Source organism: Archocentrus centrarchus, unplaced genomic scaffold (genome assembly GCF_007364275.1).
Source record: "Archocentrus centrarchus isolate MPI-CPG fArcCen1 unplaced genomic scaffold, fArcCen1 scaffold_24_ctg1_1, whole genome shotgun sequence".
Taxonomy (NCBI): Eukaryota; Metazoa; Chordata; class Actinopteri; order Cichliformes; family Cichlidae; genus Archocentrus; species Archocentrus centrarchus.
Window position 1 is genome coordinate 1382492 of NW_022060255.1, and position 72089 is coordinate 1454580.

The following is a 72089-nucleotide window of genomic DNA, read 5'->3' on the forward strand; positions in this document are numbered from 1 at the left end:
AAATCAGCTTCAATGGAGCACCAAACTCCTTCACAGTTAATGTCCACTACATGTTAGTTATATTAGAGCTCTGCTGAGCTTCATCAATAATTAAACATCATTACAGTGTTTGTCCAGTTAGATCAATGACAAACTGGTCACTGATACAGGTCTCCTTTGGTCTCCATTTACACCTCCAGATGCAGGAAAAGGGCCACCTGCATCCTGAAGGACCCCACACACCCAGCACACACTTTTTGTTCCCCTCCCCTCAGGCAGGAGACTGAGGAGCATCAAGAGCAGGACCCCCAGACTGAGGAACTCTGCTGGGGCTGTGTAGCTGGACTGCTGTTGCACAATTCTTGCACACACTCATGCTGCTGTTTCACACACTCATTCTGCTGTTTCACACACTTATGCTGCTGTTTCACACACTTATGCTGCTGTTTCACACACTCATGCTGCTGTTTCACACACTCATGCTGCTGTTTCACACACTCATTCTGCTGTTTCACACACTTATGCTGCTGTTTCACACACTTATGCTGCTGTTTCACACACTCATGCTGCTGTCATAAGTCACTGCTGTGGCACCACAGGTCTCTACCATCACTCCACATCCTGAACTGTCATGTTCACACTTATGTGTAATGTAAATGAGGTCATCATAAGGGTAGGGTATTGAGGGTGACACATTAGAGTTCTCCTTGATTCCTGTGTATTCAAACCCCCAAATCTGAAGCGCTAACATTTGATTTTTTCTATTCTAACACAATTGATATCTTTGTGAATCTGTTCATTCTGGAACTGAAATAGAAAAATAGAAAAAATACAAATATTTGACACAACAGTGAGCCTCTCAGAGATTCTGTATCACTTTCAGTTATTATCAGTTTTCCTGATTCAACACACACACACATCTGCTCTGTCCCTTGTTGTGTTAGTCAGCGGTTCATAGTAAAAATGTTTGGGTGAGTTTTGTCTGATATCTGGCTGATTTTATAAATACAAAAAATATGGGGATTCATTCTCCAATCAAAGGAAAAGTATCATTCAAATATTTGTAAGCAGGTGGTTTTCAGTAGGGTCCAATTCTGTCAAACATGAAATATACTCTTGTTCATCAAATGGGCAGAAAGAAGAGGAAAACGCCCACTTAAATCAAACAGGCTCACTGCTCACATGTTCATAACTATAAGCAGACCCTTTATGCTTTAGCTCACATGTCAAACTCAAGGCCTGTGACATCATTTCATATGGATATTATTAATGGCCGTGGGTAAACAGGCCTCTCACCACTTGTACTACAAATCCCACAATGCACTGCAACAGCTACTGAACAGGCCAAGACCTGTGCACTAACCCGTTTTTCCATGTTGCCAAAGACACATATTGATCAGTGATCAGTGGATTAAAAACTTGGGTCAGCACTTTTTACAGTTACAAATGCACAAGTGGAAAGTGGAGAGCAGGGATTTTCCAAACAGGTGAGGCAGAGGACCTGATCGCTGACATCGGAGGGAAAACTTGTGCCTCTTCTCCTCGATGTGCGGGGAAGAGAGCGGATTGGTGGGACGGATACGGGAGAAGATGCAGAGGGAGACCTGCACAGGTGAACTGACAGCGCATCACTGCGTCACACAGCAGGAAACGCTGCAGCAAAGTCCTGAAGACACAACGCGCCGCAACACACAGTGAAGTTTATAAGGGTCAAAGGTTTAAGTCGCTGCAGTTTCAGTCTTTTATGGTGACGTGCATCATCACACAGGTGCTTAGACCTACCTGTGGAAACCTGTCAGAAAGTAAAGGAAAAGTCTCAGCTGGGCGCCGGGATGAAAGGTGGCTGTGCGAGTCGGCTTTTCTCTGCGACATAATGAAGCATCTTATTGCGTCTCTGTGCGGACCCTGTGATTACACCTGGGATTGTCCAAAAACAAATCAGCTCAGGTCTCCACCACTGTGTTTGCAGCTGCACTTTCTGCTAATAAACTGCACACACGGCACAGTTTACGCAGCGTTTTTCTGACTGTGAAGTGCAGAAGTTCACAAGACAGTTTTTACCTGAAAAACTTTGAATCAGCTTGAAATATATTCATTTTCCCTGATGTTATTTTAAAGAAAAATATAATTTTATATATTATTTAATGTGTTGAGGAAAAGGTTGCTGTATTCTGGCCATTCAAGTTCATATTGCTGATGAAATGATTATTTTGAATCCTATTTGGTGGCTTTTTGGCCCGTCCTGTGACTGAGTTTGACAGTTTTAGCTCCTAAAGGCTCCTAAATTTAAGCAGGAAAACCCTGAATGTTGTTGAGGATGATTTCAAACAAGGATGAGAGACAGCAGCACTCTGGGTCACGTCTTAGCTAATATGATCATGTAATACCTCGTCCTCTTTTTCCTTCTGGCTCCTCCGTGATCATCCACCCTCCTCCATGTGGACACCAGAGGAGAGGCTGTGCAGCTGCTGCCTGGAGCTGCACTGCAGTGTTAACACAGCTCAGTGTGGCAGCTTCTTATTCAGAGTCTGTGTGTGGAAAAAAGAACCCACTGTTTGAAGCATCAATAGAACCTTTATTCCAGATGTTCTACAGACGTTCATGCAGCAGTTACATAAATAAACAGATAAACTGAGGGAGTGAAAAACAAATGAGAAAAACACATTTATTGTTATATTGATTATTATCAGCAGAAAGGAAGAATGAATCAATCCTCAGATTAATGTTTATCATCATTAAAGGCAAGAATGATAAAAACATCAGTATTCTGTACATTTCTTATATATTTTTATACATCAACTTTGAATTTGATCTCTTAAATAAAAAGGTTTTTAGAGTATCCCCAGTTTAAGCCTTGATGAATGAAAGGACTTTAATGAACTAAACGAGCTGTTTTCTGCTTCCTTCTCTTAGTTGTTGTGTTAAAGGCGGCAGCTTCATCTCTCTGATGGACGCCTCGGTTTCTGTGGAGAACAACACGTCACAGCTTCCTCACAGCTAAACGGGAACCTCGGCCTTCCTCAGTATAACTTCACTGCTGTCAGACAGCAAACCTGAGGCTGCTGACGTCTCACAGCAGCACGACTTCTGTTCAGGGGCTCGTTTCCAGTCTGCTCCTCGAGCTTCTGTTTAAATGGAAACACATCATCATAGAAAATCATCCTCTCATGTTTGTACATGAAAACTGTTCTCCAACATTTTACCTGTAAATAAAGGTTCAACAGAAACTAAAGAAACAGAGCTGACACATCATGGCTGTGACAGCAGCAGCATCAATAAATACAAACTAAAAAACAAGAGTTCGCTGCATTTAAAGATGTGGGAGGTGGGAAGGGGTCCTCAGGAAAATAGCTGACCTCGTCTCTGCCTGTTTGCACATTATCTGCTGCTCTCAGTGATTCCTGTACAGGTGAAGGACGAACGTCTCTGAGAGCTGCTGCTGAGGTCACGTGAGTCCTTCTGGATCATCGGAGCAGCTGCTGCTCTGACTGGATCCAGTCCAGTGTGAACAGAGACACAGGCTGCTGAACATTTGACGCTCTGCAGCAGAAATGTTCATGTAACAGTGTGACTGTGTCAGAGCTGAGGAGCTTTATTTGTTCTCAGGTGTGTTCAGGGTGTCAGAGTCAGAGCAGGAAGCTGCTGCAGGTTAATGATTGATCAGATTCAAGTCATGTCAGGGTGCAGCAGCTGACCTTTGACCTGTGAGCTGCAGCTTAAGAGTCTTTATGGTCTGAAGTGCTTGTGTGTCAGAGACGAGCTGTGAAGCAGCTCACCTGTGTGTCCGTGTTTAGTGTCCAGGTGTGGAGTGGAGCTTCTTCTTCTTCTGTTTGCAGAAACTGTAAGTTTGCTTTGTTTCCTCCTTTAACAGTTTGTCTTTAGGAACTTTCCTCCTTGTTTCTGGAATGGTTTCATTTCCTGGAGGAAAACCGTCGTCTCTCCATTAAAGTCAGTCTGGAGTGTTTTCCTGGCTAACATCAGCTGTGTGCAGCTTAGTTCCAGCACAAATCTGCCTCCATAGTTCACGATAACGGACTCACAGCTGGAGCACCGAGGCCGTGAGCCTGAGGTCGGTGTACCGGATTATCTGGTGACGGTGAAAGAGTGTGTGTGCCGACAAATCCAGCCGCTGAATATTTGCTCTTTAAAGGACATTTCTGTGGCTTTGTTTGGAGAGAAAAACAGCTTCCGGTGCAGCTGCTGAGAGCCTGAAGGACAGTATAGGTGACCGCGCTGATGCCTGTTCATAATTTCACCAGCATCAATAAAGAGTTGCTGAATGTTGTTGCTGTCAGAGGGAAACAGTGCTGAGTGGAGCAGATAATAAGGATTCAATCTGGAGCTAAATCACTAAATGCTGCTAGTCTGTACCAGAACTCCCAGCAGCATCACAGGATTCCTTTAGTTTCCTGTGACCTTTGACCTTAGTCAGCGTAGCTCTGAGGCTGAAAGCAGGTATCTGCTAGCAGTCAGAGTGTGAAGCCTCTGTCAGCAGCAGCTTGGTCCTGGGCATTGTTCCTGAAATAAAGCTGCTCTCTGCCATTTCTACAGTCATGTTGGACCTGTTGGTCTGTAGGACTCCAGGAATGGAGGCATTTGGAGGCTGAAATCGGCTCTCTGGGACACTTTTTGTAGTGAACTGATGAAAGCTGTGTCTCACATGGAGTGGATGTTAGTCCAACACATCAGACATGAGCTCTGCAGCTGTCAGTTGATGTGAGCATCAATGATTTGTGTTTCCTCTGCAGGTGAAGGTAGAAAGTGTGTGTGAGCTGATGTGAATTCAGCAGCATGGATCAGTGTGAGGACAGAGAGGAGGGAGTCCCTCCCTCTAAAACTACTCTGTGTGGGGAACATGAGAGCCAGACCAAAGCTCAGAGGTGAGATGACCATCTCTAACTGTCCATGACTCTTCTCCATGTCACAGCTCAGCACTCACATCACTGCTGCATCATTATTCACAGGAACCCACCTGGACCTGGACCTGGACCTGGACCTGGACCCAGCTGTGTGTCCTTAAAGAGTGACTGGTCTGCAGATCGACCCATTAATTTTAAAGGTCAGCGTGCGTCTGCTGCAGAGAGGTGAGCTGTCAGTAACATGAACTCTTTGATTTAACTGCTTGATGTTGTTGGATAGAAACTGCAGTGCAAACACGTCGTTCCCTCAATCCCATTGAAACTGTCTCTGAAAAACAAGCCTTTGGTTTCTAAAGAGCTGAAAATCCACTTCAGCAAACAGGAAGTGAAACCTGTTCCAGGTGGGCGGTCCCACCACCTGTCAGTCTCAGCAGACATCAGTCAGTTTAAGGCTCAGAGTCCAAACACTCTGTGCAGGAAGTGTTGGACTCTAACAGGAAGTGTGTGAGACACCTCTGAGGGGCTTTGCTTGGTAAGGAAACACTTCACATCACAAATATTAATGGTGCAGAAAATCCACAGATATGAGAACAGAAACGTGAGATTCAGCCGTTCATTAAATGGAGACATTAAACTTTACTTCATATCAGAACATTACAACAGTAGAAACAGATGTGAATCTGGTTTAAATGTGTGTAAACAGCAGCGTGAGTGAACATGAATGAATGAATGTGATTGAGAGTTCAGCTTCGTACCTGCCTGTTCATTTATGAAGCTACGAGGAGTTTTTGGTGCCAGTTTTCCTCCAATAAACTGTGATGATGATTTCAAAGGATTCATATGAAATCAGGGACGGCTGTGCTGGACTTCAGGAGGCATTCCCAACAAACAGGAAGTAAAGACTGAGCTGAATATTTGCTCTGTAAAATCATTTCTTTGTTGTTATTCTCTAACAGCACACAGCAGTCTGCTGTTGTGTTATTGTTGGCACACAAAGCACCTGTGAGTTTACCTGCTGAGGCTCCAACACCAAAGAAGGATGCAGGTGGCCGCACTGATGCCTGTTCATCATTTCACCAACATGAATCTGTGCAGGAAATGTTCTTGTTGCTCTTCTTCTTCTTCTTCCACACACTCTGATGTAATTGGAGGACGGTCAGCCAATCACAGCTGCAGCAGGTCACATGTTCCACGCAGACACAGATCATGTGGGAGCATCATGTGATCCTAAAGTGTGTGAGTGTCCATCAAAGAGCTTGAGGATAGTTTGACAGTGAGGTTGGAGTTTGCACTGAGCTGACTGCATCACACTCAGAGGGTTTCTAATATCCTGAGAAGATTTCCTGCTCTTTGTCTTTGTTATTGTGAGCTCTGAAATGTCAGAGTCAGCAGGTGGAATCAGGTTTCTCTGATCCCTGATGTGGATCATGGTGACCTGGTTTCTAGATTCCAGCTCAGAGATCAGCTCAGTGGACAAAGAGACTGTAACTCAGTTCCTGCTGTTAATGTGAACTCACTGAGTGTTTGTGGTTTCCCTCTCAGACTGACTCAGGAGGAAGAGGAGGACAGAGCAGAGCCTGCAGGATCCAGCTGTCCGTCCATGAGGAGTGACCGGTCCAAAGGTCAACCTCCAGCCTTCAGTGATGGACCAACAGAGTAAGAGAACTGTGATGAGCTCCTTCACATGTTTCTCTGTTCCTGATAAATATGAGCTGAAACATCCTCAGATTGTTCCACAAGTCCTGAAGTTTGATTGAAAGAAACCAAAGAAGGAAACAATCTTAGACTCAGTCATTAGTGTTTGAGCAGAGCGATGCTCATATCTGTGGGAGCCTGTTTTTATTGAAAGATCAGAGCTGCTCTGTCTCTCATTCTCATGTCTTTGTGTGCCATCTTTGAGAGTGAGCTGTAAAAGAGTCTGGGGGGGGTCACACAGGGACCCAGGGTAACGTCTCAGCAGCTAAAGGCCTGGATCATATTGGGGAGTGTTACTGAGACACACTGCATTGCCTTGTCATGGACCAGGCGAGGATCCCCCAGGGTCCTATCATGGACCAGCTGCTGTAATTAATGACTGTATCTATAAAAGTGAAAGCAGCGCCCTGTGGGATCAATTGTGTGTTAGGTTTTGGTCCGATCACGTATATTATAGCAAATAATCCTGATCTCAGTACTGAACAAAATAATGGTGGTTATCATTTTGGCCATAATGGTGCAGCTGTAGTTCCCAGAAAGTGTAGACTAAAGAGCAGCTCCAGGAGCTGATCCTTCTGGAAGAGCTGGAAAACCAAATGAATTGTTTTTATTGGAAGAAGCCACGTTGTAACTGACTGACCCAGTTTAGGTAAAAAGCAGGAAGCCTGACCTGTGGACCTGATTGTGTACAGTACCAACTCCTACTGCTGATGAAGAGGAGATTAAGATTAAGATTAAGATTAAGATTAAGATTAAGATTAAGATAGTGTTTTATTTGTCACATGCACAGTTATACACAGTACAATGCACAGTGAAATGTATTTTGTACCTGCAACCATATATACACACACATATAAATAAGAAGAATAAAAATAAAAAAAAGTAATTCACACTATACACTATATACTATACACTATACACACTTTTATAAATTATAATATTTACATTGTGCAATAATGGTCCAGTTAGGGCTCAGAGTTGAGCAGACGGATGGCTTGTGGGTAAAAACTCTTCTTCAACCTTTCAGTCTTAGCCCTCAGGCAGCGGTAACGCCGGCCTGATGGGAGCAGGGAGAAGAGAGAGTGTCCGGGGTGGCTGGGCTGTTTTAGGATCTTCATGGCCCTCAGCCTGCACTGCTTGGTGTAAATGTCCTGCAGGTTGGGGAGGGTGGTTCTGATGGTCCGTTCAGCTGAACGAACCACCCTTTTTAGGGCCATGAAGTCCTGCTTGGTGCAGTTTCCCATCCAGGTGGTGATGCTCCCACGCATGATGCTCTCGATGGTGCAGGTGTAAAAGTTCCTGAGCACCTTGAGTGGGAGCTTGAAGTCTCTCAGCCGCCTGAGGAGGTAGAGACGCTGTCTGGCCTTCTTCACAGTGATGTTTATGTGATGAGTCCAGGACAGGTCCTGTGAGATGGTCACTCCCAGATATTTGAAAGTGTCCACTCTTTCCACCTCAGCACCACTGATGACAAGTGGATGGTAGTCCCTCTGCTGCTTCCTGCTGAAGTCCACGATCAGTTCCTTTGTTTTGCTGACGTTGAGCAGGAGGTGGTTCTCCTGGCACCAGTTCTCCAGGCGGGAGACCTCTCTCCTGTAGGCTGTCTCCTCATTGTGAGAGATTAGTCCCACAACAGCAGTGTCGTCAGCAAACTTGATGATGACGCTGGACTCTGACGTGGCCTCGCAGTCATGGGTGTACAGTGAGTACAGCAGAGGGCTGAGCACACAGCCTTGGGGGGATCCAGTGTTGAGGGTGAGGGAGGATGAGGTGAGGTGACCCACTCGTACCACCTGTGGTCTGCTGGTCAGGAAGCTGTGAACCCACCTGCACAGGGATGGGCCCAGGCCCAGGTCCAGCAGCTTAGAGACCAGCCTGGAGGGAACTATGGTGTTGAATGCTGAGCTGTAATCTACAAACAGCACTCTCACATAGTTCCCCTTACCAGTGTCTATGTGTGAAAGGGTCTTGTGGAGGAGGAAGGATATGGCGTCATCTGTGGATCTGTCTGGCCGGTATGAAAACTGTAGTGGGTCGAGGGTGGTGGGCAGTGAGGAGGTGATGAATGTCTTGATGAGTCTTTCAAAACACTTCATCACCACTGAGGTGAGCGCTATGGGCCTGAAGTCATTGGGGCTGCTGGGGTGTGGTTTCTTTGGGACAGGGACTATGATGGACTTTTTAAAGCAGGTGGGAATCACACACAGTTTCAGTGAGAGGTTGAATATCAGTGTAAACACAGGTGCCAGCTGGTCAGCGCAGGTCTTAAGGACACGTCCACTAATACCGTCTGGTCCAGCCGCTTTCCTGGTGTTTACACGTCTAAACGCCCTCCTCACGTCGCGCTCCGTCACAGTGAGTGTCTCCGCCCCTCCGGCCGGGAGCGCAGCGGGCTGTCGGCTTCCCGACTCAAAGCGCGCAAAGAAGTTGTTGAGTTCATCAGCCAGAGAAGCGTCGGCACTCACCGGGTGTGTGTGTGGTGCTTTGTAGTCCGTGATGGTGCGTAGTCCCTGCCACAGTCCCCTGGAGTCAGACTGTTGTAGTTGCTGTTCCAGTCTGCGGCCGTAGCGATGTTTAGCCTCTTTCACCGCTCTGCGGACGTTGTATGATGCAACCTTGTAGTCCTCCATGTTCCCAGAGGCGAGGCCGGAGTTGTAGGCAACGGTGCGGGACCTCAGGGCGTCGCGGACAGATTTATCCACCCACGGCTTCTGGTTGGGAAAAGTCCTGATGGTCCTCCTAAGTGAAGTGTAATCAACAACTTTCCCAATAAATCCCACGACAGTTTCCGTAAACTCCTCGATGTCTCCGCCCGCGCTGCTGCGAAACATGTCCCAGTCGGTTGAATCCAACGCACCCTGCAGAGCGGCCTCTGTTTGATCAGACCACCGTGTCACTTCTCTCACAGCAGGGGGTTCCTGCCTGAGCCGTTGTTTGTATTTCGGCATGAGAAGGACAGCGGTGTGGTCAGACTTCCCAACAGGCGGAAGAGGCTTTGCTTTGTAGCCATCTTTGAATGGAGAATAGCAGTGGTCTAGGGTCCTCTCTCCTCTGGTGGGGCAGTCGATGTGTTGAATCAATTCCGGTATCACCTTTTTCAAGTTTGCACTGTTAAAGTCCCCGGCTACGATGAGAGCCGCATCACGCTGGTTAGCCTGATAGGTGGAAATCGCCTCATGTAGCTCGGATAGTGCAGTGTTTGTGGCCGCCTGAGGTGGAATATAGACGGCGCTGAAGATGACCGCAGTGAACTCGCGGGGCAGGTAGGGGGGGCGGCATTTCAGGGTTAGGAGCTCCAGGTTAGGTGAACATGATTGTTTCAGGGGGACAACATTCCTACTGTCACACCAGTTGTTATTAATCATTAGGCACACACCTCCTCCTCTTGATTTTCCAGACTCACTCTTTCTGTCCGTGCGATGAACACTGAAGAACTCCGACGGCTGTACGGCGTGGTCCGGTATGAGGGGGGTCAGCCATGTCTCCGTGAGACAGATGATGTTGCAGTCCCTTATGTCCCTCTGAAACTGTATCCTGGCCCTGAGTTCGTCCAGCTTGTTATCCAGTGACTGGACATTAGCCAACAGGATGCTCGGCAGTGGCGTTTGGTGCGCTCTGCGCCTCAGCCTCTCTCTTACGCCGGCTCTTTTCCCTTGGGGCCTTGTCCGTGACCTGGGGGCTCCGCGCCGTCCTTTGTTTGTGCTGGCCCACTGGAAACGCAGTATCTCCTGGGGCCAAGTTGGTTTGGGAGAAAAAGGTGTCAGAATACAGCCAGAGTGCTGTATTCTGATATTAAAAAGAGTCTGTCTGTCATACGTGATATGACACAGAGCAGGCGGAATTATAAAGTCCAGAATTAGAGCTAAACCTAATATATACAAACAAAGCGTAGGAGCAGGTACGACGGCTGCTGACCTCACCGGCGCCATCTTGAATTGCCACGCTCTCAGAGGACTCTCAGAGGATGCCACGCTCCTCTGAGAGGCCTGACTCACAGTTTAAACTATTGACCCTCAGTGGCTTTGTAGCAGCTCACAGTCTGATCCAGGTCACATTTTGTGTTGCTCTTATCCAATGAAACCTTTGTGAGTGGTAATGCTTTAATACAGGGATGTGAAACCTCCTGATTGGTTGGTTTGGTCACAGGAGGGGAGAAGTCTGATCCTGGCAGTGACCTTGATGGTAAAAAGGTGTTCCTACACCCAGAGCATCAGACAGCTCTGTGGGGTCTGAACCAGGTAATCATATGGATTCAGCCTCTGTAGTGTAGCTGCCTCTGTCATGACAAACAGCTGAGACTTGAAGCTCTCACATACATGCATGGTTTACTATCAGGAAACAGCTGAATCAGAGCTAGTTAGCAGCTCTGTAGTCGAGTCCTGAAGGGCAGATGATGAAGTTTGGGAGCTAAAATCATCTCATTGATCTGAGGATGTTGAGCTGAGGGAGGAACTAATCACATCTCAGAGGGCTGAGTCTTCCTGAGCTAAATGATTTCCAGCTGTTGATCCTAAAGAGGACCTGTTAGCACTTCATTTGGGCTTTTCCTCATTCATAACTGGGCTTTTGCTCCCAATGATCCTGATTGGAATTCAGCTTTATGTCAAAGGTATTCCATCAAGTGCTCGAGGTTCTGTCTGTAAAACATCAGGTTTCCAACATGAGATTTTGAAGCTTTTGGCTCAGAAGTTGTTGATGCTCAGCAGAGCTCTGAGACTCAAAGCAGCACACTAAGCTGAGCTGTTGGTTCTCAGTGGGATCAGCTGGATGAAGAACATTTACAGCTACAGGGAGTCACTGAGTCACTGTTTCTGTCCAAATATCACTGACTCCATCTTTACCCTGTGCTTGAACACATTCTTGATGGTTCCTCCACAGAGTGGACCAGCAGAGCTCAGAGGGTCCCAGTGGTCAGTCTGCCCAGCAGCATCAAACACAGCTGGACTCCATATTTATGGTCTGTACATGTACAACAACTACTGTTACATCTATTCTGCTCACAGTCATCTCCATGCTGCTCTTTGGAGACCAGTGGATTGTCAGTGTGTCCAACATGGATCTGATGTTTGGCTCCATGATTTCAGTCTGATTGGCTCATTCATAAAGTATTGTGTTCCAGCTGCTGGAGGACAACATCATCACTTTTGTGAAGGATGAGCTGAAGAAGATCCAGAAGATCCTGAGTCCACATTACCCAGAATGCTTAGAGAGGGAGGATGAAGAGCAGAGGAGGAGCAGCAGAGAGGCATTAGTGAAGATCACAGTGGACTTCCTGAGGAGAATGAAGCAGGAGGAGCTGGCTGAGCGTCTGCAGAGCAGTAAGAGGATTTCTCTAAAGATTGAAGCTGCTGGATGAATGAGACATTTACTGAAGTTTAAAGAGATTAAACAGCATGGATTCAAACAGGCATTCTTCATGGAGATGAAATAGTCACATCTATTTGGTAAAACATTAACCGATGTTCTTTATTCATTCAGAACGTCATGCTGCAGTTTGTGGACGTAAACTTAAATCTGCTCTGAAGAAGAAGTTCCAGTGTGTGTTTGAGGGCATCGCTAAAGCAGGAAACCCAACCCTCCTGAATCAGATCTACACAGAGCTCTACATCACAGAGGGAGGGGCTGCAGAGGTCAATGAGGAACATGAGGTCAGACAGATTGAAGCAGCATCCAGGAAACCAGACAGAGCAGAAACAACAATCAGACAAGAAGACATCTTTAAAGGCTCACCTGGAAGAGATGAACCAATCAGAACAGTGCTGACAAAGGGAGTGGCTGGCATTGGGAAAACAGTCCTAACACAGAAATACACCCTCAACTGGGCTGAAGACAAAGCCAACCAGGTCATCCAGTTCATGTTTCCATTGACTTTCAGAGAGCTGAATGTGCTGAAAGAGGAAAAGTTCAGCTTGGTGGAACTTGTTCATCACTTCTTCACTGAAACCGAAGAAGCAGGAATCTGCAGCTTTGAACACTTCCAGGTTGTGTTCATCTTTGATGGTCTGGATGAGTGTCGACTTCCTCTGGACTTCCACAAAACTACAATCCTGACTGACCCTAGAAAGTCCACCTCAGTGGATGTGCTGCTGACAAACCTCATCAGGGGGAACCTGCTTCCCTCTGCTCACCTCTGGATAACCACACGACCTGCAGCAGCCAATCAGATCCCTCCTCAGTGTGTTAGCAGGGTGACAGAGGTCAGAGGGTTCACTGACCCTCAGAAGGAGGAGTACTTCAGGAAGAGATTCAGAGATGAGAAGCAGGCCAGCAGGATCATCTCCCACATCAAGACCTCACGAAGCCTCCACATCATGTGCCACATCCCAGTCTTCTGCTGGATCACTGCTACAGTTCTGGAGGATGTGCTGAAGACCAGAGAGGGAGGAGAGCTGCCCAAGACCCTGACTGAGATGTACATCCACTTCCTGGTGGTTCAGGCCAAAGTGAAGAAGGTCAAGTATGATGGAGGAGCTGAGACAGATCCACACTGGAGTCCAGAGAGCAGGAAGATGATTGAGTCTCTGGGAAAACTGGCTTTTGATCAGCTGCAGAAAGGAAACCTGATCTTCTATGAATCAGACCTGACAGAGTGTGGCATCGATATCAGAGCAGCCTCAGTGTACTCAGGAGTGTTCACACAGATCTTTAAAGAGGAGAGAGGGCTGTACCAGGACAAGGTGTTCTGCTTCATCCATCTGAGTGTTCAGGAGTTTCTGGCTGCTCTTCGTGTCCATCTGACCTTCATCAAGTCTGGACTCAATCTGCTGGAAGAACAACAAACAACCTCCAAGAGGTCTAAATTATTTAATAAACCAAAGCTACAAGCTCTCCATCAGAGTGCTGTGAACAAGGCCCTACAGAGTCCAAATGGACACCTGGACTTGTTCCTCCGCTTCCTCCTGGGTCTTTCACTGCAGACCAATCAGAGTCTCCTACGAGGCCTGCTGACACAGACAGGAAGTAGCTCAAAGTCCAATCAGAAAACAGTCCAGTACATCAAGAAGAAGCTCAGTGAGAATCTGTCTGCAGAGAAAAGCATCAATCTGTTCCACTGTCTGAATGAACTGAATGATGGTTCTCTAGTGGAGGAGATCCAACAGTCCCTGAGATCAAGAAGTCTCTCCACAGATAAACTGTCTCCTGCTCAGTGGTCAGCTCTGGTCTTCATCTTACTGTCATCAGAAGAAGATCTGGATGTGTTTGACCTGCAGAAATACTCTGCTTCAGAGGAGGCTCTGCTGAGGCTGCTGCCAGTGGTCAAAGCCTCCAACAAAGCTCTGTGAGTAAATATGTCATCATCCCTTTATTTCTATCATAAACAGTGTGATGGGTGCTGTTCTTTAAAAAACTTAAGAATATGAATTCAATGATCATCAGCTATAATCAAGCTTATGATACTTTTAATGTCTCAAAGCAGCAGAAAGTGTTTCTGAGACATTTGTGTGTCTGACTCTTATCAAAGTACCATCCAGACCCATAGGTCATTAACTCCCATCATTAATCTCTCAAAAACCCATAATAAGAGAAATCTGTGGCATGTTCTGTTCATCCCAAAGGATCCAATCAATGTTCTTTCTGTACTGTTCTCTCTGCAGTTCTCAGTAACTCTGTATCATATACCCAGGCTCTGCAGCTGCTGCTGAGCTCAATCTTATTCCTTATTTTGCTTGTAGCTTCATGTTATCAAATCTCAGTCACTGGTTCATAAAAATGTCCTTGTCCACCCACTCAGTACAGATGACCTTCAGTTTGTCCCTGTGGAGGAGAAATTTCATAACCAGAGTTCTTGGTGGAGCATTATTGTCTCTCTGCACCTGACCTGGTGCCCTCTGTCCAGAATAATTCAGCACCTCCAGCATCCATTTGACCAAAATAAGAACAAAGGTCTGATCCTTCAGGCCCTCTGGCAGCTTTACTGGCCTCAGGTTGTTCACAGCAGACTGTAACTACATCTTCTTCTGATGTTGCTAATCCAAGCTCTGGCTTGTGTCCCACCTTCAGTGCAGTCCCTTATTTCCTCTGTAATCTCTGCTATGGCTGCTCTAATTGCATCCAGCATGGAGGACAAACTGGTTCCACTAAGGTTCCTGTTAGTTGTCAGAAAGCATGTCTTACTGTAAGGCTGCCATAACCAGAGTTCCCACAGAATTACATTTGACTCACAGCTTTATCTTTGGGATTTCCTGAGTCAGCATTTAAGCTCATCTCCTTCACAGACACCTTTAACAGGAACACTGTTTTCTACAGCTAGTGTTTAAATCCAGTGTTCCTCACACTAAGCAGGTAATGAGGGGAATTCTTACCAAACAGAGACGTCCTGCTGTAATCTTTGTTGCTGTGGATGTTCCTGTTTCCACTGTCATATTCCAGAATCAGGCTCTAAAATGTACAGATGGATCTGAGAAGATTTGATTCCCAATCATGAGACAGAAATCAGGTTTTTGGTAGGTTTACAGTTTTTCAGGGTTCCTAAATCAGAAGGTGGAGGAGGTGGAGCTCACAATGACTGCTGCTCTTCAGCCAGTCAGAAGAAAGTAGACTTTTAGGGAGGGTGGCCTCTAAGGTTGAGGAGCTAAAGCAGCTTGTTTTAGTTAGAGGATAAAATGAGAGGCTACACCAGGGTCCAGGATGTGATACATAAAGATTACTGTGAACTGCATTAAGCAACAATAATCAAAGATATTAAAATAGGCCTGTGCCAGCAGGGACTGAACTAGTGTCACGAAATCTATCAGCTCTTCACTGGTTTCCATTTAAACATGTTGGTATAATTGTGTTTCTACTGAGCAAATTTAAAATGCTTTATTTTTCCAGTCTGTAATTTTAAGTTGTTTCTCATGAATTGTAGTGGACACACTTGTTTTTGTTGAGGTCCAACATATAAACTGATTTTCAGCTGATCACAAATATTATTTTTCAGACTGAGCAGCTGTAACCTCTCAGAGGAGGGCTGTGAAGATCTGCTGTCAGTTCTCAGCTCCCAGTCCTGTAGTCTGAGAGAGCTGGACCTGAGTACCAACAGCCTGCAGGACTCAGGAGTGAAGAAGCTGTCTGCTGCAGTGGAAAGTTCACACTGCAAACTGAACACTCTCAGGTCAGAACAATAGATATTCTGTTTGTTATAAACTGACAAAATTAACCAAATAAATCATTTTACCAGCTAAAACGCAACCATATTAATTTATTGTTGTTTCTTAGTAGTATTTTCATTATTTCTATCCTGTTCAATACAAGACAATTAAAGATTCTTTAAAATGCAGATTATTACAGGTTAATTATTGCTAATTGGTGTTGGTTACACTCTAACAACAGTGTTTGTATTATTGTTATTATTTTAATTTTCAGACTGAGTATCTGTAACCTCCCAGAAAAAAGCTGTGAAGCTCTGTCCTCAGTCCTCAGCTCCCAGACCTCTAGTCTGAGAGAGCTGGACCTGAGTATCAACAACCTGCAGGATTCAGGACTGAAGCTTCTGTCTTCTGGACTGCAGAGTCTCACTTATAAACTGAATATTTTGAGGTCAGATCAATGATATTTTGTTTTTCAAAATGATCCAATTAAAAAATGGATCCATTGAAGGTTAAATGCATCCACATGTTGCTGCATCTTAGTAAGAGATCAAGGATTCTGGAAAAAATATAACAAAACAGGACTAAATATTGCTAAATCTACTATCTGCTCACTGCACCTTGGTCTCAATTTAACAACAGTGTTTGTTTCACTGGTCATCTTCTATTTTTCAGATTGAATGGCTGTAACCTCTCAGAGAGAAGCTGTGAAGTTCTGTCCTCAGTCCTCAGCTTCCAGTCCTCTAGTCTGAGAGAGCTCGACCTGAGTATCAACAACCTGCAGGATTCAGGACTGAAGCTTCTGTCTGCTGGACTACAGAGTCTCACTTATAGACTGAATATTTTGAGGTCAGATCAAATGATATCTTGTTTTTCAAAATGAACCAATTATTGATTTGACCCATTGAAGGTTAAATGCATCCTTACATTGTATTTTAGTAAGAGACCAAGGATTCTGGGGAAGAAAAAAAAAAAACAGACTTAAATATTACGAAATCTACTATCTCTTCACTGATGTCAATTTAAAAGAAATGTTTGTTTCATTGGTCATCTTCTATTTTTCAGATTGAATGGCTGTAACCTCTCAGAGAGAAGCTGTGAAGCTCTGTCCTCAGTTCTCAGCTCCCAGTCCTCTAGTATGAGAGAGCTGGACCTGAGTAACAACAACCTGCAGGATTCAGGACTGAAGCTTCTGTCTGCTGCAGTGCAGAGTCCACATTGTGTGCTGGAAACTCTCAGGTCAGGATTCAGAACTTTCCACTGATGATTATTTAAAATCTGATTTTTATTATAGTACAAATAGCTAATCTTCATGGAACTGTTAAATGACCTTTTATTTATCTTCTGATGGATTATTAGAGTCTGAATTACTGTCTAAAGACTTATAGTCACATTTTTTTTTTAAAGGAAAATGTCATTTTTTTCACTGGTTAGTTTAGATATTTAGGTCTGTTTTACTTCAATAACATAACCACTTTCTTTTCATACTGGCAGGATAAAAATGTACAAATGACTTGTTTAGGCATCTGTAGGACATTAATGAAAATGACTGAATGACTGGGTATCTAATAAGATTTTAGGAAACTTATGATAGAAATGTCTTAATGTAGATGATCAGTTTAAGAGGTTATTGGTGATATTGGTTCACTGTTTGCTTTTCATTGCAATGAAGGAATTTTACACATATTTTAAAAGACAGATAAAGTGTTCCACTGTCTGTCCAGTAGTTATTATCCACAGCCATTCCCCATCACTACAGTCATCGGAATGAAACCTGCTTCAGTTGATGGAGGAATCCAATCTATTTTTTTTCCCTTCAGGTACATTAGTGTCTTACAGCTGGTTCGTGTGTTCTCCCTGTTCCTGTGTTGGTTCTCTGACTGTAACCTAATATAAATGGTCCATAGGTGTGAATGTGGCTGTGAGTGGTTGTCTCCCTGGTAGAGCTCTCTGTCTACATCTACACTCAGTGTCATCTGAGATAGGCTTCATAATGATGGACCAGCTGATCATTGATGAAAACAATCAACACAATAAACAAAGTGGAGCAGATCATGGAAATGAAAAGGTTTCCATTTCATGGCAGAACCTGCTGATAGATTTTTGAGTTTAACAACAGCTGAACTCTGAACATCCCTCACACAGTGAGAATGATTCGATTATCTGGATCTTTACCAAACATGTGACTGGGTGTTGTAGAACTGCAGCTGCATTGAATGCTTAAATGCTATTCACTGTAATATACTGGCCATTCAATACTGAGCTACTGTTTGGTTGCTTTGGGGTTTCTTAGTTTATCTTTGCTCATAGCTTTGATTTTCAGTCATTCTGAGCCTTCAGTTCTTGTTAGTTTTACTTCCTGTTTGTATTTGTGAGGTTTATTTACTTCCCTCACTGCTCCTCTTCCTCTATTTGCTAAGGTCACTCAGGTTTCTGTGTTTCAGTCATGCTTCCTCTTTTATTTTGGTGGGTATCGTCTCTGGTGTCTTAGGTTTAGTTTGACTTCCTCTCCTGTAGTTGTCTAATTATTTTCAGCTGTGTCTCGTTACCTGCTGTGTTCAGTTTCTTGATTACCTCAGGTTTATAAATTTCCCTGTCCTTCCTCTCAGTCTGTGAGTGCTTCCCAATGATCCATTTTGCTGAGGAAGGTTCCTCACTGAGAGAAGTGGCCCAGAAATCTCTGCATGGAGGCCATAATAAGAGCAGTTTGAATTCTCCTGATAGTAAGGAAAGAGCTTCCATGCTTCCTTTATTGCCTCCTTTAGCATAGGAGACACTGGGACCATCCTGGGGGTGGGGTCATTTCAGGTGGGGGATGAAGGACCTGGGAGAAAAGTGATGAAGAACAAATGTTGAACCTCAGATTGATTCTCTGTTATTGCAGATGTTGGTATTGGTCTGATATATTGGGTTTTCTCTGTATTATTGTAGGGTCTTTACCCACAATACAAAGCGCCTTGAGGCGACAGTTTGTTGTGATTTGGCGCTATATAATAAATTGAATTGAATTGAATTGAAAATTGAATACCAAGTAAATCCAGGGCCAGTATTGGTGATACTGATACAGGCAGCTTATGTAGGGGAGAGCCGTGTGTCAGGATTTATGAGATGAAACACTTTGACAAACACATTTTAATGAGCACTGACTCACTGTAATGTTTCCTCTCCACAATAATTAGTTAACACAATAAAACACATCTTTGAGCTTTTTATGGACTCTGAAACTGGACTTTTTTGGAGACCAGGGCCCTGCACTACGAAGCCAGCTCAGCATACCCAGGGTCTCTTTGGGGTATCTGGGTTCACTGAGCCTAACACTGGTTATCAGGATAAACCATGGTTATCAGGTTAAGTTAACCCAGGGTTTCTGCTGCAGGGTCACATGAAAGGGGCGGGGCTGGCAGCATCTAACCAATCTAACAGAGGAGTTTCACAGGTCACATGACTCTTCTTCCACAGACAATGATCCCTATGAGTGCCGCCTGCTCCTGAGACATTATCACATAAATGAGATAAAAATATCCCAGTAAAGTGGAACACTGCTGTAAAAAGGACCCAGATTAATGCAGAGCAAATCATTAATGTGCTGATTCAGTGCACAGAGGCTAACATCAACATTTTTATTGCTCTTAATTATTGTATTAGTGAGTGCACTCTGAGTGCTGCTGAACATCAGAGCTGTGAAACTTTAAAGGGCAGCATTGAAACATTTGCTGTCCCACAGCCTGATAAAGGAGACGTAGGAATGGCTGCAGTTTGTCACAGATCAAAGTGACATGAATGTGATTAACAGCTGTTCTTGGTGTGTCTTTGTGTTTCCATCAAAGAGACTCACAGCAGATCAGAATCAAGGAGAACAACATTTTCTACATTTGCTGAATCACCAAATGAATACACACACATTCCTGTGATGAGGCCACACACAGTTTGTGCTTCATTCAGGGTTTTAGTAGGTCCAGATTAACAAGCTGCACATATAAACGTGTTCCCAGCAGAGAGTCTGTACTGCACTTTAGACCTGCTTCAAATGAATGTGTGAAATCGTGGAGCTTCCAGCTGATTATAAACTGAAACTGTGAACATAACCTGATTCACTGTAATAATCATAGACTTAGTGTAGTAACAATGTGATGAGTCAGCACAAAGGGTCAGTCTGAATGGAATAATGTAACAGAGTTTAGTGGACTGAAGCCTGTCTGAATGTAGTCTGTAGGAAATGAGAGCTGCAGTAACAGCTGAGATGAGCAGTTCCACTTTAACATGAACTAATGCTGAAGAAGCCACATGATGATGACTGAAACATCACTTTGATCTCTGTAGGAGCTACCTGGATATTCTTTGGCTCTCTGACCGTGACCTCTGACCTCTGTGCTGGCTCTGGGGTCAGTGCCGCTGAGTCACGTGACTGCAGACAGCTAATCAGAGCAGAGCAGGGAGGAGGGGGCGGAGCAAAGAAGGCCAGTGTTTGCACAGACATGCCTGCTTTCTGATGAAGGGGAGAAACGCTCTGAACTTCCAGGAGACAAACAAACTGAAGCATCGATCTTATCGCGCTAGCATTGATCTGATATGATCGATATTTAGATCGATCCGCACACCACTGTAATTCTGACAGTGGAAGAAGGAAATGTTTGCACATACGTGAGCACACAGCGACTAGCCAAACTCTCCACCATCACCGTCTGCTGGGTACATAGAGCAGCTGTACCCCCACTTCACCACGATGGGGACACCCCCACCCTCCGACGTCACTTCACGTGGGGCATGAAAATATTTCACCCGGTGAAGTGGGGCATGATGGGAAAAGTTTGAGAACCAGTGCTTTATGAAAGGAGAGGAGAAAATAATTGTGCTTAAATTATTTGTAGAGTGATGCAGCTCTGCTATTGGTTGGAGAAGAAGGAAGTGAGTGTGTGAGCTCATTAGCTTGCTGAGTCCATGTTAGCATTCATTAGCAGAGTGAATGGACTCATAGCCACTGTTTAGCTCCCTCAGCTGACATTATAGGCTGTAGTTGACTGTTACTTATGAGGAAGACTGTGAAGCTCCATCAGCTGGAGCTACAGAGTTACCACGGAGACGGCACCATCTCGGGATCATTCCTCGGCTGACTGAGAGACTCCAGCAGAGATGAGCTGGAGGTGCAGAGACTTGTGCATCAGCAGAGATCTTCATCAGCCTGCTCTCCTCCTCCTCCTGCTCCTCCCAGACTGTAAATGTGCAGCTTCAGCATTATAAGGAGCAGATTTTCTTTTTGCTCCTGGAGTGAAACGGCAACCAGTTTGTGCCACAGAGCTCCCGAGCATCACTTCAGGCCTGCAGCAGCTTTCATTGGTGTTCCAGTTGGTTTATTGGAAGAATATCTGCTGGCTGGAGTGTGTGTGCAGAGAGAGTGTGGGCCCACCTTTGCTTCATGGAGCCTCATTGAGACTTTTGTCATTGAGCAAACTTAAAGGGACATTTCAGAGAAATTCTAATCCTTCATTTCATTGTTAAACATTTCCAAATCATTTCAGTTCATTGTGTTCTGCAGCTGCTTTGAGTGCTGTTTGCTTCTTCCTGTTATTTCCTGCTAATAAGTTCAGAGGATTTGGTGACTCAGTGTTACACTGAGCATTTGTGAGTGTGCTAACTTTGCTGCCCACACTGCACAGTTTGCAGTGCAGTTATTCTAGTGTTCTTCTAGTTCATCTGAAGGGAAGAACAAGACTCAGGACACTAAATCTTCTTGGAAGTCCTCGTGTTTCATGAAGGCTGTTTGCTTTAAAGAACCCAGGTCCCTTACCTGCCACAGTGAGCACAGGTGGGCTGCAGGTATCATTGACTTAATGAGCTTTGTTGTTGTGTTACGGGATTCTCATTGGTTTGGACTTCAGCTCAGCTGGGATCAGAGATGGATGGAGGGAATTGAATGTCAGTCCTAGAAATCCTAAACAAGGAGCAGGAAAGGAGTTTGAGTGGATCAGCAGGAACATAGAACATGGGATTTTTCAATAGCACATTGCAGCATTCATGCATGAATCTAACACACTCACACAGATTGATGGAGAGCTGCATTGTCACAGCTTTGATTGGTCACAGATTGAGCAGAGAGAAGTGGCTCTCTGTGTGCGCACTGCTGAGAAAAGCAGCTCAGTTCATTTGTGCTCTGTTTCAGTCAGATCAGCATTACTGAGGAGCAGGAAGTGGAGCTCAGCTGAACACTCAGCATGAGGACTGAGTGAAGAGTTTGAGGACAGAGTTTTGGAGCTGCGCTCACAGCTTTGAGCCGTCCATGCAGAGTGCTCATTCTGATAACATGTCCCCTCCTAAAAACACTCCTCTGAGCATCCATCACAACCACAGCAGGTAGAAGATGGGCTTTGTTTCTCTCACTGATGTTTGTGGGATTCATTGAAATCTTCTCCTCCTCAAAGTCAAACTCCTCCAAATCCAGATGCCATCAGGACAGCAGCAAAAATCCTGGTGTCCACAACTTTGAGTCCCAAACTGACTCTGAGCCTCTTTAGTGAATCCAGCAGCTTTTGAACTTCCAAAGAAGTCTTTGAGCTGCAGACGTCAGGAAATCTGAGCCCAAATGTTCCTTTTTCTTTCAGATTCCACCTTTGGAATGAAGCTTTTCACAGGCTGCTCTCCTTTAAATGAAGCTGCATCAAACAGCAGGGGAAGAACACACTGTGCTGAAGGAAGATGTGGGTTTTGTAGTCCATCTTCTGCACATTGTAGTTCCAACACATCCAGCATCACGTTGTTAAGGAGAGACGAGTCTGAAGCGGTTCAGATTCTCAGCGCTCTTCTCTTTTCCTGAGTCCTTATTAATTCTCCTGCCACCTGCCAGCTTAGGAAAAGGAGATAGGAGACAGTTTTAAGATGTCCACTTTGTCTCAGGCTCAGTTTGTCCTCCTCAGGTGCTGCCTGCCTCTGTGGATCCTTCTAGTTTTTCATGGCTTTTTCTTCTGCACTTTGTTTCCATCAAACTAATCAAAGGTTCAGTCAGTCTGCTTCTGCATCTGGATTTGGCTCCTCTCCTCCTCAACACTCCAGGACATGACAGGATACCAAGGCCAGATGTTCTTGTGCAGCACAAACACTTTTTCAAAGCTTTTTCCAAATATTGAACTTGCTGTGGAAGCAGCTCCCAGTTTGAGTCCAGGAGACAGACCCCCTCTCTGCTTTAAGATCAGCTTCAAACTTTCCTTTTGGATCAAGCTTCTAGTTGGAGCTGGATCAGGTGACCCTGAACCCTCCCTCAGTTCTGCTGCTATAGGCTCAGGCTGCTGCTGGACTTCCCATGATGCATTTCTTCTGCACTCCCCTCTTTTCCCTCCTGATGCTTTGATCTGCCACTACTGCAGCTCCTTAACTTTGCTCTTCTCTCTCCTTAGTTTGTGTTTGGTTCTTGTCTCTCTGAGCTCATCTCTGCTCTCTTCTCTTGCCCTCACACTGAAACCAGTCATGGTCCGAGCTCCTCCTGGAGCCTGTTTCATTGGAAGCATCTTTCTGTCAGAGCGAGTTCTTCCTTCCCACCATCACCAAGTGCTGCTCACAGTGGATTGTCTGATGGTTGGGGCTTTCTCTCTAAGATTGGAGGCTGTTACCTTACACTGTTACACAACCTGAGATGATGCTGTTGTCTGTTGGCAATTGTCACTTATAATAAAGCTCCATGAAATCGAATGGATGGAAATGGATAGATGTTACTGTATGTGACAAACAGGAAATGATTGCTCACAGATGGATTGTTGTTTTGTGTGTCTGCAGGCTGTCAGGCTGTCTGATCACAGAGGAAGGCTGTACTTCTCTGGCCTCAGCTCTGAGCTCCAACCCCTCCCATCTGAGAGAGCTGGACCTGAGCTACAATCATCCAGGAGACTCAGGAATGAAGCTGCTGTCGGCCGCACTGAAGGATCCACGCTGGAGACTGGACACTCTCAGGTATGGAGAGGATGTCTGATAGAGGAGGAAGAGCTGGAAGCATTTCCTGTGTCCTTCACTCACTTCCTGTTGTTTCATGCACATGTGACATCAACAATCACACATGCAGGAACATTTTTCCTTGCTCACAACAAAAACACTCTTGGAAGTGAACAATAAGGGATATTAATGTAGGGGGTCTCCAAGGAGAACTTCTCCAGGAACAAGTTGTAGATATCTCAGGATATTTAACAGTGCAGGATTTTGGGAAAACTCATTTTTCCCTCTGAACCTGATTCAGATCAGATGAATGTGTGCACAGAGAGGCCGAGGACATATTGATCCTAGCTTCCTACAGGACACTGGAAGCAGGAAACTGTTAGCCTAGCTTGATCCAAAGAAGAACAAACTGATCAAAGTTTTCTAATCAGAGCTGTGGTAGAAGCTGATGTAACAATGCCAGTTCTTTGTTAATAGTGTTTATAGTTTACAGTTGTCTCTGCCAGTTATGTTCATATTTATTTATGTAGAATTTCACAAAGATTATTTTATTGAATTTACCTGACGTGTTGTGTAGCTCCGGTTGGTGTGCGGAACCTTTCTTTGTTATTGTTTCTGTACCCCTACGTTTAGTTTTCTGGGACAACTCCTTTATAAGGAGCAGTCTCGTGCTCACTCTCCCCCTTCTTCCTGTGGCATTCGGCGGGAGCGGTGAGTGAACGTTTCGGAAATTTAGTAATCATAAATCCAGCTGTACTAGACAACAATGTCTTTGTGTGTTTTGTTTGTGTAGGGGCTTAAAGCGATCGTCACCAACCAGACTGTGATGTTTTGTTTACTATTTGGTCAGGTATGTTTTGTATGATCGATTGTTGTGTTTAATGTGTTGCTGTGTACGGGCCCCTTCTTCCTGTGGCATTCGGCGGGAGCGGGGCTTAAAGCGATCGTCACCAACCAGACTGTGATGTTTTGTTTACTATTTGGTCAGAAATAAAAGGAGATCGCCTCCAAATCACGTCGGTGGCCTGATCTGATCATTGATGCACACAACGCAGAGAGCTATAGAAGCCACCGGTTACACTTGGTGCCGTGAGACCCGTTGCATCGCCGGTCAGCGCTCGTCTGACCTCCCGGGTGTAGCTGCAGTCACCCTCGTCTCCTCTCCTGCTGGGCGGCGCAGCCCGCGCGCGCGCCCTCCGGTCGCCGTGCACGCAAGGTGTGTCGTCACCATAAAGAGAGACTCGCACACATTCTCCCTCATTTCATTTGTGTGTGTTTGTTATATCGAACTGCTCGTGCCCTGCCGCACGTTAAGAGGACGTTCCCGACAATCCAACCCTCTTTTTCTGTTTTGAAATAGACGTGTTAAACATGAATAAGGAATGTGTATTTTGAATGAAGAGTATATATTGGACTTCTACATAGAAAAGTAAAAAAAATTTTTATTTCTGTTTATTGCTTTGAATTTTTTGAGGGTTTGTGTGTGTTTATTTACATTCTGCTGCATATTTGATTGTGTGTTTTGATCATCCTTTTTAAAAATTTTTTTTTTTTATTTAATTTTTTTTTTCTCTCCTTTGCCATTGATAATTTTTATTCATGATGTCAGGTGTAGACCCCTTTAAGTTTCAGTCTGTGGTGGGTTGTGGGCGTGGTGTCACCTTAGGGGTGGGAAGGGGCAAACAGATGCCTTCACAGTGTTTTGGTAGGGGTGGGTCTGTGTCCCCTGGTGTCCCCAAATATGCATCTGATCAGTCTTTTGTCAACTCACCTTTGGTCCCCACTAGGGTTTAATATTTTTCCCGAAAATGACATGAATCAAATCCCGGGAAATGACGAGCCATTTCCCGGGAATCCCGGGAAAAAGTTTATTTATTTATTTATTTTAATTAGGCCTTCTGTAGCCTGTGTCGGCCTTAACCTATTGTGATATTGTAGAGGTAGCTTTCCAGCTATGTCCTGTTATGCCCAGTAGGGGGCAACGTCGGCTTGATTAACGCAATAAAACCTACATCTCGGCATTTGAGTGCTCGAGCTATGCGGTGTTGTATCGTTCCTCAACACTCCCTTAACAAATATAATTCGAATATTCCTCCATTGTACATGGAATTATACCAAGATATTTTACAACTGCTGGTGCAAAACAATACGGTTCATCTCCACAGCATTGATAAAGGCTCAGCCACGCTGTCGTGGCGACATCTGTTGCGCTATATCTCCACCAGTGGAACGCTGTAATAGTCATTGAAAAGTTAACTACCGTACTACACTATAATATGGCATAACACAGGGCCTTGAGTAATGCACTACGACTTGGTCATTGCCATTCTGGCAACAGCAAATTTATAACACCGTGTCTGAGGGTTAAAGTAGGTTCGCTGTGAATCGTCTATTGAAAAACTGGCCGATCCTTATAGCCTAAAAAATATACATTTTACTCAACTCCATTTTAAAAGCGAAATATGTTAAAGCAATCTATTTCATGATAATTTCTTCACACATTAGGCCCGTATCCTAATTCATGATTGTTAGTAAGCGGCTGCAAACGAGGAAAAGAAACACTCGAAGTTAAACAGATATTTCTTTATTGTTCAGGGCAGGCATATTTTATAGGCTATATAATGCAATATAACAATATATAATAATATAAAATTATATAATACAAAATACCTTAGGGTAAACGCATTGCCTACGATTTCAACAAATTAAAGAGGAAAAAAGTACAACTGTGTAATACCTCTATTAAAACGCTTGAGATGAAGGCTGAAGCCTTAAACGGAGGCTGAACGTGCCTGAAATGAAGAGTAATGCTTTTCGCATTAAACGAACCCTTCTCTCAATATTTCCTTAAATTTAACATTCTGAAGCTTTCTTTTCTTTCTGAAAGTCAAATCGACGCACGCGACTTTTTTCCCGGTTTCCCGTCTAACGTTTCCCGGGAAACGGGAAATGGTTCTGATCGCATTTCCCGGGAATCCCGGATCCCGGGATTAAACCCTAGTCCCCACTGTTAGCTCCACACCCATTGCCCAGCCAAATTGTGAGCCCACACAGGTGGTTCCTGTTGAGGCTCTCGGTAGTCTGTTTAGTGATTTTGCTAAACAAATAGGGGATAGTATATCAGCAAGCCTTAGTGCTATACATCAACCAAGTGCTGTCCAGCCTCAGCCTACTCTGTGTCAGTCTACCAGTGATACATCACAGCTAAAGGTTGTTGTACAGTCTGATGCCAGAGCTCCACCTTATTTCAGGGGTGATCACACAGACACATTTTTTGTTCATGAATGGGAAGACATGATGAAAACTTACCTGAAGAGGGTTAAGTGTGACAGTCATGCTGAAATGTATGACTTGATAATGTCGAGACTGACAGGCAGAGCTAGAGATGTGGTTAAAGTATCTCTCCGCAGTCGTCCTGAGCTGTGTACGTCTGATCTACCCACAGCTGTGTTTGAGATATTAAAGGGGAACTTCAGTGAGCTGGCATACTCTAATCTGCCTATGAAAGACTTTTATGGAACCACTCCCCGGGCACATGAAAGTGCTCTTGATTACTGGATTCGTCTTAACAAATCCATCGATGCTGCTGATGAATGTCTTCGGAGGCGAGGCAAATTTGTGGAGGACCCGAGTGCTGAAGTGGTCATGATGTTCATTAATCACTGTCCTGACCCCACTCTTGCCTTGACTTTCCAGCTAAAGTCACCTGAGCAGTGGACCGCAGCTGAGGTTCAGGAACGTCTCGACAATCACACAAGGAACAAGAGGAAGACTGTTTCACAGCCTCAGACCTCAGTGGGGTTGTCAGCTTTGAGCCAGAACACTATGGCTGATTCTCTTCACCCTTGTGATTCTCAGGCTGCCCTAGTAGCGAACCAGCCAAGGACTCCTTGTAACTTTCCACCTGCAGTCACTGTGGTCTGCAGTCAGCCTGACTCTGATGATATTGTGGCGGGCCAAAATCAATCTGCTCGCTTGTCTGTGCCCCCTGCTGTTCTTGATGTGCCTCCTGTTGCAGTAACTCCAACTGCTGCTGACAATGGCCTTACACAAGTTGTAACTATGTTTGACAGGGTTCTTTCTCTGTGCAATGCTTCTCTCACTGCCGGTGCAAGACCAAGCAACCACCAGCCTATCGGACGTCAGCCTGCCTGTTCTGGTAACAAACGGTGCCCCGAGCCTTGCAGAGTCTGTGGTTCGAAGGATCACTCGACACATGCACACTGCAGGCTTTATAGGTTATGCCATAACTGCTTCAGTCCTGGTCATATTAGGGCTCAGTGTTCACGTTCCACCCGTTATGGTGCCACTCCCACTCTTCCTCCCTCCAGTGCTGATTTAAACTAGCCTGCCTGTGTGATGAGAGGGGTAACATGGGCGATGCCGGAGACACCCTCAACAAAGAACATGATTTGCAGTCAGTCTATGTGAACTGTTGTAGCTCTCTCCCAGATGACACGGAAGTGATTGTTGTGGGCTCACACAGAGTAGCTGAAGCAAGTGACCTGTTTTATGCTTCGGTGACAGTCAATGGTCAGTGTACTCTGAGAGGGATGCTTGATTCAGGAAGCATGTCATGCACGCTAAGTGAAGAAGGGGAGTCCAAACTAAGAGCAGCAGGTGTTCTCACTGTTCCTCAACCTGTGCCTGAGAAGGTGGTCCTTGTTGGCTGTGGTGGCCTTGTAACAAAGCCCAAATGTATTTATGATCTCGACATTGAGATTCATGGCTCCAAGTTCTCTGTCCCTATGTTTCTTGTTCCAGGGCAGAGAGATGAGCTGATCATTGGAAGCAATGTCATCAGACCCTTGATCCAAAAGATGAGGTCTGATGTAAAGTACTGGAAGCTTGTAGGCTCCAGCACCTCTAATCCTGACTGTGAGCAATTTCTCGAATTGCTTTGTTGCACAACCCGTTGGTCTGGGTCTGACATGCCTGACAAGGTTGGGACAGTTAAGCTAAGACAGTCCATCACTCTTGCACCTCAACAGGAATATCTTGTGTGGGGGAAGTTGCCCAACAATGCCCATCTATCACTTGGGAGCACTGTCATAGTGGAGCCCACCTCCTCCCGTTCAGCCCCTAGAGACATAATTGTTGGACGGGTGGTGACACCCATGTGGGGTGATCGCTGGCTACCAATGAAAATCTTGAACCCGACAAAGACTCCTGTGACGCTGCGTCGCAATGCAAAGGTGGCAGATGTCTTTCCATGTCTTGCTGTTGAGGACTTGCCCATCTCTCAGGGTGTCAGTAGACCACAGACCAATTGGACTGCTGAATCTATCCCAGATCGGACGTCAAACCCATCCCAACGGCTGAAGGAATGTGGTTTGGCAGATATTGACCTGGAGGCGTGTGAGGTGTCAGAGGAGTGGACACAGCGGCTGGCTGATCTGATACTTACCTACCAGGATGTCTTTTCTAAAGACAAGTTGGATTGTGGAGAGGCCAAGGGTTTTGTCCATCGCATTCACCTCACCGATGACCGCCCCTTCCGGCTTCCCTATCGTCGGGTCCCTCCAGCGCACTATCACAAGCTGAGAGAGGTTTTATCGGAGATGGAAATGAAAGGCATCATCAGTAAGTCAGTCAGTGAATATGCTTCGCCATTGGTCCTTGTCTGGAAGAAGTCAGGTGACTTGAGGATCTGCACTGACTTTCGCTGGCTCAATGCCAAAACTGTCAGGGATGCCCACCCATTGCCCCATCAGGCTGATTGCCTTGCTGCCCTTGGTGGGAACGCCTTCTTCAGCACTATGGATCTCACATCGGGATTCTACAACATCCCCCTCCATGAGTCTGACAGACGGTACACGGCCTTCACAACACCTTTGGGCCTGTACGAATACAACAGGCTCCCCCAGGGTCTGTGCAACAGTCCTGCATCCTTTATGAGGATGATGATCAGTGTGTTTGGTGACTTGAACTTTTCTAGTCTCCTCTGCTACCTTGATGATCTGCTCTTCTTTGCCCCTTCTGAAGAGGAGGCTTTGAAACGTCTGGACATGGTCTTTTCACGACTCAGAGCAAACAATCTAAAGCTGTCACAAAAGAAGTGTCACTTTCTTCGCAGGTCTGTGACATTTCTTGGCCATGTAGTGGATAGCAGTGGTGTCTCAGTCGACCAGGGCAAAGTTAAGGTCATCTCAGCTTTCAGGAAGGAGGACCTCATGGACTCTGATGGGCTCACGCCATCTCAGAAGAAGGTCAAATCTTTCCTTGGGATGGTGCTGTATTATCAGCATTTCATTCCTGGCTGTTCTTCGATTGCAAGGCCGCTTTATGCTCTGACTGCTGGGCAGAAGAGGAAGGTTAAGGGCTCCCCCGGACGGCGGAGAGCGGGTACCTTCCGGGAACTGTCTCCTCAGGACTGGACACCTGCCTGTGATGAGGCATTTGAGGGTCTTAAAAGTGCCCTCCTCAACAGTGTGGTGCTGGCACACCCAGACTTTGACAGGCCTTTCATCCTTTCCACCGATGCTTCCCTGGATGGTCTGGGTGCTGTTCTGTCCCAAGTGCCTGCTGGCGAGGAGAGAGCAAGGCCAATTGCTTTTGCCAGCAAGTCTCTCTCCCGAAGCCAAGCAAATTATCCTGCTCACAGGCTAGAGTTCCTAGCCCTTAAGTGGGCTGTCTGTGACAAATTCAGCCACTGGCTCAAGGGTCACAGGTTCACTGTGTGGTCTGATAATAACCCTTTGACATACATCCTAACAAAACCTAAACTTGATGCTTGTGAGCAGCGTTGGGTCTCCAAACTGGCCCCTTACTGCTTTGAGATTAAACACATTCCCGGACGTCTGAATGTGGTGGCAGATGCTCTCAGCAGGGACCCCTTTGTGAAGCCTCTGCGGGACCAGCTGTTGTGTGTCCCTTACTCTGAGCTGCTGGGACAGGCTCATGATGTCAGTGACGAACAAGTACAGGACACTTTCCGCTTTACTTGCCAGCCACAGTCAATGGGGGGCCCCTCTACTTCTGCTGCAGTTCATGGCTCACTGTCTGAGGATGATGTCTCCTCCCTTCTCTCCTCATTTGAAGAGTGGGACGCAGCTTCGAGACAACGAGCAGCCTCCCTTGCTGACCACCTCACCTCCTTGGAACCTGCTGGTCAGGATATGTGGCCTTTTTTGCCTCTCACTGATCTTCAGGCACAACAACAGAAGGATCCAGTAATCTCGAGGGTTGCTCATTATGTTGAGAGAAAGCGCAGACCCTCCAGACGGGAACGTTGTAATGAGAGTCAGCCAACCCTGAAGGTCCTGAAGCAGTGGGACAGGTTGACACTCATGGGTGGGATTCTCTACCGGGTCACAAAGGACCCTTTAACCAAACACAAGAGGTTTCAGTTTGTTGTGCCTGAGTCTTTGAAGGCTGATGTGTTATCGGGTGTTCATGATCATGCTGGTCACCAGGGTCAGCCTCGCACACTCTCTCTGGCTCGTCAGCGCTTCTTCTGGTCTGGTATGGAGAAAGATGTGCGAGATCATGTGAAGAACTGTCAAAGATGCGTTCTCAGTAAAACTCCTGAACCTTCTGCCAGAGCCCCACTAGAAAACATCAAGACCTCTGCTCCCTTGGAACTTGTGTGTGTGGACTTTTGGTCTGCGGAGGACAGCAACAACAGGTCGGTGGATGTTCTGGTTGTCACGGACCATTTTACCAAGTTGGCTCATGCCTTTCCCTGTCGAGACCAGACCGCAAAAGGGGTTGCCAAGAAGCTGTGGGACAATGTTTTTTGCATTTATGGCTTTCACCAGCGCTTGCACTCTGACCAGGGAGCGAGCTTTGAAAGCGAGCTTATTGCCGAGCTCTTGAAGTTGTCAGGGGTTGATAAGTCACATACCTCGCCATACCACCCTATGGGGAACGGCAATACAGAAAGGTTTAACCGAACCCTGGGCAACATGTTGAGAGCACTGCCCCCTCGCTCTAAACAGAAATGGCCACAGATGATCCACACAATGACTTTTGTTTATAACTGCACCATTCACGAGACCACTGGATTTGCGCCTTTCTATCTGATGTTTGGGAGAGTTCCTAGACTGCCAGTTGACCTAATGTTCAAGAATGTACTCCGTGATGAGACTGTGTGTGACTATAATGTTTATGTTAAGTCTCTTTTGGGAGACCTGCGCTGGGCAATGACTCTGGCTCAAAAGAACTGCACAGCTGAGCAAAAACATCAACGTGACCAGTACAACAAAAGGGTCAAAGGTCTGCCTCTGTCACTTGGTGATAAGGTGCTGCTGGTGAACAAAGCTGCCCGAGGGAAACGGAAGCTTTCTGACAAGTGGGAGCCGGTTGTCTACACTGTGGTGGCTTCGAAGCCTGCTTTGCACATCTATCGGATCAGGGATCAGGATGGGCACGAACGGGTAGTCCATCGCAATCTGCTACTACAGGTCAATTTCTTACCCCTCAGTGGAGTTCCAGACGGTGATGAAGCAGGTGTGCCCTTGCCTGCCTGTAGTGTGAGCAGTGCCTGTCCATCTGACTGGAATGTGACTGAGATGTCTGGATTGAACACTGCTGCAGCAACAGCTGAACCTTCCTTTGCTGGTTCTCTCTCTGGGGTTAACGACTGGGATGGTGGCCGAACTGCTGCTTTGGTCAGCGAACAGTCATCTTTAGATGAACCGCTTGGTTTGAAAAGTCCATCTCCTTCTTCCGCTGTGGTCGCCCCAGCTCCAGTTGGTCCTGCTGCTACTGTGGATCAGTCACCTGTTGCCCCTGCCCCCCTGCAGCAACCGTTGCATGTCTACCATGGTCCTCCTCGGGGACTTGATGCAGTAGACCGACTCACCTCGAGTTTTGGCAGGGTTATTCGACCCGTTTGCCGCTTAATCGAGTCCATGACACAACTTGAGTCTGTTCTGGGGGTGGAGCCGAGTTCTCCTACTGTTCTTCATGTGTGAAGCCTAAAGTTGTATGTCTAGCAATTTTGTTTTTGTTTCATGGCATATTACATAACTTTTCATGTATTGCATTGGTGATGTAATGCTATTTGTACATCTTTATCTCATTTACCCTCTTTTGTCTGGCATGAGGATGCGCGGTGTATGAGGCACCGCACGTTATTTTTGGAGTACTATAGGTTTTTGCTGGGCGCCAAGCAAGCCTTTAGTTCTCCTATCCTTTTAATAGGAAACTTTTGATGTTGATTTTCTCTGCTTGAAGATTGTGTTTTTATGTGTATTACTGAGTGTAGTGTGTTGTACAACCCATAATTTTGTGTAATTCTAGGGGGGTGAATGTAACAATGCCAGTTCTTTGTTAATAGTGTTTATAGTTTACAGTTGTCTCTGCCAGTTATGTTCATATTTATTTATGTAGAATTTCACAAAGATTATTTTATTGAATTTACCTGACGTGTTTGTGTAGCTCCGGTTGGTGTGCGGAACCTTTCTTTTGTTATTGTTTTCTGTACCCCTACGTTTAGTTTTCTGGGACAACTCCTTTATAAGGAGCAGTCTCGCGCTCACTCTCCCCCTTCTTCCTGTGGCATTCGGCGGGAGCGGTGAGTGAACGTTTCGGAAATTTAGTAATCATAAATCCAGCTGTACTAGACAACAATGTCTTTGTGTGTTTTGTTTGTGTAGGGGCTTAAAGCGATCGTCACCAACCAGACTGTGATGTTTTGTTTACTATTTGGTCAGGTATGTTTTGTATGATCGATTGTTGTGTTTAATGTGTTGCTGTGTACGGGCCCCTTCTTCCTGTGGCATTCGGCGGGAGCGGGGCTTAAAGCGATCGTCACCAACCAGACTGTGATGTTTTGTTTACTATTTGGTCAGAAATAAAAGGAGATCGCCTCCAAATCACGTCGGTGGCCTGATCTGATCATTGATGCACACAACGCAGAGAGCTCTAGAAGCCACCGGTTACACTGACAGCTACAGGGAGATGTTTTCATTTAAAGGCAGCAGCCCTGCACAAATGCATTTCTGCATTTCTTTCAGAGACAAAGGTCACAGTGTGCTTTGAAAAGCCAACACACACTATAAAATAATGGAAGTGACAACAATGCAATAAATCAGTGCATTTAGAGAGGAGCCAGGTGCAGATCCAGAGGCAGGAAGGACGTGAGAAAAAGGAGCGTTTATTGGGCCAAATGCAAAAGTCCAAAATGAGGAAACACAAAGTCCATCAAAGAGAAATCCAAAGCAGGCACAGGAAAAGAGGACAGGATATCCACTGGGAGCTACCTGCAAACCAGAGACAGGTGGGAGCAAAGCACAGGTGCAGATGCTGAGAGACGAGCTGATTGGACGGTGTGTCCATGTCAGGATTGGTGGGCTTTTGGAATTCTTCCTGGATGCTGTTGCTGCTGTCGCTTGTTCTTGGATTAAGGATTACACACTTGGGACTGTGAAGGAACGGTAGGAGGGGTCCTGACCCACAGCCTGGATAGGCCCGCTCTGGTACCCTTACCTGTTTCTGGAAGCTTCTGGCCAGGGCCGCTGCTAGGCTCTGAAACATTGGGGGCGGAGCCTAAAAGCTTTTGCTATCCACCCCTGAGCTCCGCCCCTGAGCTCCACCCCTGAGCCCCGCCCCTGAGCTCCACCCCTGAGCTCCACCCCTGAGCCCCGCCCCTGAGCTCCGCCCCTGAGCTCCATCCCTGAGCTCCGCCCCTGAGCTCCACAGAGGAAGTTGTTCTTCTTGGTGTGATTATTCTGCGTGATGTAGTCTCAGATTTCAGAGCCAGTTTTCCATTTTGAGCTCATTTCCAGCTTCAAGTCTTTTAACAACCTTGTGCAGTTTGCAGATCTTCTAAGTTCTCAGCTGGAAGACAAAAGCTGCAAATTCCCTTCAATGAGTCATTTTGAATTGATGTTCAAATGAAGATTCAAATGTTGTTCCAGTGTGAAAACAATGTGTAACTGGAAGATCCTGTGAAGCACTGCTGAAAGACAAAGAGCCCAACACGTGGACATCCTCTGTTCTAACATCATTTCAGCTGTTGTGTTAAATCCTCTTGACTTTTGTGCCTTTCTGACTGTATAAAGGACACTTTGAGACAAAAACAGGAAAACAATCTGATGGTGCTGCAGACTAATCCACAGGATCTGATCTCCTTGATCCGTGGATCATTTTCCTATACTTGTCATATTCAAAGGTCAGACATCTTCAAGTGTGTGTGTGCCTCTGAAGCACAGCTGTGACTCTGTCACTTCTTTTCCTCTACTTAATGATGGAGAAGAAGTTTGATGAGACCAGTGCTGCATTTGAATGCTTTCTTTCTCATCAACAACATCCAGACTGAAAGCTTCAAAGAATGAACTCCAAAGTGTTCAAACAGGCTCCCACTGGCCATCACTGCCTCTGCCTGTAGCCGGGTCAGACCTTCAGCTGCAGGGTTTTGATGCTGATCTGAGAACAGTTCAATGATGCGGTCATCCCTCGTGGTGCTCGCAGCTTCACTTTCATCGGCCCTAAAGGGAAATTAGCCGTGCGGCCGAGCCAGAACAAAAACATGTAGAAAACAGAGACGCAGACGCTCAGAGGAAGACAGGAAATAACCTCTGACCCCCCTCCTCCTTTCAGGGCAGAGCCTGCTGGAGTGCGATGGCTGAGCCCAGGTCTGAGGAAGTGTAAGTGTGTTTTTAATGTGATTGATGAAAACAAAGCAGCACACATTCAACCATCTTCAAACTGTCACATCACTCATTCACATCTCTGATGTCAGGAGTCATCATCAAAGTGTCAATCAATGAACAGATGATGGATCAATAACTGCAGCTGGATTGTGTTTGTTCTCTCCATCAGATTCCTGTCAACTCACAATCGACACAAACACAGTGAACAAATGGCTACAACTGTCTGACAACAACAAGAAGGTGACACGTGTGAAGGAGGATCAGTCATATCCTGATCATCCAGACAGGTTTGATGGTTTGTGGCCTCAGCTGCTGTGTAGAGATGGTCTGACTGGTCGCTGTTACTGGGAGGTCGAGTGGAGAGGAGACGTTTATATATCAGTGAGTTACAGAAGAATCAGAAGGAAAGGATGCAGTAATGACTGTGTGTTTGGATGGATTGATCAGTCCTGGAGTCTGAGCTGCTATGATGGTCGTCCTCAGTCTGTCTGGCACAATAAGATAAAAACATCCATCTCCTCCTCCTCCTCCTCTGTCTCTAACAGAGTAGCAGTGTATGTTGACTGTCCTGCTGGCACTCTGTCCTTCTACAGAGTCTCCTCTGACACTCTGATCCACCTCCACACCTTCAACACCACATTCACTGAACCTCTTTATCCTGGGTTTATGTTCTTGTTTCCTGGTTCGTCAGTGTGTGTGTGTGCTGAGCTGAGTGTAAAGAGCGTCCTCCTGTTAGAGAAACACTCTGACTGTTGAACAGATAGTTCAGTCTGTACATGTCTGTCTCTTTCACTCACAAACACGTTTTCACATTCATGGATTCAATCAGTTGATGTTTGAAACTGTTCTCAATGATTCCTTGTAAACTTCTTCCTCTTCAGTCCTTTAAAGATGGAAGCTGTGATTATTCCAGGATCCACATGTTGTTTTTCTGTCTTTTTCCACTCAAAGCTTCACAGTGAATATCAGGATGTTGTGTTTCTCTGAAGCTCACTTCACAACCAGCTCCTCTGCATTTTCAACAAGTCTGAGCTCCTTCAAATCCATCCAAATCTTTGATTTCTCTTTCTTAATGCCATTTTTCCAACCTCTCCACATGCTCTTACTGTTGGACTCATTTTTGGAAGCTGTGATGGAAGCAGGACAGGAAGGAAGCTCTCAGCAGGAGCACCTTTTCACAATAAGAGCACATTTGCATGCTTTGTGCTTTTGAACTGATCCAATGACAGAAACATGAACTTCCATATTGATCAGATGTTGATGTGCAGCTCTGATGTCACTAACATCTCCTTGAAGTATTCACTGATGGTGATTTGTGGCCCTCTGCTGGTGAGAAGATGAACTGCATGAAGTGTTTGAAATGAGCTTTTTCTAATTGGACTGCTGACTGCTGTTAACCACACTGAGACCAACACTTAGGGGCGGAGCTTCTGGAGGGGCTGGGAGGGCGACACGCCCCCGGCCCGGGGCTAGAGGGGGCCCGGATGGGAGAGAGGAGAGGAGAATAAGATTTCAGGTAGCCAGGCCTCTGTCACGTCCGAGGTGAGGTGGAGAAGGAGGGCCCTGTCTTGATTATATCACAATATGCATGGCTCAATGTGCACAGTATACAACCCACTATTACATCACCCATCATTCATGTTTTACACGGGGGTTTTAAAGGTTGCCACAGTCAGAACTGAGTCATGGTTGCTCAAAACTTTACAAGACCGACTGACTTTAGTGATGTAGTAGGTGTAAAATATTGAATAAGATGTTGGACTGCATGACTGGCTTTATTTTCACTCTAAAGGCCGTTTCACACCGGGCGCGCTGCGTTTTTGCGAATAAAACGCACTGTGAAAGAAAGGAAGTCGACATCAAACGATGATGTAATGAGATTGAAGAAACAGATTCTGGGTTCATCCAACTCATAAGAAAGCAGCAGCAGGGACAGTTTCATGGTTTGATCCCGGAGTTGAAGCTGCATCACGGCCACTTTGGCGCATATTTCATATCATCAGTGGGCAGTTGTTATTGGCAGAGTTGGGATCACATGTGAGGGGGCAGAGAATAATTTCAGAGAGCTGACTGACTCAGAACAGCGTGTAGCTGTGTGTCTGAGGTAAAATAGTATGAGTTTACTGTTCCCAGCTGTATATTCAGTACATCGGTGCGCGTTTTGAGCTATGAACTCACATGTTGCTAAATGCAGCGCTCTGATTGGTCAGATCTGTTTGTGCGTCCGGTGTGTAAAGGACCGGACGCATAAATTCCGTGCGAATGTTTCGTGCATTAAAAATATTTTTTGGACTCTCCCTTTCTTAATGCAGCCGTTCACACCAACCTCGTCATTTCACAGGACGAATTTGCAACATTTACTTATTATTTATTATTTATATATTATTTATTTTCGGATCAAGTTAGATTTTTCTGACTTTCGCAAGCGAACAAACAGGTCTGACCAATCAGAGCGCTGCATTTAGCAACATGCGAGGTCATAGCTCAAAACGCGCACCAATGTACTGAATATACAGTCATGTGGGAACAATAAAATCATAATATTTGACCTCAGACACACAGCTACATGCTGCTCCGGGTCAGTCGGCTCTCTCATATTATCCTCTGCCTTCTCACATGTGATCCCAACTCTTCCAACAAGAGCTCAAACTGTCCCACTGACATCCTGAAATATGCGTCAAAGCATCTGTGATGCAGCTTCAACTCCGGGATCAAACCATGAAACTCTCCCTGCTGCTGCTTTCTGATGAGTTGTATAAACCCAGAATCTGTTTCTTCCTTCTATTGTTTAGAAACATCAGATGTCGACTGTATTTTTTTCCCTCCTTTCGTTATATAGGGAGGATTTAGTCGCAAAAACGCAACACGTCCGGTGTGAAAGGGCCTTCAGTCGGTTCTCTGAAATTATTCTCTGCCTCCTCACGTGATCCCAACTCTGTCAACAACAACTGCCCACTGATGATATGAAGTATGCGCGAAAGCATCCGTGATGCAGCTTCAACTCCTGGATCAAACCATGAAACTCTCCCTGCTGCCACTTTGTTATGAGCTGGATGAACCCAGTTGTGATGTTTCTAAACCCTCTTGTTTAGAAACATCACAACCCCATTACATCATCATTTGATCTCGACTTCCTTTCTTCCACAGTGCGTTTTCTGAGGGCGATTTATTCGCAAAAACACAGCGTGTCCGGTGTGTATGTAGGTTACACGACAGGTTCACATCCGAAAGATTCGGAATTTCATATCGTTTTTACGCAACGCATCTGGTGTGAAACGGCCATTTTTACGGACTAAGCTGTTGGAGTTATGGTATAAATTCCATTCTGTTTATTATAAATTATCATATCTTCTGTTTGTATAATTTCTATAAGTTGTTCTATGTACATATGATACTGTTGTTTTTATGTTCGAAATGGGAACACGTGGTGGTATTTCTTACAAAGGAAGTTGTAGTTACCTGCAGGCTGCTCTCGGCCTGCAGAGAACACATATAGGATACGTGTCTCGTATACGCCATGTTACATGCGCACATGTCACAGTATGCTTACGACCATATATGGTAAGGAAAAAGCCAAGAATGTTGTTTATTACATGCTGTAAACTGTGTTTGATGTAACCCACGTGATCTTATTGTGAAAATCCGAATAAAAGCGCTGCGCAGGAAGCAGTTCACCAGGACAGATAACTTCCGCTCAGCCGCGAGCTGAGTTCAAGGAACGGATCTCTCCTCCTTGCGCAAGTTCAAAAGAGTTGTGTGTTTGTTCTCTGAGTTTTTAAAATGATCTGAACCTATCATTTTTTGGTCCTTCGAGAGCCGGAGCGGGACAGTTGCTGACTGACGCTGGAGGAGACGAACACCGAAGACTGTCTGACAGCCAGGATCATCAGTTGACCTGAAGAGAAGTCCTGAACCGTGAATTCGTCTTCAGGCCGGTGATTAGCTTCGCTCCTCCAGCGCCGTTCATCGCTCTCCCGGAGTCCGAGGGGACGTAACACCAACTGTAACACAGGTATGTGAAAGCCGCGCGTTATAAATTAGGTAGGCTCGCCGAAAGGAGTCCGTTTTATCCGATAGTTACCGCTGTGGTTTTCGGTTCAGAAACGCACAGGTCTGCTCAGGTTGGAAGAACGTAAAAAAAGAACTCCAGTGGTTACCGCTATACTTCTGAACCTTGGTCCAGATTTCTGGACCAGTGAGGTATAGGTCTGCTTCGGGCTGGAGAAAATTGGTTATCCTCAGTGGTTACGCTGCATTGGGAATGGCAGGCTGCACACGCTGAGAAGACGGTACTGTGGGGTTTACTTTTGGTAATAAAAAGAAAGTAAATAGGCAACTCTCGCCAGGAAGAGAGGTTTCCCAAATTCGGATTTTAGAGATTTAAAATAGGCGCCGAAAATACGCGTATGTGTGTGTGAATGTGAGTGAATGAGAGCTTGAACGCCGCCTTTTGACGTGGAAGCAGCAGCGTGAAGGGATACCCTACGGGTGCCAACGAACTTTACGGCCTGTTGAAGTACACAGTGACGGGCGGATTTGTTATTAGGTCCCAGAAGGACACGTGGTCCGATCGGGACAAAGCACGGGAAGTAAAATGGGGATTATGAACAGTAAACTGAGTAAGCCTGCCCTAGAGGGGGATTTAAAATATATGGAGAGATACTCTCCGGGCAGCACAACGTTCTGCAATAAATGGAAGAAAAAGTATGGTTTTAGTGGAAAGTTAGAGTTGAGGGGATGTGAAGATTTGGTAAGAAATTTAAAAATCAGTGTGGCAACACAAGAAGGGAAGTGTAAAGTTGAAAAAGAAAGACAGTTAATGATAGCAAAAACGTGGTTGGAGCAAGCACAGAAAAGGGCCGCGGGCAGAGAACAAAAGAAGGGAAAACAAACCTCCTGTAATGTGCATGCTGCATTGTTAAGGCCAGAGGATGAGACAGTTAGGCCTTGTAGGGTGCAACCCCCACCTCAACCACCTCCCCCAGCTCAGCCACCTCTTTCAGCCCAAGCATCTCCCCCGCAGTTACAGGGGGCAGATGGTAATTTACAGGTTGAGGAGGAGGGGGATTTAGTGCAGCAATTAAATTTAACGGCAGGAAGGATGGTCCTTAGAAGTCATGATAAGAACAAACAAACAGGGAATGTGGTTGCCCTGGTACAAGGAGGTTATCCAGATTTAGAGCCCCTCCTGTGTAAATATGGTGTGAAACATTGCTCGGGGGCTGAGAGTTGTGATTGTTCTGTGAGACATTCAGACTCTTTACGGCCGGCAGTAAACACATTTCCTATGGTGGAAGTAGCTAATCCACATAGGGGTGTTGGTAATGATAATGCACAAACAATCTTAGTTTTTAGGCCGTGGACAAATGTAGAAATGTTAGAGGCAGTTAAAGGTCTGACATCTCATAAAACTAATGTAAACTTGTGGGCAACAGAGGTTGTAGGATTACAAGCCTCGTTTAATTTGAATGGTGATGAAATGGTTTCTGTATTCAGAAACCATTTTAAGCACGATTGGGGAAGAGTGAGAGGAGATTTCACTGGGAAAGATGCGGGAGGAGTAACACTGCCTCATGATTCAGTTGCTCTACGGCAGGGAATTCAGGGAGTAGTGTTGCGGACTAGAAACACACTGATTCCACCCCCAAATTATGATAAAATCTATCACTGCAAACAGAAAGACGGAGAGGGTGTTTTTGAATTCAGGGAAAGATTAGAGGAAGTGTTTAAAGCACACAGTGGCATACCAGAGGACCAAGACCCAAATGGTCCTTATCAAAGACAACTAAAACAAGCATTGATGTCTGGTTTCCACCCAAAATATTCTGATTTCATACGCAAACATAATGTAAATCATGCCACAGGAAACCTCATGGACACTATGAATTGGGCTCATCATGCAGAAGAGGTGATAAAATCAAAAAAGGATAAGAAACCAGTGCAAGTTTTTTATAATCATGACAGCCAAACGGATGGCTCTGCAACTCAAGTGTTTTTGGTGGGAGATCAAAGGCCTCAAAGAGTAGAATTTAAATCAGGAGGTAGAGGCAGAGGCCGGGGAAGAGGCCGTGGTCAGTATAACAGACCTGTCCCCAGGGGAGACGGCTGTTGGCTGTGTGGAAAACAGGGACACATATCCAGAGACTGCAGGGACAGGAGGTTTAGGGATCCTCCATACAATCCAGTTTACAACAGCTCTACATGACTAGGTGAAGTTTCAGATGACATTGAGGTTACCAGTGTTGATCTGAAGCTAATATTAGCTGTAATCTCCACACCAGGTCAGAAACCTTTAATAACTCTCTTGGTAAATGGCAAAACAACTGAATTTCTGTGTGACTCAGGTGCAGATAGAACAGTGGTGAAGGAACACATCCCAAAATTAAAAGAATCTAAGAAGAGAGTTTTTGTAAAATCAGCTAATGGGCAATTAAGTGCCTTACCCCTTTCAGCTCCAGTGATAATTAGTGATCCAGAGACAGGAATTTACAGTCAGGGCCCTGTGGTGTTGAGTTCAGAGTGTCCAGTGAATTTGCTAGGGCGAGACATGCTTCAAGCTCTGGGAATTGCTATAGTTCCCACTCCAATGGGAATGCAGGCTACAGTGGTAAATCAGGTTCATGAAGTAGAAGAACTACCTCAGACTTATTACTACTGGAGCCTGGATTTTCCAAAATCAGATCTTGCTCAAACGGGTAGACAGTTATTAAATCTAATAGCTTCTTACCTAAAATCAGGGAGTGATTTGCAGCCTCCCGAAACTATGCACTGCACTCTCAGGTACAAGCAGACTCCAGGCCCAGACCAAACCTATGCAGAAAAGGTTAGGAAGCTGCAGACTCAAAAACTGAACTTGCATACTCTCTATGTGTTAAAACGAGAGTATAGTGGTGTCATTGTAACTTTGACTCCTGAAGCCCAAGGTCTGTATTCCTTTAATCCATTTTTATCAGTACCTCATGTGTCGCTGTCAAAACCTCCTACAGCTAAATGGGAAGATGTGGGCCAGCTTCTGTGCGATGCTGAAAAACTTACAGACTGGAGGGACATGGGTCAAGGTTGGTGGGAATCCTCTGATGGCCAGGTACAGAAAATCGAACTGCAGTGGACAGTCATGACTAAAGTCCATGAACACACAAATAGCTCTACATCAGCCTGATCTATGGTAAACATAGAAAATTTCCCAGAATTACAAATACTTCCTGATAGTTTGTGGTCAAAGGGAGCAGCAGACGTAGGATTATTAAGTACCGCTGACCCAGTAATTATTAAACCAAAATCTGATTACAGACCTTATGTACGTCAATATCCACTTAAACCAGACGCACAGGCAGGGATAGAGCCAGTAATCATGGAGATGCTGAAGGCAGGCATACTGATTGAAAAACCTGATGCTCGTTGTAATACCCCTATATTCCCAGTAAGGAAACAAGGTACAGATAAATGGCGTCTAGTGCAGGATTTAAGAGCTGTGAATCAAGCTGTACAAACTAGAGCACCCTGTGTTCCAGACCCACATACACTGCTAAATCAGTTGACCCCTGACAAAAAATGGTTTACGGTTGTGGATCTCAGTAATGCTTTTTTCTCGATTCCTTTACATGAGGATTCACAGGACTGGTTTGCCTTTACCTACAAGGGAAAAAAATTCTGTTACACGCGTATGGCTCAAGGGTTCACGGATAGCCCCACAATTTTTTCACAAGCTATTGCAAATTGCATGTCGCAGCTGTCAATAGCAAAAAATTCCCAAGTATTGACTTATGTGGATGACATTCTCATAGCATCAGACACAGAGGAGCATTGTAGAACGCAGTCATTAGAAGTGTTACAACACCTGGCAAAAACAGGAAACAAAGTCAGTTTGGAGAAACTGCAGTGGGTGCAAAGGGAAGTAAGGTATTTGGGACACATTCTTTCACAGCAAGGGCGAAAGCTTCTGGAGTCTCGGAAAACAGCCATCATGCAGGCACCCAAACCACAGACAAAGAAACAGATGTTGGCATTTTTAGGCTTATGCAATTACTGTAGAGCATGGGTTCCAAACTACGCACAAATGACACAACCATTGTTATCAGTTATACATGATGTGCCCATGGCAATGTCTGGAAATGTAAAATGGACTCTAGAAGCTGAACAGGCATTTACTGACGTTAAGCAAGCTTTAACTACAGAAATAATTCTGCCCTTACCAGATTACTCTAAACAGTTTGTTCAAACTGTAGATTGTAAAAATGGTTTTATGACTTCAGCCTTGTTGCAACCCTTTGGTGACAAACTGTGACCCATTGCTTATTATTCTAAACGTTTAGATGCAGTGTCAAGAGCACTCCCACCTTGTGTGCAAGCGGTATGTGCAGCAGCAATGTCAGTGGAATCTTCGAGTGAGTTAGTTTTGTTTCATCCACTGACATTGAAAGTACCACACGCGGTCTCAGTTCTGTTATTACAAAGTAAGATGACTTTCCTTTCACCAGCGAGACATTTAAGCTGTATTGCTCTGCTACTATCTCAGCCGCATATTACAATTGAGCGCTGTACTTCCTTGAATCCTGCTACATTGCTTCCTACTCCAGAAGATGGAGAACCACATGATTGTAAAGCTATAACAGAGCAAAATAGTAAACCAAGGGAGGATTTGTTAGATACGCCATTAACAGAAGGCGAGGTGGTGTATATAGATGGGTCAAGCAGGAAAAATGACAGAGGTATTACAGAAACGGGGTATGCAGTAGTAACTGATAAACAAATCATTAAGGCAGAACAACTACCATCTCATTTTTTCTGCCCAAGCAGCGGAACTTATAGCTCTCATAGAAGCCTGCTTATTTTATAAGGATAAGACTGTGACAATTTATACAGATAGCCAATATGCATTTTCAACAGTGCATCTTTTTGCAGCCCGGTGGGCAAGAAGAGGAATGCAGACGTCTACAGGTCAGCCAGTGAAACATGCTACATTATTAAAACAGTTGCTCTTAGCTATTATGAAACCCAAAAACATAGCTATCTGTAAATGTGCAGCCCACACTGCGGGCAAAGATTCTGTCACCTTAGGAAATGCCTTTGCAGATAAGATAGCTAAGGAAGCGGCACAGGGCCTTTATGGCCACAGCGACATATACTTACATATACAAGAGCCAATAAGCCAGGAGGTTTTACAGGACATGCAAACACAGGCCCCAAAAGCAGAAATAGAGCAGTGGCTTAGGGATGGTGCGACATTGAAGGATAACATTTATCATATTAATGATAAACCGGTACTCCCTAAAGCCCTGTTCAAAACTGCAGCATTATTGAGTCATGGGCCTTGCCATGTCTCAACAGGAGGGATGGTACAGACAATAAGTAAATACTTTTATGCAAAAGGCTTTAATAACTATTCAAAAAATTTTTGTAGAGCATGTTTAACTTGCTGTAAAAATAATCCACAGGGTAATCTGAGACCAAGAAGGGGTAGATTTCCAACACCTTGTTATCCTTTTCAGTTCCTTCACATGGATTTCATAGAACTGAATCAATGTAGGACTTACAAGTACTGTTTAGTACTTGTAGATCCTTTTACAAAATGGGTTGAAATTATTCCATCGGCAAAAGCGGATGCACTGACGGTTGCAAAAGCCTTATGTAAGACCATAATTCCTAATTATGGCATTCCAGAGAAGCTGTGGAGTGATAATGGACCACACTTTGTAAATGAGATAGTATCTAAGGTGTCTCAAAATTTAGGCATTGCACTGAAGAACCATTGTGCATACCACCCGCAGAGTGCAGGGTTAGTGGAAAGAACAAATGGGACGATAAAAAATAGGTTGAGGAAAAGCATGGCAGAAACGGGGAGACCTTGGGTGGACTGTATAGACCTAGTGAAAATGTACATGCGCATAACACCATCAGAATTAGGACTTACTCCGTATGAAATATTATATGGCAGACCATTCAGGCTGCCTGTATATACGGAGGAAGAAAAGGCAGAAGAGAGCTGTGATTTGAGTGACTGGATGAGGAAATTTTTACAAAGTAAACAAGTAATTGATGCTAGTAAACTGCCAGAAGCATCTTCTTTCTCTTCACAGGTGCCACTGATACAGCCAGGAGACTGGGTGCTGGTCAAGGTCATCAAACAGAAGTGCTGGTCAAACCCGAGGTGGGACGGTCCATATCAAGTTCTACTGACCACACCAACAGCAGTGAAAATCGCTGAAAGATCTACGTGGATTCATCTGAGTCACTGCAAGAAGGTGGAGCCACTTACTTCGGAGTAAAGGTGGAAGTCTGGTTACAAAGGGGGAAATTCCTTATAGTGGTTTTTTCGTCTTAACCCAGTGAAGACAACAACTGATCCCTACTCCTTTAGAATGGCGCCCTTCTGCAGCCTCATAATTATTTTCAGCGTGAGCACACTGCTAATTTTAGGAGGAACATCTTCATTAAATTACACCCAGTACCCACATGAATATGCAACCAATGAATGGTGGCAGTTAATGAACGTCACAGCTCATGTTAATAATTGGACAAATTGTTATGTGTGTGCACATATGCCAGTGGCAGGACACAATACTGGACTGAGGCCTTACAATGTTAGCTGGGAGCACTCATGGTGCCTCTATGGGTTGGCTACACATCCAGGGAGAAGAGCTAAATGGAGTGAAGCAAATTTTACCTCAATTCTTAACGTAAAGGGGATAAGTTCTCCCATTAATAGAAACTGTTCCATGTTAACAGATTTGCTCACTTGGCCCCAGTTAGCTAACCCCCTTCCTGAGGTACTGATGTTGACTCATTTGCCAGAGAAAGCTTTTCCAGCATGTGTTATAGCAAATGGAACCATCAAGGTGGGTAGATTACCAGCCACTCTCTGTAATGCTACCTATTCGTACTGTCCACCAACAGATGAGAGACAATGCCTGACCTGCCTCCAAAATATTGCTTGTTATAATAATCTAACTGTACGGAGGAAGGAATGTCAGTCTGACCTGGCCTACAGAATACAGATGGACACTGGGGAGCTGAGTCAGTGCTCACGAGTAGCACCAGGACCCAAGGGAACAAGAGTGTTAGCGGATTGGTATTTCATCTGTGGTCACAAAGCATACGTGTCCCTTCCCCCAGATTGGGGAGGCCTGTGTAGTGTTGCATATGTGTCAGATCATGTCTTTTTCATGCAGTACCAGGCCAGTCATACACATCACAAGACGAAGCGACAGGTTGGAGAGTGGCTCACGAGCCATTCAGAAGTCCCAGAGGAGCTCCGGATTTGGGGAGTCGGAGCGAAGATTGCCCAGTCTATCTTTCCAGGAATTGGACTGGGATTTGTGCGTGACCAAGTGGAAATAAATGACTATGCACTATTACGTCTGGTAAATACAACCATAGCTCTAGGACAAGGAACTTTAAAAGAGTTAAGTTCACTCAGAGCAATGGTGATGCAAAACAGGATAGTATTAGATCTTTTGACAGCGTCCCAGGGTGGCGTGTGTAAGATTATTGGTAAGACATGTTGTACTTACATCCCAGATGAAGATGATGCTGGTGGAGCCATAAGGGAGGCACTCGACAGACTGAATTACAGAAATATGTACAGCAGCACACTCAGGAAAGCCAGAGTGATTGGTTTTCCTGGCTAAATGCGGGAACTTGGTGGCAGGTATTGTTGAAATGCCTGACTCCTGTTTTGTGTGTGTTAGTGTTGATTTGTGTGTTTACAATGTGTATTCTGCCCTGCATCAGATCCATGATAACAAAGATTTTTACTGGTTATGTTGTGTCATATTTGCAGCTTCAGATGGTCGACCAAGACGCTGAAATGCCTCAGGATATTTTGTAAATATGTATATATTTGGCAATGAATGAAACCCACACTGAAAATGTGCAAGCAAGTGGTGTGGCGTGGAAAAATATGCCAGTGAAGTTATGATAAACAGGGGGGAAATGTTGGAGTTATGGTATAAATTCCATTCTGTTTATTATAAATTATCATATCTTCTGTTTGTATATTTTCTATAAGTTGTTTTATGTGCATATGATACTGTTGTTTTTATGTTTGAAATGGGAACACGTGGTGGTATTTCTTACAAAGGAAGTTGTAGTTATCTGCAGGCTGCTCTCAGCCTGCAGATAACACATATAGGATACGTGTCTCGTATACGCCATGTTACATGCGCACATGTCACAGTATGCTTACGACCATATATGGTAAGGAAAAAGCCAAGAATGTGGTTTATTACATGCTGTAAACTGTGTTTGATGTAACCCACGTGATCTTATTGTGAAAATCCGAATAAAAGCGCTGCGCAGGAAGCAGTTCGCCAGGACAGATAACTTCCGCTCAGCTGAGAGCTGAGTTCAAGGAACGGATCTCTCCTCCTTGCGCAAGTTCAAAAGAGTTGTGTGTTTGTCCTCTGAGTTTTTAAAATGATCTGAACCTATCACTACTTCTTCTAGAGACACCATTTAGGCTTTAAAATAAAGCCAAGCCTTTCAGCTATTCATCAGTTCAGCTGTTTAAGCTCATTCAGCAAATAAAGTTTCAGCTCTTTGAAGCATTTCTTAGCATTTCAGCTGCAATCTTTCAGCTTGCAGCATTCACAGTGCATTTTCTTCAGGAAATGCTTTTTCTAGTTTACTGCAGCTACAATAGAAAGCTGTGGTTCTTCTCCCCATGCAGAGCCACTACAGCTGATCTTAGGGTTCCTCCACCTTCTGAATCCCACTGGAACCCCTGAGGATCCTCATGTTGGTGTTTAGGTGGAGGCACAATCACCCTCTACTATGGAGGACACAGAGAACAGAGCGTACATTTCGAAAGAGTACATTTCAGAGCCTGTACTTTTTTACTTTTACTGCAGTAAAGAAGTTGAACCAGTACTTTGACTTTTACCAAAGTATTTTTTAACACAAGTACTTGTACTTGTACTTAACTATAGAATGTCAGTACTTTTGCCACCTCTGGTTTAGAGCAGCTGAAACAATCAAAGTTCTCCAAACTCAGATCAGTGTTCCTGTTTCCTGTTTGATTCCCATCAGCACTGTTTCCTCTTAGAGGGACTGTTTACCTGGATACAACTCACCTGTGCTCATTCCTCGTGTTTAATGAGCATCATTTATCACATTTTAGTGTTTTTGATCTCATAAAGTTACGAGTCCTCTTTAAACCCAGTTCTTGTGGCCCACCTGCACCACCTTCAAGGCCCAGCAGGGGCCGCGGGCCACCCTTTGGGCATCCCTGGTCTGTAGTATTAATGTGATGAAGCTGAGCTGACTCTGAGGAAGAAGCTGTGCTCTCTTCACAGCTTTGGGATGAACAGAAGTGGCTGTTAAAGTGCAGAGCTGCTGCAGATGTTCATGGAGGTCTTTCAGAGAGCGAGGCTCTCCTGGAGCTCCTCCTCAGCAGAAGCTCAGAGGTGCTTCTCCTCCTGGAAACAATGAAGACCTGAACAATGATCAGATTCACAGACTGATGGGCTGAAGTCTGAGAACAGGAAGTCTTTGTATTGTTCCTCTATATTACTCTTTTGTATTCAAGGACACAACAGCCAGGATGCGAGACAACTTGATAACCTTTTATTCTTCTTCCATCCCCTATTCCACACACCCACCTTCCATGCACCACCACCTGGCCGTAACCAGCCATTACATCTCTCCCTTTTAGATGAACGTTTAACTATTTTGGCAGAACCTCAAAATATCTAAATCTATTTGGTGGTATGGCTACATTGCAGTTTCAGTCATTTATTTTGTAACATCAGAAAATCACTCAAATCCTTTCTCAAAACTTGAAAGTGTAAACTGTAAAACTTATAGATTAAAGTATGCTTTACTGCAGCCATTTAACATTCTTGACCCTCCACCTTCTCACTAGATTCAACAAACCTGACTGAACATGAGTTTTCAAACAGATGCTTCACTTTTTTTTTTCTTATTGTTATTCTTTTTCTTTCCAACCCTCTATGTGCAGGTGTGTGTAATGTTCACAGGTCCAGTCTTTCAGGGGCCTTTGACAGTCTCCCTGACCTGGTCATTGTCACGTCACCTGCTGGTGGCTGTACTGGCACTTCTCTAAGATGTGAACGGTTGCGTCGCAGCCGTCCTCCATCCGGGGTCTCCACCTCATATGAGCGTGGTGTAGGTGCAGAACCCACAATTGTCCCTCTGGTGCGTGCAGGTTTTATCCACATCTGTTGTCCAGGCTGAACGGTGGTAGATTTTGAGTGCGATGTCTCTGGTTGTAGGTTTGCTGCTGTTGCCGTTTCAATGCAGCATTCTTTTCTCTGAATGTTTTGAGATTGGGCCACTGAGGTTGAAGCTGCATTGGTGACACTGGGACTGGTGTTCTTATCCTCCTCCCCATGAGGAGTTGTGCTGGGGAAATCCAATGTGCCAATGGAGTGGCCCTGTATGCCAGCAGACCTTTGTGGAAGTCTCCCTCTCTTTCTAAGAGGGACTTCACTGTCCTGACAGCCCTTTCAGCCTCTCCATTGCTACGGGGATAACAGGGGCTGCTTGTCACATGAGTAAAGTCATAATCTTGTGCAAACTGAAAGAATTCGTGACAGGAAAACTGTGGGCCATTGTCCGTGACTAACACTTCTGGGCAACCATGCCTGGCAAACACAGCTTTAAATCTGGCAATAGTCTGTTTTGCAGATGTGCCTGCCGGCAGGGTACACACTTCACTATAACGAGAGAAGTAGTCTATCATGACTAAATAGCTCCTGTTTCGCCATTGAAAAAGATCTGCTGCGACCCTCTGCCATGGTCTGCTTGGAAGATCTGTTATGAGTAGTGGTTCAACTGGTATTTGTGCTTCACGTGCACAAATATCACATCTCTCAACCATCTGTCTCACAGCGCATGTGATGCCTGGCCACCAGACTGATTCTCTTGCCCTAGCTAGGCATTTGTTGATGCCTTGATGTCCCTGGTGAAGTCTCTGCAGGATGTCAGGCCTCATGTTTTCAGGTATTGTCGGGTCGTGGTTTCGGCTCTCTCCCGCTGTTCTTCTTTAGGGGAGATCAATGGAAACAATGCACCTTGAAAAACCACCACACTTCACAAAAACTCACTGGAGATGAGCAGGTTTCGCCTTCAGGATTTATTAAAGCCCAAAGTAAAACAAAGTACAAGATAGCAAAAAGTTAAACAAAATGCAAGAAAGCAAAAAGCTTCTCCCGGGAGTGAGTGCCTTTGAAGCCGTTACACGGAGATAAGGAAGACCAGCGAAAGAGCTTATCACCCAAATTCAGCCTGGCCTTTTATAGCCCATCTCACACCTCCTGCAGCTGTTATCAGGGGAGGGGACATATTAAGATGCTCCTTTAAGCAACAGTTCTATGAATTGATCTCAGGGGGGCTAGCAAAAACCCATCTTTCCCACGTTCCGAAGTCCAGGTGCGCCTCCTCCCCTCCCCTCGGGATTCACTCCGGCTACTCGCCCCCCCCTCGGGAGAAGCTGGGTCAAAAGTGCACTGGGTAAAAGGTGAAGCTCCTCACAAAGGTGGGGGCTAGCATTACTTAATGGAAAAATCCCAGGTTGCCTGCAGAGCAGGCCTCAGCATTTTTACCTGTCTACAGCATGCAGAGCTTCAGTGTGTGAGTGACAATATAGGTGACAAATAATACATAATGTGACCATTAATTAGAGTGTGTGATTAATATATATATATAACAATACATGATATAAAAATATTGATAGAAAATACTGATGTCATCAAGATAAAAATACACGACAGTATGATGAGTCTCTCACCTTTCATGAGCAGCCCTCCTCCTTCATGCAGGACTGACCTTTCGGGCCAGTAGGGTAACAGCAGTTCATGCACGTCTCTTCTGTGTTCAGGCCAGCCATTTGCAATATAATGACTCAGACGTTTACAGGCATCATCAGAGGTTTGTGCATTCTTAATCTGTTCCAGTCTTGTCTGGGTGGCTGGCAAGCTTGCAACTATGCTGTCCAGGTAAGCCTTGCATTCTTTTTCCATGTCCTGCTCTGCCTCTGTGGCTGTGGCTGGAAGTGGAGCCCTGGACAGAGCATCAGCTGTTATCAGGTTTTTACCTGGAACGTAAATGATGTTGAAACTGAACCTGAGCAGTCGGAGTCTGAATCTGACAATCCTCGGTGGAAGATCATCCAATGCTCTGGATTTCAGGAGTGTTATAAGTGGCTTGTAATCAGTTCTTATGGTGAAGTCCAGGCCACTCAAATAGTCATGCAAACGTTCACATGCCCAGGTCGTAGCTAAGGCCTCTTTTTCTATTTGGGCATATCTTGATTCAGCTTTGGTCAAACTTCTTGAGATATAGACGACAGGCCTCCACTCCCCTGTTGACTGTTTTTGTGTCAAGACCCCTCCCAGACCATAAGAGGAGGCGTCTGCTGACACTATAGTTTCATGACATGGGCTGTACTGGGCTAACACAGTCTCTGAGCCCAGTTCTTTCTTTGTTTCCCGGAATGCTTTCTGTTGGGGTGCTCCCCACGTCCAGCTGTTTTCTGTTTTCAACAGGTCACGGATGGGCTTTGTCAGGTCAGGCAGGCGGGGTGAAAATTTGCCTACAAAGTTCACCATGCCCATGAAACGGCGGACATCAGCCACATCCTTTGGCTCTGGCATGTCGAGGATTGCCTTTATTTTATCTGGGTCTGCTCTGATGCCTTGCGAGTTGATGACATGTCCGAGGAAACGAATTTCAGTCAGAGCAAACTGGCATTTTTCGTTAAGAGTGAGCCCAGCTTCTCTGAATTTCTGCAGCACTCTGTGCAGCCTGTCATCGTGCTCTGCCCGGTCCTTCCCTGTGACGAGGACATCATCAGCATGACACAGGACTCCGTCAATGCCATCTATCAGCTGAGAAATCCTCTTTTGAAAATGTTCGGGGGCAGATGATATACCAAAAGGGAGCCTCTTGAAGTAATAGCGGCCCTCTGGTGTGATGAATGTGGTCAGCAGCATTGAGTCATGATGGAGTGGCACCTGCCAGAAGCCTGATGTAGCATCTAGCTTTGTGAAGACTCTGGCTCCTTCTAGCTTGGCCAGTGTCTCATCCACAGCTGGTAAGATGTGTCTTTCTCTGACGACACTCTCATTCAGATGAGTTAGGTCAACGCAAACGCGTATTTTCCCGGAGGTTTTCTCTATAGGGACCATGCCCGCACACCATTCTGTTGGTTCTTCAACACGGGCTATGACCCCCATTTTCTCCATCCGGTCTAATTCCTCTTTAACTTTAGCTCGGAGAGGAATGGCCACACGTCGTGGGGCAGAGAGGGCATAAGGCATTGCATTGTCTTTAAGCGTGATTTTATATTCACCTTTCAGCTTACCTAGCCCTGTAAAGACATCTGGATATGTTGAACGAAAGTGTGACTCTGCATCATCGATGCTATGAAGCTGAGAAATCAACTGAAGTCTGCGGATAGCAGGGAGACCCAACAAAGGCAGGGTTAAATCTTTGACAATGAACACCTCCTCCTCTATCTTTCTGTCTCCTCTCTGAAGTACAGCATGAATGTGGCCTTTGACATCCAGGGGTTGACCGGCTGGGCCCAAAAGAGGTCTGGCTGGTGGTGTGTAACGGCCATATTTCTCCTGTGTGTATTCTGATTCTGGGATGGCAGTCACAGACGCACCTGTGTCCACTTTAAAGCAGGCTGCCATTTATGCACAGTATTTCTGTCCATGTAGATGACTGCGGCTGGTTAACAGTTCCCAGGTATGCCGCCACGTCCTCATCCTCAATCGATTCCAGCTTTTGGGCTGATCTGCAAACTGCTGCAAAATGTCCCCTCTTTTGACATTTTCTGCATTCAACATCTTTCGCTGGACATTCAGTCCATGAATGCTTTGGAGTTTTGCCACACTTCCCACACTGCTTTGGCTTGGTTAAAGTTGGCTGAGGCTGAGAATGGCTTGTGTATTGAGTTGACTTTTTCCTGTAGGTCTGTCTCTTGCTATTACGAGATACTGCGTCTACTTGTCCTGGTGACCGCAGAACTGCCTGTTGCTTCTTTACTTCTTCGTGCTGCCTCACTTGAGCTATGGCTGTAGCCAAATCCAAATTTGGGTTGAGCTGTAGCTTTTCCGAAAAGCTACAGCTCAACCCAAATTTGGATTTGGCATCACGTATGCCAACAACAATTCTGTCTCGGATCATTTCTTCACGTAAAATGCCATATTTGCAATGTTCAGCTAGCTTGTGCACTGCCGTGATAAAGTCCTCAGCGGTTTCGCCGATTTCCTGACATCGCTTATTAAACTTAGCTCGTTCATAAATGACATTATGCACTCCGATAAAGTGTCCATCAAATGCCTTTTTTACCTCATCATAGTTGTTTAGTTTTGCATCATCCAGCTGCAGTGAGGTCAGGATATCATCGGCTTTATCACCCATGGTGTAGATGAGAGAATTCACCTGGTAAGCTCCATCCTTTTCCTTAAGTCCGGAAGCAAGTCTGAAGCGTTCGAATCTCTTAATCCACACTGACCAGGAGCTTGGCTCAAAGCTGAATGGTCCTGGTGGTGTGGTGGTAAATATGTGATCCATGTTGCCTGCTGTTAGCTTGCCGCGAGCTTGTTGTTAGCCTTCGCTGACTCACTTTTTTTTCTCCGGCTTCACACGTTACTCTTTTTTCCTTCTCCACATCGCCGAAACAGTTCAAAAGTGTTGTCTGCGCCACTAGACTCTCTCTCTCTGCCCCCCCCGCCCTCAGGGGCGGGGGTGGTAATGCCAATTAGCAAGCTAATACTAACCGCTAAAAGCTGCTCCCGATTGTTAATTGAGTGAAGGGGCCTACACATGTAACCAAAAAGCACATCTAAAGCGTAATCACAGTCTTTGTGAACCTGTAGTTACATTTCTCGAGGTGTATGTCATTTTTCTTAAAGGCCTTTCACAGCTCCACTGGTGCTGAAAACTAATGTTTGACTATGGCTTTCTGAATACAGCTATCGATTATTTTCAGAATCGAGTATTGTATCAATTATTCCATCAATTAATCAAGTAATTGGATAATAAATAATTTTTCGTACTAACAATTCATCTGCACATTTTAACTTCCGTACTGCAGTTTTTCTCTATGTCACATGTGTCAGACTCAAGGTCTGCGGGCCATTTCCGGCCCACGATCTAATTTTATACGGCCAGCAAGATGATTTCATATAGCTATTATTAATAACCCGTGGGTAAATGTGCTCCCACCACTTATACTACAAATTCCACGCACTGCAGCAGCTGCAGGCAGGCCAAGAACTGTGCGCTATCCCGTTTTCCCTATTGCCGATTGATCAGTGATCAGCGGATAAAACATCGGTCAGCACTTTTTACACTGACATTTAAGCTGCCTGACTCCCCAAAAAATGACCCAACGAAAAGTGGAAAACAGGGATTTTCCAAACAGGTGGGAGGCAAAAGACCTGAACGCTGACATCGGAGGTAAACCATCTGTCTCTTTTCCTCACTTGCGCTCCGGGGAAAGAGCGGATTGGTGGGACAGATACGGAAAAGATGAAGAGGAGACCTGCACAGGTGAGCTGACAGTGCATCACTGCGTCACACAGCAGGAAACGCCGCGCAGCAAAGTCCTGAAGACAGAACGCGTCATAAACACCGAAACACAGACAGGGAACTTTGTAAGAGGCAGTTTCAGTGTTTTCTGGAGTAAATAGTTTCTGAATTTGGTGACGCGCCTTATTACACAGGTGCGATGAGCTGCCTGAGGAAATCTGTCAGTTCATAGAAAGTGAAGGAAAAGCCTCAGCAGGGCTCCGGGATGAAAGGTGGCTGAGAGTCGACTTTTCTCATGAAGCATCATAATGCGTCCCTGGAGCTTTGGGGACTGGACCGCGTGATAACTTGTCTCCACCGCTGTGTTTGCAGCTGCGCTATTTGCTGATAAACTGGACACACTGCGCAGTTTATGCAGCGTTTTTTCCGACTGTGAAGCGCAGAAATTCACATTACAGTTTTTACCTGAAAAATTTGCAACTTTTCATCAGTTTGAAATATATTCATTTTTCCTAATGTGATTTTTATAGAATAATATAATTTTATATTTTATTTAATGTGTTGAGGAAAAAAGCTGCTGTATTCTGGCCATTCAAATTTATTTTACTGATTTAAATAAATCCTGTTTGCTAAATGCAGAGACAGCAGAGCTCCGAAAGTGAAGCGTCTCAGCCTGGCGCCGCGCCTTGCAATCAACCACTAGCTAGAACACTACACACACACACACACACACACACACAACGCACCATCCGCATCCTCTCAACGTTTACTGTGTTCATGTGTGCAGATCACTTATTCATGGACTTATAAAATACAAGACTTCTATGACATAACTTACCGACTGTCTTTAAATGGGACAGGAGGAGGGGAGGTGAAGGAGCGCAGGGGCGCCTAATCAGCGCAGCGCCTCTGTTATTGATCATGTCATATGCACAGCTGTTAAATACAGAAAATGCAACTAGAGAAATATTTTCCCACATCGTTTTGGCGCCCCCCTCTTGTGCGGTGCCCCTATGCATTGCATATAGTGCATACCCCCTTTTTGCGCCACTGGCTGTACGCTTCGGACACCATGTATTGTTCCTCTATACTACTCTTTTGTATTCAAGGACACAACAGCCAGGATGTGAGAAAACTTGATAACCTTTTATTCTTCTTCCATCCCCTATTCCACACACCCACCTTCCATGCACCACCACCTGGCGTAACCGGCCATTACAGTCTTCATGCTCTGATTCAGTGTTACAGCCACAGATATCAGAGATGCTCACAGTGAGCTCGTTATATTCACTGACTGACAGATCAGTCACCTTCCACATCAGCATCACAGAGCACAGTGTTACCTGTACAGGTGTTTTTCACAGCATCAGCAGCTACAGATGCTTTATCAGCCATGCTAGCGCCTCCTCCCGGTTAGAAAGAAGCTGTTTCCAGCTCACAGAGTGGATCCATGTTCACAGAGACGCTGTTTTTGGACCGAGCCGCAGCTGTCCCAGCATGCACTGCGCGTCCTGGATGGATTCAAGCCTCTACAAGGAGGAAGACCGCACCGAGGGGAAAACTACAAGTCCGAGGGTAAAAACTACAAGTCCCAGCTTCCTCATTCCTGTCAGCTGGTTTCCTGCAAACGGAGGGAGGAGAAGTGAAAGTGAAAGTGAGTCTGTTAGTCGGCCTTTCTCCGTAGAGTCTGTGGAGTTTGTAGAGTTTTGTGGAGTTTTCCCGGAAAGCCGTCCCCGTGTTGTGTGTCCACGCAGCTCTCCGCAGCTTCGGCACCGAGGGGGACCCCCTTTAGATCGCAGAGAGCCCACAGCGAGTCTGTGACAGAAAGGTTGGCAGCAGGCCGTTAGCTGAGCCTCCACTTTCCTTCAGAGAGCAGGAGGAGGAAAGAGGAGCTGAGGCGGGGTGAGTGTAGCTGATGTAGCTGCAGCCATAGAATATACAGGACTTTGTAACATACAGAAGAACAGAGGATTGCTTCATGAGATCTAACTTTGTATTTGTTGCAGAGATCAACAGGTTCAATCAGGTTCTTAGTGCAGTTTTTCTGATCTGAGTCTTTGTGGACGTGTAGTTCCATTTCTCGAGGTGCATGTCGGTTATGTCCGTAGGACCCACGCAGAACTCTAAATCAGGCTTTATTAGATTGATGGAGTGATAATTTTTGCATATAATCCAGAAGAGTTACACTTATATATCATCATTTAATGTGTCCCAGAGTGCCGTTTCCTTCCACTAATGGGTTTGCAGAAATCACGTAAAAAGCATACACACACAAATATATATATATATATAATATATATATATAATCGAGCTTTTTTATCGATCAGTTTTCTATCAATTACTCCATCAATTAATCAAGTAATTGGATAAGATAATTTTTCATATTAACAATTCATCTGCACATTTTAACTTCCATTGGAATAAATAAAATAAAACTACAATTAACAGGAATAGCCTATAGAAAACTTATAGAGCTCTTCTTGTAAGAATAGAATAGAAGAATAGAATAGAATAGAATGCCTTTATTGTCATTATACAAGATGTACAATGAGATTTTAGGGCCACTCCTGTTCAGTGCCATGCAACAGAAAATCAAACTCTCTAAAATAAAAATAAAAATATTATAATCAAGAAATATACAGAAAATAAACAATGTATAAAATATACAAAAAATAGAATGTATAGAAATATATATATACATTGGTGCATCTGTACATTGTAAGAAAAGTAAATAAGTGTATACATATAATAATGAAGATGATGAATATTGCACTTGGTGAATGAATATTGCACTAGTGAATGAATACTGGATATTACACAATATAGGAATGCTAGATATTGTTCAGTATGAATTATCTAATATTGCACAGAGATGTGGATGTTGACAGTTACGGTGGATGAGTGTGAGTGTGAGAGTTCAGGGTGGTGATTGCTCTGGTGAAGAAACTGTTCTTGAGTCTGTTTGTTCTGGCTTTGATGCTCCTGTAGCGCCTGCCAGAGGGCAGCAGGTCAAACAGGTCAAAGCCAGGGTGTGAGCTGTCCTTGATGATGTTCCTGGCTCTGCTGATGCAGCGGGAGGTGTAGATGTCCATCAGGGAGGGGAGAGGGCAGCCAACGATTCTTTGTGCTGTCTTGACTACCCTCTGAAGCCTGACCCTGTCTGCCTCAGTGCAGCTGCAGTACCATACTGTGATACAGTACGTCAGCAGGCTCTCAATGGATGAGCGGTAGAAGGTCAGCAGCAGGTTTGAGTCCAAGTTGTTCTTCCTGAGGAGCCTCAGGAAGAGCAGCAGGTTTGAGTCCAAGTTGTTCTTCCTGAGGAGCCTCAGGAAGTGAAGTCGCTGCTGAGCCTTCTTGATAACAGCTGTGATGTTATCTGACCAAGAGAGATCAGCACAGATGGTCTTTGATGTGCTGGAGAACCAGCCGCTCAAAGCACTTCATGATTACCGGTGTGAGGGCCACAGGGCGCTAATCATTTAGGCTGGTGACAGATGACCTTTTGGACACTGGGATGATTGTGGCTGTTTTTAGGCAGGGGAGGATGACTGCTTGGCCAGGGAGAGGTTGAAAATCCTGGTGAGAATCAGGGTGAGCTGGTGGGCACACACTCTGATCATCTTGCCAGGTACTCCATCTGGTCCGGTAGCCTTCCTGGGGTTCACTGCCAGGAGCACACGCCGTACCTCATGCTCCTGGACAGTGAGTGGGGTGCAGCCTGGTGGGGGGGGCAGGACTGGAGCAGATGGGTGGTCCTGAGGTGTCTCAAAGCGAGCAAAGAAACAGTTAAGTTCCTCTGCTAGTGACACACTCAGGTCTCCTGCAGTCACATCACAGCCTCTGAAGTTTGTGATGTTCTGAATGCCCTGCCACACCTCCCGTGTGTTATTGCTGGACAGATGGGACTCTATTCTCCTCCTGTAGTCCGTCTTGGCTTTTTTAATTCCTTTTTTCAGGTCAGCTCGAGCAGCACTGTACAGAGCTCTGTCGCCTGACCTGAAGGCAGCATCACGGGTTTTGAGGAGTGAACGGACCTGGCTGTTCATCCAGGGTTTCTGGTTAGGGAAAACCCGGATGTTTTTGCTAACAGTCACATTTCCGATACAGAACTTAATGTAGTCCAGTACCGTCCCTGTGAATGTTTCTAGGTCCTCGTGTTCGAATAAGTCCCAGTCTGTGTATGCAAAGCAGTCATGAAGGTTGGAGAGTGCGTTTTCAGGCCAGGTTGTAATGGTTTTTACAGTAGGCCTGGCTCTCCGTCTGAGGGGGGTGTATGCTGGGGTGAGAAGCAGGGAAAGATGGTCGGACTGGCCGAGGTGGGGGAGGGGTTTGGCTCTGTAAGCGTGCTTAATGTTGGAGTAAACATGGTCAAGAGTGTTCTCCCCTCTTGTAGAACATTTGACATGTTGGTGGAATTTCGGGAGTACAGTCTTTAAGTTGGCCTTGTTAAAGTCTCCCGCGATAATAAGAACACCGTCGGGGTGGACCCGCTGCTGTTCATTAATGGCGTTCAGCAGGAGAGAGAGCGCCATGCTAACATTAGCATCGGGAGCTATATACACAGCTGTGACGATCACTACTGTTAGCTCTCTGGGTAGAAAAAAAGGCCCACATCTTACAGACATGTACTCGAGGTCTGGGGAACAATGTTTGTCTATGATTGTTCCTTTGTTACACCAGTCCTCATGCACGTAAATACAGAGACCCCCTCCCCTGCTCTTACCGGAGTCTCCGCATAGCAGAGTGCGGCCTGCTAGCTGCACGCTAGCATCGGGAATCTGCGGGTGAATCCAGGTCTCGGTGATAATCATTACACAGCAGTCACGAACATAGCGATTTACAGCCAGCTCTAACTCTAGGTTGTCCGTTTTATTTACCATGGACCTGGCGTTGGAGAGATACAGGCTCGGCAGAGGAGGCCTGTGTGGTTGGCATTTCAGCTTCAGCATAAAGCTGGACCTGCAGCCCCGCTTCTGCTTCCTCTCCCTCCGCCATCAGCGGCGCCTTCCAGACCCGATAACAATCCACGGAGCACCCGGCGGTCTCGCTATGTCGTCTGGGATGTTATGAGTGTAGTGAAAATCACTCGATACTGATATCTTGTGCCGGTAGCCAATGTCCACAAGATCCTGGCGTGTGTAGCAATTGTTTGCGGAGACAAATGCACCAAAACTAACAAATATGAAATACAGAAAGTACAAAAAAGAGCACCAAAAGGAAGAGCTGTGAGCCGCTGCGTCTGTGCGCGCCGCCATCTTGGAACAAGTAAAAGCAAATATGTGAAACTGACAGACATGTCAGGCTCTAAAAAAATCTCCATTGGAGGCAGTTTAAAGCCAGATTAAATAAATCTATGATGATCGTGGTGTATTAATAAAATACAAGATAAGATCAACTTTAATGATTCCACAACGGGGGCATTTGCATATTACAGCAGCTAAAGTACAGAGAAGGATGAAGTAAAATAAAATGAAATGAAATAGAAAACACTATATACAAAATTACACACATATACATCATAACTATATACAGTATAGTATAGAGACAGTGTGTGGTGTGAAAGTGCTTGGGTGGAGGCGATTATTTCTTTCTGGTATAACTTTCAGAGCCCTAGAAAAGAGTGAAGAAGCAGAAAGTGAAGCTCTGATTGGTCCAGGGGCTTCTGATTCTGCTGCTTTAACAGTGGATCAGACTCAGATCACCCAGAACGCTTCCTCTGATTCCCACCTCATATTTCAGCAACTCCAATCATATCATGAAGCAGTCATGTGATTTTAGAAAAAGGGGCCTCGTTTAGCTTTTGTCACGTGATTTTCTTCAAAAACCATACGGGCCTCGACACAGGCTTCATTTGGACCCTTTTGCTCGCTACAGGCCTCAGGGCTTTGGTACAAGACGTAACATCACTACTCCAGGAATGGAGGCATTTGGAGGCTGAAATCGGCTCTCTGGGACACTTTTTGTAGTGAACTGATGAAAGCTGTGTCTCACATGGAGTGGATGTTAGTCCAACACATCAGACATGAGCTCTGCAGCTGTCAGTTGATGTGAGCATCAATGATTTGTGTTTCCTCTGCAGGTGAAGGTAGAAAGTGTGTGTGAGCTGATGTGAATTCAGCAGCATGGATCAGTGTGAGGACAGAGAGGAGGGAGCCCCTCCCTCTAAAACCACTCTGTGTGGGGAACATGAGAGCCAGACCAAAGCTCAGAGGTGAGATGACCATCTCTAACTGTCCATGACTCTTCTCCATGCCACAGCTCAGCACTCACATCACTGCTGCATCATTATTCACAGGAAAAGAAGAGGAACTAAACGTAAACACGAACCTGGACCTGGACCCAGCTGTGTGTCCTTAAAGAGTGACTGGTCTGCAGATCGACCCATTAATTTTAAAGGTCAACGTGCGTCTGCTGCAGAGAGGTGAGCTGTCAGTAACATGAACTCTTTGATTTAACTGCTTGATGTTTGTTGGATAGAAACTGCAGTGCAAACACGTCGTTCCCTCAATCCCATTGAAACTGTCTCTGAAAAACAAGCCTTTGGTTTCTAAAGAGCTGAAAATCCACTTCAGCAAACAGGAAGTGAAACCTGTTCCAGGTGGGCGGTCCCACCACCTGTCAGTCTCAGCAGACATCAGTCAGTTTAAGGCTCAGAGTCCAAACACTCTGTGCAGGAAGTGTTGGACTCTAACAGGAAGTGTGTGAGACGCCTCTGAGGGGCTTTGCTTGGTAAGGAAACACTTCACATCACAAATATTAATGGTGCAGAAAATCCACAGATCTGAGAACAGAAACATGTGAGATTGAGCCGCTCATTAAATGGAGACATTAACCTTCCAATGTGAACATTACAATAGTAGAAACAGATGTTAATCTGCTTTAAATGTGTGTAAACAGCAGCGTGAGTGAACATGAATGAATGAATGTGATTGAGAGTTCAGCTTCGTACCTGCCTGTTCATTTATGAAGCTACGAGGAGTTTTTGGTGCCAGTTTTCCTCCAATAAACTGTGATGATGATTTCAAAGGATTCATATGAAATCAGGGACGGCTGTGCTGGACTTCAGGAGGCGTTCCCAACAAACAGGAAGTAAAGACTGAGCTGAATATTTGCTCTGTAAAATCATTTCTTTGTTGTTGTTCTCTAACAGCACACAGCAGTCTGCTGTTGTGTTATTGTTGGCACACAAAGCACCTGTGAGTTTACCTGCTGAGGCTCCAACACTAAAGAAGGATGCAGGTGGCCGCACTGATGCCTGTTCATAATTTCACCAACATGAATCTGTGCAGGAAATGTTCTTGTTGCTCTTCTTCTTCTTCTTCCACACGCTCTGATGTGATTGGAGGACGGTCAGCCAATCACAGCTGCAGCAGGTCACATGTTCCACGCAGACACAGATCATGTGGGAGCATCATGTGATCCTAAAGTGTGTGAGTGTCCATCAAAGAGCTTGAGGATAGTTTGACAGTGAGGTTGGAGTTTGCACTGAGCTGACTGCATCACACTCAGAGGGTTTCTAATATCCTGAGAAGATTTCCTGCTCTTTGTGTTTGTTATTGTGAGCTCTGAAATGTCAGAGTCAGCAGGTGGAATCAGGTTTCTCTGATCCCTGATGTGGATCATGGTGACCTGGTTTCTAGTTTCCAGCTCAGAGATCAGCTCAGTGGACAAAGAGACTGTAACTCAGTTCCTGCTGTTAATGTGAACTCACTGAGTGTTTGTGGTTTCCCTCTCAGACTGACTCAGGAGGAAGAGGAGGACAGAGCAGAGCCTGCAGGATCCAGCTGTCCGTCCATGAGGAGTGACCGGTCCAAAGATAGCAATCCATTCTTCAGTGATGGACCAACAGAGTAAGAGAACTGTGATGAGCTCCTTCACATGTTTCTGTGTTCCTGATAAATATGAGCTGAAACATCCTCAGATTGTTCCACAAGTCCTGAAGTTTGATTGAAAGAAACCAAAGAAGGAAACAATCTTAGACTCAGTCATTAGTGTTTGAGCAGAGCGATGCTCATATCTGTGGAAGCCTGTTTTTATTGAAAGATCAGAGCTGCTCCGTCTCTCATTTTCATGTCTTTGTGTGCCATCTTTGAGAGTGAGCTGTTAAAGAGTCTGGGGGGGTCACACAGGGACACAGGGTAACGTCTCAGCAGCTAAAGGCCTGGATCATATTGGGGAGTGTTACTGAGACCACCATCAGGAGAACACTGAGCAGCAGTGGTGTTCATGGCAGGGCTGCACTCCAAAAACACCGCCTACAGCTAAATGTCATGTGGACGAGTCACATGACGAAGTGAGGATGAAATGAGCTGAAAGAATCCAGAGTTTGTCTCTCTGTGAAACATGGTGGAGGTAGTTGGGCCTGTTTGCTGTTCCTGGGCCAGAAAGGCTCACCATCATTAATGCAGCAATGAAGTCTCAGCAGCAACTCAGAGCAGCTGGATGTGAACTGAGTCTCAGGAGGAAGCAGAGCAGGAAACTGTGAAGGTTGTAGAGGAGGAGGGCAGACATGTCAATCATCTGTCAGAGGGAGCATGTGGGAGGACATGATGACCTCTGAGTGAGGCTAGCCAACAGCTAATGTAGCTCATGCTCACTGCTGTCTGTGTGAGTCTGTAACTGTGCAGCCTGCATGTTGTGTGCTTCTTGAAGGGTTAAGTTGTACTGATACGTTGTAGCCACGTTGTAGCCACGTTGTAGCTGACTGACCCAGTTTAGGTAAAAAGCAGGAAGCGTGACCTGTGGACCTGATTGTGTACAGTACCAACTCCTACTGCTGATGAAGAGGAGATGCCACGCTCCTCTGAGAGTCCTGACTCACAGTTTAAACTATTGACCCTCAGTGGCTTTGTAGCAGCTCACAGTCTGATCCAGGTCACATTTTGTGTTGCTCTTATCCAATGAAACCTTTGTGAGTGGTAATGCTTTAATACAGGGATGTGAAATCTCCTGATTTGGTTGGTTTGGTCACAGGAGGGGAGAAGTCTGATCCTGGCAGTGACCTTGATGGTTAAAAGGTGTTCCTACACCCAGAGCATCAGACAGTTCTGTGGGGTCTGAACCAGGTAATCATATGGATTCAGCCTCTGTAGTGTAGCTGCCTCTGTCATGACAAACAGCTGAGACTTGAACCTCTCACATACATGCATGGTTTACTATCAGTAAACAGCTGAATCAGAGCTAGTTAGCAGCTCTGTAGTCGAGTCCTGAAGGGCAGATGATGAAGTTTGGGAGCTAAAATCATCTCATTGATCTGAGGATGTTGAGCTGAGGGAGGAACTAATCACATCTCAGAGGGCTGAGTCTTCCTGAGCTAAATGATTTCCAGCTGTTGATCCTAAAGAGGACCTGTTAGCACTTCATTTGGGCTTTTCCTCATTCATAACTGGGCTTTTGCTCCCAATGATCCTGATTGGAATTCAGCTTTATGTCAAAGGTATTCCATCAAGTGCTCGAGGTTCTGTCTGTAAAACATCAGGTTTCCAACATGAGATTTTGAAGCTTTTGGCTCAGAAGTTGTTGATGCTCAGCAGAGCTCTGAGACTCAAAGCAGCACACTAAGCTGAGCTGTTGGTTCTCAGTGGGATCAGCTGGATGAAGAACATTTACAGCTACAGGGAGTCACTGAGTCACTGTTTCTGTCCAAATATCACTGACTGCATCTTTACCCTGTGCTTGAACTCATTCTTGATGGTTCCTCCACAGAGTGGACCAGCAGAGTTCAGAGGGTCCCAGTGGTCAGTCTGCCCAGCAGCATCAAACACAGCTGGACTCCATATTTATGGTCTGTACATGTACAACAACTACTATTCCATCTATTCTGCTCACAGTCATCTCCATGCTGCTCTTTGGAGACCAGTGGATTGTCAGTGTGTCCAACATGGATCTGATGTTTGGCTCCATGATTTCAGTCTGATTGGCTCATTCATAAAGTATTGTGTTCCAGATGCTGGAGGACAACATCATCACTTTTGTGAAGGACGAGCTGAAGAAGATCCAGAAGATCCTGAGTCCAGATTACCCAGAATGCTTAGAGAGGGAGGATGAAGAGCAGAGGAGGAGCAGCAGAGAGGCATTAGTGAAGATCACAGTGGACTTCCTGAGGAGAATGAAGCAGGAGGAGCTGGCTGAGCGTCTGCAGAGCAGTAAGAGGATTTCTCTAAGGATTGAAGCTGCTGGATGAATGAGACATTTACTGAAGCTTAAAGAGATTAAACAGCATGGATTCAAACAGGCATTCTTTATGGAGATGAAATAGTCACATCTATTTTGTAAAACATTAACCGATGTTCTTTATTCATTCAGAAATATTTGCTGCAGTTTGTGGACGTGAACTTAAATCTGCTCTGAAGAAGAAGTTCCAGTGTGTGTTTGAGGGCATCGCTAAAGCAGGAAACCCAACCCTCCTGAATCAGATCTACACAGAGCTTTACATCACAGAGGGAGGGGCTGCAGAGGTCAATGAGGAACATGAGGTCAGACAGATTGAAACAGCATCCAGGAAACCAGACAGAGCAGAAACAACAATCAGACAAGAAGACATCTTTAAAGGCTCACCTGGAAGAGATGAACCAATCAGAACAGTGCTGACAAAGGGAGTGGCTGGCATTGGGAAAACAGTCCTAACACAGAAATACACCCTCGACTGGGCTGAAGACAAAGCCAACCAGGTCATCCAGTTCATGTTTCCATTGACTTTCAGAGAGCTGAATGTGCTGAAAGAGGAAAAGTTCAGCTTGGTGGAACTTGTTCATCACTTCTTCACTGAAACCAAAGAAGCAGGAATCTGCAGCTTTGAACACTTCCAGGTTGTGTTCATCTTTGATGGTCTGGATGAGTGTCGACTTCCTCTGGACTTCCACAAAACTACAATCCTGACTGACCCTAGAAAGTCCACCTCAGTGGATGTGCTGCTGACAAACCTCATGAGGGGGAACCTGCTTCCCTCTGCTCACCTCTGGATAACCACACGACCTGCAGCAGCCAATCAGATCCCTCCTCAGTGTGTTAGCAGGGTAACAGAGGTCAGAGGGTTCACTGACCCTCAGAAGGAGGAGTACTTCAGGAAGAGATTCAGAGATGAGGAGCAGGCCAGCAGGATCATCTCCCACATCAAGACCTCACGAAGCCTCCACATCATGTGCCACATCCCAGTCTTCTGCTGGATCACTTCTACAGTTCTGGAGGATGTGCTGAAGACCAGAGAGGGAGGAGAGCTGCCCAAGACCCTGACTGAGATGTACATCCACTTCCTGGTGGTTCAGGCCAAAGTGAAGAAGGTCAAGTATGATGGAGGAGCTGAGACAGATCCACACTGGAGTCCAGAGAGCAGGAAGATGATTGAGTCTCTGGGAAAACTGGCTTTGGATCAGCTGCAGAAAGGAAACCTGATCTTCTATGAATCAGACCTGACAGAGTGTGGCATCGATATCAGAGCAGCCTCAGTGTACTCAGGAGTGTTCACACAGATCTTTAAAGAGGAGAGAGGGCTGTACCAGGACAAGGTGTTCTGCTTCATCCATCTGAGTGTTCAGGAGTTTCTGGCTGCTCTTCATGTCCATCTGACCTTCATCAAGTCTGGACTCAATCTGCTGGAAGAACAACAAACAACCTCCAAGAGGTCTAAATTATTTAATAAGCTCCAAGCTCTCCATCAGAGTGCTGTGAACAAGGCCTTACAGAGTCCAAATGGACACCTGGACTTGTTCCTCCGCTTCCTCCTGGGTCTTTCACTGCAGACCAATCAGAGTCTCCTACGAGGCCTGCTGACACAGACAGGAAGTAGCTCACAGACCAATCAGAAAACAGTCCAGTACATCAAGAAGAATCTCAGTGAGAATCTGTCTGCAGAGAAAAGCATCAATCTGTTCCACTGTCTGAATGAACTGAATGATGGTTCTCTAGTGGAGGAGATCCAACAGTCCCTAAGATCAGGAAGTCTCTCAACAGATGAACTGTCTCCTGCTCAGTGGTCAGCTCTGGTCTTCATCTTACTGTCATCAGAAGAAGATCTGGATGTGTTTGACCTGCAGAAATACTCGGCTTCAGAGGAGGCTCTGCTGAGGCTGCTGCCAGTGGTCAAAGCCTCCAACAAAGCTCTGTGAGTAAATATGTCATCATCCCTTTATTTATATCATAAACAGTGTGATGGGTGCTGTTCTTTTAAAAACTTAAGAATATGAATTCAATGATCATCAGCTCTAAATGAAGCATATGATAATTTTAATGTCCCAAAGCAGCAGAAAGTGTTTCTGAGACATTTGTGTGTCTAACTCTTATCAAAGTACCATCCAGACCCATAGGTCATTAACTCCTATCATCAATGTTGCTAAAAAAAAAATCAATAATAATTATTAAGGGGGGGGGGGCAACCATCAAAAATAAGGCACTGGCTTAAGCTACACACTCCCGAGAAGCACACCATTCCACATACACACAGAAGGGTCTCTCTACAGAGCGACAAATACACTTACAGACCGAAGAAGGGTAACTTACATTTACAATAGGGCACCTTGTGGCGGTACACAGCATTGCAATAACAGTGACCGTTACACTAGTCAGATGCCCGAACCACCTCAACTGGCTCCTTTTGATGTGGAGGAGCAGCAGCTCTACTTTGAGCTTGTGATGGAAAATTTTACTTTAACCTCTTATATGTTGTTCAGCTATGGAGTGACCATGAAGTGACCTGTAGGTTGTAAAAACTGTCCAGATGACCATTCCCTTATCTGTAACCTACACACAGCCTTCCTCTCTCAGGATCTTCTGTGTTAATGGGGTCACATTTCTTAGTTTCATTTTCCTTTTGGTTAGTCTATTTTATGTAGGGACATGTAACTGGGGGAGGATCTCCTCTTCTTTATGGTTGGGTTAAGGACGGGCAGAACAGGGGGTGTAAAAGGGTATAAGTACATTGTGTTTCTGTGCAAGATTCAGAACTCAATTACATACTTCTCAGTGTGTGGGCGACTTCTCCTCGTAAAAGTAATAAACCATGTAAAGAAATTGTTGGGATAACAGGCTTCCTTGATCCCGTTCCTCCCCCCGGGCTCGTTAATATAGGACAGGAAAGTTAGACTTTCAGTTTCATTCATAAAAATTTATTAATCACCACACATAATACATGAGGGCCAAAAATAATGCAGAATTAAACAAGCATGCTTGGAGATTGCAATTAATATCCCCTACCGCGTTTTACACTTTTCTCATCCCAAAATGAACGCTGGCTGCAATCTGTCTGTCTGTTCGCGCATTCCTTTTTTATGCCCCTGAGACATGCCCTAATACCTTATAAGGAATTGTTTTTCCCTCAGGGCCAACTCTCCTCTCTCAGTTATGCGACCCCCACTCCTGCCTGGTGTAAACAATGGGAGAAACACTCCTCTGAGACTTCTTCACCTTCTTTCCCTGATCAATATGCAATAATCAATTCCCTCAATTCCCCCTTTTGAGCTCTTCTAGAGCTCACAATCAATTGTAGCTGCTCCTGCAGGCTCCCACTCACCTGCCTCTCCTTTCGCTGATCCCTCCCTTCCTCAGCAGCCGCTGAGGAGAGGGAGTTCCCGGCAGCAACGGCGGAAGGCACCCCTAGACCCGAGCGGTATAACACCGCGGATTTCCACACTCCCGGCCTGCTTCCACGCAGCCGTCTTCTAACACACCCAAACTGTCCCCTGAGCAGCCCCTGCTGCCCAGGATGACGGCCACCCAGCCTGCATCACGGCCCGCTACAGCATCTTGGCCTTCAGCAGTGCCTCCACCCGCACACCTTCAGTCCTCACCTCCAGCTTCAGACTCAACTGGTCAACCTGCAGAGCCACCCCAGTCGTCTGAGGAGACGACTGCATGCTCTACACGGCAGTCTGGGGATCCTGGACCTCAATCCGAGCCGTTGGGGGTCTCCGCACAGTCCGAGCCGGTGGGGGTCTCCGCTCAGTCCGAGCGCTCCGAGCCCGAGGGTCCCGCTCAGTCCGAGCCGGTGGGGGTCTCCGCTCAGTCCGAGCGCTCCGCGCCAGGGGGTCCCGCTCAGTCCGAGCGCTCCGCGCCAGGGGGTCCCACTCAGTCCGAGCGCTCCGAGCCAGGGGGTCCCGCTCAGTCCGAGCCGGTGGGGGTCTCCGCTCAGTCCGAGCGCTCCGCGCCACTCGAGGGTTCCCCACCAGAGCCCGAGGTCGCCCGTCTCCGCCGCCGCATGCCCCGCGGCCGGCCTCCAGTGCCTCCTCGTCGTCGCCGCCGCCGCTGGGAGCACGGTCGGTCTCCAGTGACTCCCCCTCGTCGTCGCCGCCGCCGCTGGGAGCGCGGTCGGCCTCCAGTGACTCCCCCTCGTCGTCGCCGCCGCTGCTGGGAGCGCGGTCGGCCCCCAGTGTCCTCTTCTCGTCGCTGCCGCCGCCGCTGGGAGCGCGGTCGGCCTCCAGTGTCTTCTCCTCGTCGTCGCCGCCGCCGCTGGAGGCGCGGTCGGCCTCCCTCATCCAGACTCTGCTTTGTGGCCCCTTGGCCTCTGCGGCCCCCTGAACTGTGTGTTTTTTGTTTTGGATTTCCCATGGACTCCTCTGCACTGTGGACTGTTTTTCGGCCTTGTGCCATTGCTTTTGTTTGTTCTGTTCCTTTTGATTGTTGCTTCCTTGCCCTCGTGTTCTAGAACTTGCCCCTGTGCTTCTCCAGTGTTTTGGTTTTGTCCCTGGGCCTTCTTCCTTGTTGCTCCCTGCCTGGTTTTTGTTTCGGGCCCTCCTTCCTGGTCCCCCGCCTCCCGCCCTGGTCCGGTTTTGTTTCTTGTTTTGGCCGGCCTTTGAGGGGGGGGTACTGTCATGTCCTGTGCCGTTTGCCCAGCATTTTGTGTTTATAGTTTATTTCCTGAGTTTGTCCTCCCAGTATGTTTGATGTCATGTTCCCAGTGTTGTGACTCGTCTGCGTGTTCCTTGGTTTATCACTTCCTGTTTTATTTTGCCAGTGTGATTTCCCTGTGCTTTGTGTTTAGCTTTGCTTCCCCTGTGTAATTAGTTTCATTTGCCTCACCTGTTGTTCCCTGCTGTTTTCTCTTGCCCTGATTACCCAGTGTGTATTTAAGCCCTCAGTTTCCATCTGTTCTTTGTCGCGTCGTTGACGTTGTGTGCCGTGTATTCCTGTGCTCCCTGTGGTTTCCCTTCGTCTCCCTTCTGAAAGGTTTTTGTATTCTTTCCCCCCCATCTTTAATAAACCTTTTGAGTTATGTACGTCTCCGGAGTCCTTCGTGTTTGCCCTTCCTCGCCCGTCTCCTCCCCGGTCATGACACGCAGCGATGGTTCAGCTCGTCACTTACCACTTCCTTCAAGGGACACCTGTCACTGTCACTGACGCCTCCTGCTTTGAGGGCTATACCTACCTGTTCCCTCACTCGTTTTTCAACCCTCTTTTTGTCCTTTGTGGTCTCTTTCTGTATTTTCAATACTGTTACCAATTCCATAATTTGCTCATTGACCGTTTTCCACTCTTTCTCCATGTTATCCTGCTTTCCTTCTCAGTCCTTAATTTATTTTCAATTACTCTGATATAAGTTTTATTTATTATTTTATTTATTTATTTATTATTATCTTTTCTTTTCTTATTTTATATGTTATTTGTTTTATTCTATTTCGTTTTATTTATTTATTTTATTTTATTTTACTGCTTATTTTGTATTGCCTCGGCTTTTCTTAATCCTATATACGTATGTATATTTATGTGTGTATGTGTATGTGTGTGTGTGTGTGGGTGTGTGTGAGTGTCTCCTTTCTGACTCCTCCTTCAGCACCCTACTTGCAGGGACTTCCGCCCCTGAGAGTCAGTTTGCGCTGTCTGTCGAGGAGTTCACTTCCTCTTTTCCCGCAGCAGACCGTGCCCTGGTCTGCCCGTTCTCCTTTGTTCTCTTTTCACTGTACAGGTTTTTACTCTTGACGTCTTCTCCTATGTTTTTCCTTTTTTTTTTTTCAATGCATCTGCTTCCCGAGGCGTACCTCAACAGACCAATATCGTGCTGTGATCTCACTGCTGCTTCCGCGCTCGTTAAACAGCATTCACACTCGTGCACTTTCACTCTTCCCAATACATGTTATAACAAAACGATTTTCCCTCGAATGGTTTACTTTTATGATGCTTAGGATTTTTTTGTCAATAATTACCCTGGGCTTTCCACCCTTTATTTTAATGCTTGGAGTTTTTTATTAATAATTATTCCAAAACTTACACTATTATTTTAATATGCTGGGAATTATTAATAATTTTTCCGGGCCTTTCACCCACTACTTGGAATAGATCTAATCTACTCCTGGCCTTTCACCCTATATTTCTATATTTTAATCTTCAAGGGAGCTCCAATCCCCTAAGGCGCGGGGTCAGATCAGTTCCTTTCCCGGTTTATCTGGCTCAAACCGCCCTCTCCAATTTATCCTAACTTTTCCTCCCTTTATCCCGGACGAGCCTCCAAAATTGTTGGGATAACAGGCTTCCTTTGTCCCATTCCTCCCCCTGGGCTCGTTAATAAAGGACGGGAAATTTAGACTTTCAGTTTCATTCATAAAAATTTATTAATCACCACACATAATACATGAGGGCCAAAAATAATGCAGAATTAAACAAGCATGCTTGGAGATTGCAATTAATATCCCTTACCGCGTTTTACACTTTTCTCATCCCAAAATGAACGCTGGCTGCAATCTGTCTGTCTGTTCGCGCATTCCTTTTTTATGCCCCAGGGACATGCCCTCATAAGGAGTGGTTTTTTCCCTCGGGCCAACTTTCCTTTCTCAGTTATGCGACCCCCACTCCTGCCTGGTGTAAACAATGGGAGAAACACTCCTCTGAGACTTCTTCACCTTCTTTCCCTGATCAATATGCAATAATCATTTCCCTCAGAATCTTGTCTCTCTCATTTGAGAAATAAATTTCCATAACAAGCCCCTCCTGAATGGCTGCACTTCTTACCCTATCACTAAGGCAGAGGGCAGCCACCCTTCAGAGGAAGCTCATCCTGCAGTGTCCATTTGTCCAAATAAGAACAAAGCTTTATTTTTCCAGTCTTAAATTTTCAGTTGTTTTTGTTGTTGTGGTTTTTGTTGAGGTCCAACATATAAAATGATTTTCAGCTGATCACAAATATTATTTTTCAGACTGAGCAGCTGTAACCTCTCAGAGAGGAGCTGTGAAGAGCTGCTGTCAGTTCTCAGCTCCCAGTCCTGTAGTCTGAGAGAGCTGGACCTGAGTACCAACAGCCTGCAGGAGCCAGGAGTGAAAAAGCTGTTTGCTGCAGTGGAGAGTCCACACTGCAAACTGAGCAGTCTCAGGTCAGAACAATAGATATTCTGTTTGTTATAAACTGACAAAATTAACCAAATGAATCATTTTAGCAGATAAAAATCAAAAATATTAATTTATTGTTTTTTTTTCTTAGTATTTTTCATTATTTCTAACCTGTTCAACACAAGACAAAAAGATTCTTTAAAATGCAGATTAATACAGCTTAA

At 45.5% G+C, this 72089-nt stretch overlaps 1 long non-coding RNA gene and 1 pseudogene across 1 annotated transcript in view; both read left to right on the plus strand.

The window, feature by feature from the left end:
• Window positions 1-12762: 12762 nt before the first annotated feature.
• Window positions 12763-35927, plus strand: LOC115775850 (NACHT, LRR and PYD domains-containing protein 12-like; annotated as a pseudogene).
• A 30752-nt stretch (window positions 35928-66679) lies between these two features.
• LOC115775863 (uncharacterized) overlaps window positions 66680-72089 on the plus strand; it is a 5648-nt gene continuing 238 nt past the window's right edge. Inside the window, exons 1-2 of the long non-coding RNA XR_004019403.1 lie at window positions 66680-66718; window positions 71736-71909. This is a non-coding gene — a long non-coding RNA (uncharacterized LOC115775863). The remainder of the gene's footprint in view (window positions 66719-71735; window positions 71910-72089) is intronic.